At 34.4% G+C, this 72,089-nt stretch overlaps 1 protein-coding gene and 2 long non-coding RNA genes across 6 annotated transcripts; 2 read left to right on the plus strand and 1 right to left on the minus strand.

Moving 5' to 3' along the window:
• The first annotated feature begins 5,841 nt into the window (after nucleotides 1-5,841).
• LOC142613537 (putative sulfate transporter 3.5) lies at nucleotides 5,842-11,495 on the plus strand. The gene is made up of 12 exons (XM_075785924.1): nucleotides 5,842-6,225; nucleotides 6,345-6,552; nucleotides 6,966-7,137; nucleotides 7,702-7,767; nucleotides 7,892-8,005; nucleotides 9,325-9,441; nucleotides 9,520-9,646; nucleotides 9,779-10,065; nucleotides 10,371-10,561; nucleotides 10,678-10,760; nucleotides 10,910-10,986; nucleotides 11,091-11,495. Exons 1-12 carry the CDS (start codon nucleotides 5,913-5,915, stop codon nucleotides 11,250-11,252), a joined length of 1,917 nt encoding a protein of 638 aa, XP_075642039.1. The 5' UTR covers nucleotides 5,842-5,912; the 3' UTR covers nucleotides 11,253-11,495.
• Nucleotides 11,496-25,709: 14,214 nt separating this feature from the next.
• Nucleotides 25,710-28,130, minus strand: LOC142607779 (uncharacterized). Its single transcript, XR_012839371.1, has 3 exons — nucleotides 27,895-28,130; nucleotides 26,902-26,969; nucleotides 25,710-26,050 (listed from the first exon to the last, which is right to left on the minus strand). It is a non-coding gene; the product is annotated as an uncharacterized LOC142607779 (long non-coding RNA).
• A 34,689-nt stretch (nucleotides 28,131-62,819) lies between these two features.
• Nucleotides 62,820-69,176, plus strand: LOC142609136 (uncharacterized). Of its 4 annotated transcripts, none has more exons than XR_012839575.1 (4): nucleotides 62,820-62,973; nucleotides 63,924-63,991; nucleotides 66,056-66,202; nucleotides 67,677-69,176. It is a non-coding gene; the product is annotated as an uncharacterized LOC142609136 (long non-coding RNA). The 4 variants fall into 4 exon arrangements; XR_012839577.1 differs by having other exon boundaries at nucleotides 66,091-66,202; XR_012839574.1 differs by lacking the exon at nucleotides 66,056-66,202 and having other exon boundaries at nucleotides 67,677-68,941.
• The last annotated feature ends 2,913 nt before the right edge of the window (nucleotides 69,177-72,089 follow it).

Consider the following 72,089-nt stretch of genomic DNA (forward strand, 5'->3'; position numbering starts at 1 on the left):
TTTGATAACTATAATGACCAGTTGATTGACGTAGTTCGCAATTGATGAAGACAAAAGAAGGATGTGAAATTCTACCTGATTCACTCCCGTCCCTCTCAATAAGTTGTTTAAGTCAACAAAAGTTTTTTTGTTTGTTCTTTTTTCCCCCTAAGGGCAAGTGGAGTATTTGATTCTCGGATCATAATCTCACAGAAGAGGGCAAAAATACCGACTGGTCATATGACCTAAACAAATCAACACGGTTACTTAACATATAAGACAATAGTGGTTTTACATTTTTTTTTTTAATCTTCGTCTTTTGTAGTTTTGTGTCACTACACATAGAACAATTTTTATTATAAACAGGTATTTACTTGGTTCAGCGGTTCAGCCCACTACCAAGAAAATTTTCAGAACAATCGGAGGAGAATATGAACTCCTTGGAATATGAACAACAGGTATAATCAAATGATTTTGGATTTCAATAATTCTATGAACTCCTTGGAATTATCACTAAATAAGAAATAGCTTATTTTATTTTTATTGATTGGGACTTGAGAGAACCCCGTAACCATATTTAAATGAGATTAAGGTTATACGTATCATTTTGCAAAAGGATTAATCAATCTTCTTTCTTGGACTTCTGTTCTTGTCATCTTGTTAGATGGGTTGTTTAATTCACAGCGCGTAAACCAAAAAATAAAGTATGTTTTTTCCTTGCCCCACCAGTTTTTTATCTAGAAGATCCTTTTCCCAGTTAAGCCTTGTTGTTTATTTTATATATAATTATTACTGTTCACTTATAGACTGTGATTGGGGGAGTTAAACATGGTACAACTTGACCATGATAAATTAATATAGAAAATTGAAAAAGTTGTAAATTTTTTTAATCTTTTATAACACTGATATATTATTGTATATCAGTTTTTTAAAAACTGATATATTATTGTATGTCCTTAAGGTACAAGTTAGTAAAATTTAATTAGAATTTATTTTGTACTATATTTTTGTATTTTTTTTATTTGGACAAAGTTTAACGATAAAATTAATTGTAGCATTTGGCTACAACGTTGTAGCCAAATGTTAACAGTACAACTTTACTCAATAAAATAAATATTACTACATATTTTAAAAATCTAACCGTTCAATTGCACATTTTTTATACTCTTATGCTACAACCTTACACAGTATCTTTTTTATTGAATGTAAATTTTGACAAATCTACCATTGGATGACATTTTCTTCTTATATATTCTCCATATTTGTAAAATTTCTAAAAAATTAAAGTTCCATAGTTATGTTATCAATAAATTGTTTAAATAGAAATTTTTTGTAATTTAAAATTTATGCATAAAATATAAGCTTATAGATCATATAATATATAAAATCTTATTGACACAAAATTTGACATGTGTATTAAGAGTGTAAAGAACATGCAATTCAACAGTTAGATTTTCAAAATATCTAGTAATATTTATTTTATTGAGTAAGGTTGTAGTTAAATTTTGTCCTTTTATTTTTATCTTGCACTCTAATTTGGGAAACTGTGATCATTGTAACTGTCATTAAATGGGTGCTTTAAAAAAATAAACTTATGGGATTAATTCTTGCTCGCAGATACATATAATACGTTTATACTACAATGCTTATTTAAAATTCTCAAGAGTATTATCTTAAATAAATTTAAATTTATTCTTACTTTTTTTTTAAAGTAAGAAAATAGAATTTTTCTTTCATCCAAAGATATTAATGTATCATAAATAAATTCAAATTTATTTATAATTTATAATAATTTAGATTCTGATTCTACACTAAATAAGTCTCTCTCCATTTCACTTGAATAGAAAAAGTCAATCTCACAATTAAGATTCTCTATTTAAAATAACTAGCTTGTAACCCCATGCATATGCGTGGATACACTTAAATATATATAATAAGATGTATAATATAATTCATATATATATAATTTAAATAATATTGATAGTCATTTTTATATTTTTCTAACTTTTTAAAAAAATTTGTAAGGATATTATTAAGCATAAAATGTAAAATGTCCATGCTTTTTATAAAAAAAAAATTATTGTGAAGCACTTTTTTTTTTAGGATTCTTTTATTCTAAACTCTTTGGTTTTTGTACTTAATAACTCATTTGGATGAATATTTATGATGTAGTCCAACATTTGATTATAAGCTGTAGGTTCCAGTTAGCTCAACTGGTAAATTCTCTGATGGTTGTATAAGAGACCTGGGGTTCAATCCCCACCTACACCAAAAATTGATTGGTGTCTTGGTCTGACGATAATGAGCTATTATCAAGAACGGACACTATAGGTTGAAACTCTCTAAAAAAACCGATTATGTAAGCCATTTAAAATTTAAAAAAAAAATTCAATTTTCACTTTGATTAATTCATTCTTGTGAGCTCTTGAGATACATATTGGCTTGCCATCTTTTTGAATCATATATATGAATTTTTTTTTTTTATACAAGATAGAATATCTACTCTAGTCTAATCTAAGTGTATATGTGTGTAAAACTCTCTCCTAAAGACTTAAACACCGGTCTTTGCCCCCCACACCCTACAAGCATTTATACTTGTAGAATGACCACTACACCAAGGGTACACTGTGGTTATATATGAACATTTTGAGAGTAGTGAAGCTGTGAAATTTTTTTAATATATTGGACTTTTCATTTCTCTTAAACATGTTGTTTTACCATTATTGTTAATAATAACGAGTGGATCTCATAGGATGTGTGCTACGTATTAAAAAATTTGGCAAAATTATTTTACATCCTATAAATATAAATATATGTTATAATATTTGGAGAATTAACTTCAATTATATATATATATATATATATATATATATATATATATATTTATAGAGAAATTAATTATACTTTAACCTAATTTAACTGTATATGTGTGTGAAATTTTTCCTTGAAAATTTGAACCTTGGCATTGTCCCTCCCACCCTACAAGAACTTAAATGGTTAGAAGGCAGAGAAGTATAAATCTATATATATAATTAAAGCCAAAACTGAGAGAAAATCGAATTAAATTCTAAATTTGAGTCAAATTTGGTGTCATGTGTCTCATCTAATTTTTAAATTTTTGCGCTAAGTGAATTATTAGGTATAAAAATTGAAGAATCTAAATCTAATTAGATTCTAAATTGGATTTCAATTGTAGTTCAATTTTTTGCCACGTGTCCTATTTTATTTTTTTATTTTTTGTGGTAAGTAAATTATTTGGTGCAAAAATTGAAAAGTTAAATTCTAATTAGATTTTAATATATATATATATATGAGAAACTATTGCATATTTTAAAATTTTATAATTTAAAAAGTTGTAAATTATAACTCTTAAATTAGGTATAATTTGAACTCATATATGTGTGTAATTGTTATTATTTTTACAAAAGCGGAAAAGCATAAATTGCTAGAATTTAATTACGAATATGAACTCATTACTTGCTAGGTTTAATTATTTTAAGCATAAATTTTTTTTTTGGGTAGAAAAGCATACAATTATTGCTATTCTTAATTGCGTGTTATTCTTAATTTTTTTTTTCTTTATTGCATATTCTAGCATCTTTAGAAGAGTGAAAAAGTCACAAGCACAAAGTACAATCGATTATCTAAGCAATTTTTTGTTTTTAAATTCAGTACCATTTTTGTACTTTCTTGTGATCTTGAGATACATATTTGCTTGCTATCTTTTTCAGCCATATTGAACGTTTAGAGAATGGTATTGGATCTGTGAAGCGTTTTTAATATATTGGACTTTTCATTTCTGCTGAACATTTTACAATTACAGTTTTTTTTTTTTTTTTGGAGAAACTTTTATAATTACAGTTAATAATAACTAATCGATATCTTACAAGATGTGCGGTATATTTTAAACATTTTGCACAACCTTATCTTAGATCCAATGCCTATAATATTATTATGTTTTATAATATTTGGGAATCAATTAAATTATATTGTATACCATAAAAAAAGGAAGCGCGGATTATTAAAATAATATCATTTAAAATATGATGAAACAATTGCTTGAATAAATTGATAAAATTATTTTCACTAATTTAAGAATATATATATTTTTTTAATCTATGCAGCGTGTTATTAAGTTTTCTTTTACCTTTTGCTGGACTTTATTTCAATTGTTGTCAAAGCAACTCAATTTGAGCAAGAAACAATTTTTTTAATATAAATCTTAGAAAAATAATAATAAATTTTTTTATATAAATATTTAGTTCATCAACTATAAATGATTAATACATGAAAAAAAATAAATACATTTACTCTGTTTAGTTACGTAACACGAGTTAAACAATTTTTGATATATATATATATATATATATCACTATCAATTTCTTTAAAACCTTCTCTCATCTCCTCGTGTGTGTGTTAAAAATACTTACGGACTGTTTGGTCTTTAAAAAACCATCACTCATCACTCCTCACTCAATTTTCATCACTCATCACTCTATCACTCATCACTTATCACTGAAAACACCACAACTTCCTAAGGTGGCATGTTTGGCACCTATTTCTAATTTTGATAACTCAAAAAATTTTACTTTTTATGGGACCCATGGATTGACTTGGTGTAGCTTTGACTTCTTCTTTTTTTTCTTTCTTTTTTCCTTCAATCCCTAATACCCAAACTCACCGAACCCAGTGAAAAGGAATGGAAAAAAAAAAAACCAAACCCAAACCCAGAAACCCAATGTGAAAAGGAAAGAAAAGAAGAAGAAAAAAAGAAGAAGACCAAACCAGATTTGACTACTCTTGACGGTGGGTCCCTCAAATATGTGTGTTTACCAAAATATCATCATAATTCTGTTTCCATAACTTAAAAAGCGCCTAAAAGTTATTTTCAATTTTCATAACTCATCACTAAAAAATCAGAGAATTGAATGATAGAAACAAAAATTGAAAACAAATCCAAACAAACCAAATAGCCGTGGGACCCACCAGTTTTGAATTATGGGTGATGAAGACAGAATGATGGGTGATGGAAAACACTAAATCCAAACAGCCCCTTAATATTCTAAAAAAAAAAAGTTACGTAGCACGAACTTAGGCTATTACACGGTTGGAAGAGTGTCATATTCCAAGTCAATGATTTTTGTTTTTTTTATTATTTATAATTAGCATTTCAAATAAGTATTTTTCTTATATAAATTTTATAGAAAAAAATAAATAAATTTATGTTATATAAATAATTAGTGCATCATATATAAATAATTAATATAATAAATGGAATAATATAATATTAACACGAGTGCATGGCAATTAATTAATACATTTAACATAAGAGATTTTCCTTTCCTTCTCAAGGAATATTGCATGACTTGGCAAAAGCTTACCTCAACTATGGTTTTTTCCACAACTTTTGTAGGTTGAGTAACAAAAATCAAAAGTAGTATTAATAGTAGATTTAAATGAAAGTGATTATTTATCACTCACAATTTACAATTTCAATAAAAAAAGATGCTACATTCATAATATTTTTACAATATTTTTACAACAAATCATAGTGATTAGTTGTTATTGGTTTAAATTTGAACCTAACACTAAAATTATTTTTTTGCCCCAACAATAACAACCAATAACAATCTGTCACTTAAAATTTATAGTAAAAATATTGTCGACATACCATTTCTCTTTTAGTAAGTGTGTTATACTGTTATCTTTGAAAAAAAAGTTTGTAAAATTGTGTAAGTCAAACCAAAGCACAAAATTTTATCTGCGTCACTCAAGCACGTCAAACTCCTCCTTATCCAGGCTTTGTCACCCGTGTATCACTCTCCATTAATTTGTGCCTATAAATATGTATGCAAACTCCACATTTTATTTACACTAATTAAGCCCCCCTACATTCTCTACTTTCCCGCCCACTCTCTTACTTTTGTGGTGGTATGGATAATTCCATCAATTCTGAACCCCAGGTAAACTTTGCTCCCCCAAGAGACTTTGCCACCACGTTGAAATCGGATCTGAAAGAAACTTTCTTCCCTGACGATCCCTTCTGGCAATTCAGGGACGATAAACCAACCCGCCGTGTCACCAAAGCTCTACAATACTTTATCCCAATCCTTGAATGGCTTCCTAAGTACAATTTACGTTTACTTAGATATGATATCCTGGCTGGTCTCACCATTACAAGCCTTGCCATCCCTCAAGGAATTAGCTATGCAAAACTTGCTGAAATTCCTCCAATCATTGGCCTCTGTAAGACCCATGTTTAATTTTTTGGCACACACAACGTTCAAGATATATATAATATATAAAGATTTATCTCATGAAATTGTAATAAGTTATAAATGATTTGGCTATGTTTTTTGTTGTAGATTCCAGCTTTGTTCCACCTCTTCTATACGCTGTTTTCGGAAGCTCGAAACATCTTGCAGTTGGAACAGTAGCAGCGGCATCATTGCTCTTATCATCAACCCTTGATGATGTGGTATCATCAAAAGATAATCCGGCATTGTATCTCCAGTTGATTTTCACTGCCACGTTCATCACCGGAATCTTTCAAACTGCTTTAGGTTTTCTAAGGTGAGTTAATAATAGAGAGAAAATTAAAGTGATGGATTGTTTTTCGGAACAGAATCCTTTTTCATTTAATATTTTATTTCGTGATTATTTATTTCAAATGATATATGTTTTTTGTGCCTGGTATAGCAAAAATTGTATTAAAACTTTTCTAAAATGATACATAATTAAATGTACAATTCTATATAAAATTAAAAATTTTATTCTACTGCACACTAAGTAGTTGTATCTAAATTGATAATGTTGAAGGCAAAAGATAGAAGTTGTATCTAAATTGATTATGTTGACGCAAAAGATAGAAACATTATTAGTATACGTCGTTGTTTATTTTTGTTAATAAAAAAAAAGTCAATATGATTATAATTAGAGTTCTGGTGTGGCGGCTGTTAATAAAAGGTAAGATGATTTTGGTTCAGGTTAGGAATTTTGGTGGACTTTTTGTCGCATTCCACGATAACTGGTTTTATGGGAGGGACTGCTACAATAATCTGCTTGCAACAGTTAAAGGGGTTTTTCGGATTGACACATTTCACCACCAAAACCGACGTCATTTCTGTGATGCATGCAATCATCAAGAATAAAAAGGAGGTTTGTAATTTCTGGAAGAAACCCCCAGCTTATAATAAATAAATAAATTTTGTTTGCTTTTAATTCCTTGATCCAAACTGAGATTGAGGGTCGGGATTAAATTGGTTGAGTCCATTATGCGAATGAACTCACATCATATGGTGATTCATGAATGTCACCAGAAAATGACAATCACATAAAACAAATGGTACTGTTTTTGAAGAAGAAAATACTTTTTTTTGAGATAAAAATTTCATAAAAAGTCATATTTGAACTCTCTCTTATATATCAAGATATTTTAATTAGAAAATACACTTCAACTTTTTTTTATAAAAAATTCTATAAAAACTTTTTTTTAATAATTTTTATTAAAATTATTATTTACACTGGTGTAAAAAATTAATTTTTATTAACATTTAATTATTGATTCTCAAAATTATTTACACCAGAGTTTTTAAAGAAACATCAGCAATCCTCCCGGTATAAATAATAATTTTAATATTTTTCTTTAAAAAGAAAACGAAATCAAGAAATAAACATTGATTCTCAAACGATGATAATGACATTTGATCTTCTGTTGTGCAGTGGAGATGGGAAAGTGCAGTTGTTGGTATAGTTTTCCTTATTTTTCTCCAATTGACTAGATATGTGGTAAGAGCTCTCTCTCTCTCTCTCTCTCTCTCTCTCTCTCTCTCTCTCTCTCTCTCTCTCTCTCTCTCTCTCTCTCTCTCTCTCTCTCTCTCTCTCATAATATTGTTTAAACATAAATTTCTAGGCAAAAAAGAAGCCGAAGCTATTTTGGGTGTCAGCTATGGCTCCACTGGTGACCGTAGTTATAGGTTGTCTCTTTGCTTATTTTGCTCACGCGGAAGATCATGGAATCCAAATTGTAAGTGAATTATAATAATTATTATTATTTTATTAATTTTCCTCTTAAGCTGTTTTTGCTTTTGTTAGATGACAATAATGAGTTTTGCAGTGAGGCAAATCTGGATTATTTTTTTTAAAAAATTAAATGTATCGGGTTAGGAGAACACATATGTTTACAAATCATTGATATATTTACAATAAATTTTACCATTTTTTTTAATGTTTAGATTTGTCATATGTTGCCAACGGGGGCTTGGCTCAGTTGGTAAAGCTCGGACACTTCGTCTAATCCACCTAGGTATTAGTCCCGCTGCTAACAGGAGTTCATTGGTGGGCATCCATACGAGTTGCCTAAGGGCTTTAACTCTAGCCTCCTGCACGGGGGGCTAGCGTAACCTAGCGAACCCCTATTTTTATTTACCAAAAAAAAAAAAAATTTGTCATATGTTATCTCAAAAAAAATTGTGAGTAAAACAGTTGGTTAAGTAATAAGTCATCCATTTGACGTGAGCGTTTAATATTATATTGTTGAATCTAAAATTCACTAACTCAAGTAATAAGTCATCCATTTGACGTGAGCGTTTAATATTATATATATCGTTGAGTCTAAAACTCACTAACTTGAGTCTCAAACTCACTAACTTAAGTTTTTAGGCTAAAATTGTATCCCAACATATTGTATTGAACCCTTGTTAAAAGGACTCCTTATGGTTTTAAGTTTCAATTCTCACAAATTCAAACCCCCCAATAAATGATATCATGATTGAACGGACATAGATAGTGGCTAGCATATTAACTCTACACATATTTAAGTAAAGGCTCTAAATCTAAATATGTTAGGTTTTTTTTTTTTTTTTTGAGAAACTAAACATGTTAGTTAAGAGGAGTGTGCATGTGTGTTGGTGGCTCCCATGATAGCATCACATGTGAGTAGTAAGTTTGATTAAATGATTAAGGTGGGTCATTAATAGAATATTTTGTTCATTTAAACTAACTTACTTAAACTTTTGAATTAAGATAGCTTCCTTGGATTGAGATCACTGTACAAATAAACCCCTCCCTTTCACAATAATTTTTTACCAATTTTATTTTTTTAGCAATTGCATCAAGTGCAATACTCTAGATATTACACTTTATATCAATCCTGCTTCCCTAACATGTTGTATTTAAATCCTTCGCAAAAGAGCCTCTTTTAAAATGACACTTTCAGTTTGGGTTTTTGTCCTAAACTCCTAATCATATATATGATGCTTAAAGAATTGACAATTTTTATATAATAATAATTTTCTTCTAAATATATTTGATTTTTCACCTTTTCCTTTGTCCTTTATATGTTAGGTGGGACATTTGAAGAAAGGAATAAATCCTTCCTCAATTCATTTGTTAAACTTTGATTCTAAATATCTGCCAACAGTGGTGAAAGCTGGGATTGTAACAGGCCTCATAGCTCTTGCTGTAAGTACTTTAATCTTCTTCTGTAATTACATATAGATATATGAATGAAGTAGTCATTGTCTAAAATAATTCATTCAGGAAGGGATAGCAATTGGAAGGAGCTTTGCCATAATGAAAAATGAACAAATTGATGGGAACAAGGAGATGATAGCTTTTGGTTTCATGAACATTGTTGGATCTTTCACTTCATGCTACTTGACTACAGGTATAAATCACTCAATCATTTTTTTTTTTTCAAATATGTTGAAATTTTATACAGCAATTTTATAAATAAATGGTATTTATTTTGTATATATATATATATATATATTTTTTTATATTTATATTATATATGCAGGACCATTTTCAAAAACTGCTGTCAATTTCAATGCTGGATGTAGGACTGCCATGTCAAATATAGTAATGGCAATTTTCATGGGGCTCACGCTACTGTTCTTGGCTCCTCTCTTTAGTTATACCCCTCTCGTTGCTTTATCTGCCATCATCATGTCGGCTATGTTTGGCCTCATCAAGTACGAAGAAGCTTATCACCTCCTCAAAGTGGACAAGTTTGATTTTGTCATTTGCATGGCTGCCTTCTTAGGTGTTTCTTTTGTAAGCATGGATGTGGGCCTCATGCTTTCGGTAATTTTTTTATTATTTTGGTTAAATTATTAATTTTATTTCACATTGTTTAATTTTATTCTCCAACTATTAATTATGTCAATTTAATCCGACGGTTGTCAAAATCAAGTTAATTTAATTAATACCTAATCGTAATAACCACATCATTCATGGGAGATGTATAGAATGATCATATTTATAAATAATGATAGATGAAAATAAAAAAAATTTAAACACCAGAAACCAGAATAAAAATAAAAGTATAATTTAATCAATTATTTTTTAAATAATTCTTACTTGACTTCATGTATGAATTTTCTATTCAGGTTGGACTTGGTATAATCAGAGCACTCCTATATGTGGCAAGGCCTGCTACTTGCAAGCTTGGAAAAGTACCAGACTCAATCTTGTACCGTGACTTTGAACAGTATCCAGGTTCAACAAATGTACCGGGCATCCTTGTTCTACAGCTCGGTTCCCCTATTTACTTTGCCAACTGCACCTATATCAGAGAAAGGTAATTGTATAATATTTTAAATTCTATATTAGTCCCTAAAGTAATAGAAAAAGAAGGGAAATAAAAAGGCTATATTGTAGTTAATATCATAACAGTTTTACTTGTACTTTGAATAGGATTTTAAGGTGGATTCGGGAGGAGCAGGCTAATACCGTGTCTAAGGGAGATATCCTTGAGAATGTGTTTCTAGATTTGACTGGTAAGGGTGATTTTTTTAGGTTCTCAATATAATTTTGAGTTAGAAAGAACTTAAAAAAAAAAAAAAAGAAGAAGAAGAAGAAGAAGAAAACAATCATATATCCATTATTCAATCAATCTTGATTAAAAAAAATTCATCTGTTTCTATAGGAGTGACTTCCATCGACATGACCGGCATCGAGACCTTAATTGAAGTACATAGAACGTTGCAAGCAAATGATGTTAAGGTAAAAAGATTATTATGAAATAACAAACACCCCCCCGCCCCCAAAAAAAAAAAAAAAACAGAGGAACTATAGTCTAAATTGGATGCTTATTTCATGTTTCCCAGATGGCAATAATAAACCCGAGGACTACAGTCATGGAGAAGATGATAACATCAAAATTCGTAGACACCCTTGGAAAGAAAAACATCTTCTTGTCTATAGATGCTGCAATCGACGCATGTCAATTTTCACTTCAGAATTTGAAGCAACATAATAACGCCCCATAACAATCTTTTGTTGTTTAAGGTAAATGTATGTAGTTTCGGATTGTAATGTGTAGGGGTCATGTTATTGTAAATAAGAAAGGAACCTCTCCTCCTATCATAAACATAGCAATGGCTTCAATGTTGTATCATAGAATTTGGGGATCAACTCAATGTACTAGTAAAAAAAATACTACATGAAGTTTTGTCAAGGGGGTTTCTATTTTTATTCCTATTAATAAAACTATCAAGGTGTATTTTAGTACTCGTCTATAGCTATTTCCCTTATGCATGTGACCATTTTTTTTTTCCATCATTTTACTGCAAGATGCTGAAATTGTTCTGGCTCTGGGCTCCAAAAGCCTGGGCTAGCATAGATATTAAAAAGCCCATTGAACAAATTGGGTGAAACAAAAAAAGCGAAATAAAAATAAAATGAAATATATGAATTATAATTATAGAATGAAATATGCCCAAAACTCATCTGCATGATATTAGAGAGAAGGCATGACAGTTATTGGGCTTGTTTTATGCGTAAAAATAAAAGAAAATGTCACGTCAGCACAAATTGTATGTATTTAAGAATGATTTGGGATCATTCACGGGTAGTGACTAAAAAAAAAATCCATATTAGTGTGGAAATACATCAAATGATTACCAATAAATTTAGAAACACAACATTTCTCCAAAGTATCAAGATTAGGGGTTCAAGAGTAATGCTACAGCTATAAACTATTTTACGATATTTTTGGAAACTATTAATGTAACTAACTTTTTATTAATTTTATCTAGATCCATCATTAACATCATTTTTTCATTTACCAATAATCACTCATTATATCAGTAATTTGTAAAAGGTTATGTAAAAAAATTTGTATCTCTAACATTATTCTTCCTCAGTCAGGAAGGAGCATGGAATAGTTTTGTTGAAAGACAAACACAATCTATGGCAAACCACCAGTTATGCCTCAATAAGAGGCAGGTGACCGAGGATATATAGACATAGTTTCCACCATTTTGAAGGAATAGTGTATGGGCCACAAGTTTTCGTAAGTGTATGGTAAAATGATCTTGAACCTAATTTGTTTCCGCACCAATCAAAAAAGTTTTGAATTAAGACCACCTTACGATCACAATCAAAATAGGTATGATTTTTATCCAACAGTGATGGATTTGCCCTTTGGACACACGCAAGATCAAATGGGCAACAATTTCCTCAATTTCAAAATGGTACCAATAGTTCCTAAGTAGCCATGGGACTAGCTAATTGATTATTGATGTGGTACAGCAAATGCATGGTCCTAAATTTTGTGGGACCATGTGACCTATGTATAGGAAACTATATCCAGAAGGGATTGATAAATAATATGCCTTCCCCAGATGTTATAAAATACTTAATTTTGTCACTTTTCTAATGATGATGATGATACAACCATGTAGCATATAAGTAAATTTTTTTTTCTAATGATGATGATGACACAACTACTGAGCATATAAGTATTTTTTTTTTTTTTATAATGATGATGATGATTGATGACACAACTACGGAGCATATAAGTAATTTTTTTTTTCTAATGATGATAATGACACAGCTACAGGGCATATAAGTAAATTTACCGTCTAGGGTGTTATTTTTTCAGCTCATATCAATGGATGTATAATAATAAAATGTGTAAAATTTTGTCTAAAAATGACCATGTCAATTAGTGTATAATTATGTAAATTTACAAATTTGTTACAATAATCATGTAAATGTACACTGATATTATTTACTTTTTATTTTTTATCTTTTATTTTTTAGGTGAAAACCACATTTTCGTTCCTATATTTTCAAGCAATTCCCACTTTGGTCCCTAAATTTTATTTTCACCGCTTTTAGTCCCTAAAATCAAAAAAACGATCTTGTTTTTGTCTCTACCATCATCTCACGAATGAAAATAGTCTATGTGGCAAACGGAGTGCATCGCTGGCACACTAAATGCTAACATCTGCATTAAAATAATAATATAATATTTTATTTAGCATTTTAAAAATGCCACATCATCTTTTAAAAACAAAAAAAAATTTAATTTATGAATTTTAACTAAATAAAAAAATGGAAAAAATGGAAATAAAAACCAAAAATCATATAAATTGAGATCTAGCTTTATCTTGAGGAAGAATAGACAAGAACAAAAACCCAGAAAATTCAAAACCCAAAAACATCTAGTGGACTTTAGAATCTTTTGATTTTAATAAATTATTTGTTAATCTGATTGAAGACCACAAAAGTAAGAAAAGAAGAAGAAAAAATGGTAGCTAAATTCTAAAACACACAGATTCAAACACACATAAGAGACAACTTGCAATATCAAACACAAACACACACGATTAGCCAAAACCCAGAAATACCATAGATTGGTTAAAAAAAAGATTTAAAAAAAATCTAATGTGAGATGATAGAAAAAACCTAGATTGAGCAAAAAAATTAAAAAACCAAATCGGTATTTTGAACAAACCTACTTTTGAACAACAAACTTTGCAATCGAAACAACATTGTTCTTCCTACTCTCCATCCCTCTAACTTAACTCTGAGCACCCAAAATTTTCAAAACCCAAAGAATACAAACCCAGAAATTTCAAGCACAAACCCAGAAAATCAAACACAAGAACACAAGAATATCAAACCCAGAACACACGAGCACAAACCCAATTAGATATGTGTGAAATCGGATCCGACGGGGACACCTACCGCGGGTCGTGGAGCTCCAATCGGAAGCATGGGTACGAAGAGAAGCGTTACGCGAACGACGTTGGTGTCCCTTGTGTCGTCGCTGTCTTTGCTCATCGCCATTGGTGACGTGCTCGTTCCATTCGTACTCATCTTGAGCTTCACCTACATCGGATGCTACGGTCTCAAAGAGCATTTGCGATGATACGCTTTCAAAAGCTCCTTGACTGATATTCCTCTCGTCTCTGTTGTTAGATCTCTCATCATTATCTGTACGTTCTCTAATTTTTTGCTCTTGAATTGTAATCTTCGTTTCGCTGCTTTCTTAAGGAATCAAAATTCAAAACAATATTGATTTTATTACTATTTTAAAAAAAATCTTTTGAATATTTTTTGGTTTAAGTTTTATATTTTCTAGTTCCTGTACGAATCGAAATTTAGAACCGTATTGATTTTTATTTATTTATTTTTGGCTTTTATCTTTTGTTCATTTTTAGTTGAATTTTACATTTAGATATAAGAGATTACAGTCCATACAAGTTTTCTATGACGTGGCATTTTTAAAATGCTAAATATAATATAATATTATTATTTTAATGCTAATGTCAGCATTTAGTGTGCCAGCGATGCACTCCGTTTGCCACATAGACTATTTCCATTCATGACATAGACTATTTCTGTTCGCAAGATGACGGTAGGGACAAAAACGAGATCACTTTTTTTATTTTAGAGACTAAAAGCAGTGAAAATAAAATTTAGGGACCAAAGTGGAAATTGCCGAAAATGTAGAGACGAAAATGTGTTTTTCACCTATTTTTTATTTATGTATCCTAAGGATGAAAAAAGATAGTAGATGGTAGTTGTTGTGTGTGGAAAAATATGAACAATTAAAAGAAATTGATATTTTAATTAAATGTAATGTAAAATAGATAATCTAACATGGGTTGTTATGGAAAATGAGTATATAAAATAATAATAATAAAAAGTAAGTTCTTATGTTAAAATAAACAGAAATTTTTATATGCACAAATGCTCCAACCAATGATATTATAAATTAAGCGTTGTCCAAAACACAATAACTGGCAAGCCTTAACATGGTGTACAGCTTTATCTCTAATTCTATTCATACTAGGGCAAAATTGGAGAATATGTTTCAAACACATTTTTTACAAGACAATCAAGGCATTTGTATGGCTGTTCATGCATAATTGAGACAACAACTTGGAAAATCCGCATATCAATTTAATTATGGGATGCAAAAGGTAAAAGACCAATTGCACTGCCAATTTACCCTAAGTAGAATATGTGAAATTGACACAAAATGTCAAAGTGTCACTCGGTATGAAAATATATTCAGATAGAAAATCATAGAAACTAAAATATTCTTCTAATGGGGCCTTTTAAAATTGATGTAGCACAATTTATTGGACAAAGACATGCAATGCTTTAGATTAGAAAACCATTCGCAGTCAAACAAACAAGCCAAAAACTGCTATTCGAAACCTTTTTTTTTTTTTTTTTTGAGAGAGTTCTAACTTATAGCATCCGATTCTGATGATAAACCTCTGATGATAGCATTTTAACATCAGACTAAGACACCAATCGGTTTTTAGTTTATATGATAATTGAACTCTTATTCGAAACGTATTCATTCTATAGAAATAAAGGAAATTATACATATGATATGATTACAAATCAATTTGGTAGGTAAGCATATAATTTCGTCACTCAAAGAGATTCAGTAGTGAAATTATTGCAAGTGGTATAAGTGATTATTCATTCACATTCAACGAATAAGTTTGTTGTTTTCCGTAATGTGATTCAAGCTCTAGATTAATAAGAAATTGCTGTTTTTTCCTGATTCAACCAAAGGAGTAATGAAAGCACTGAAAGGGGATTCAAATGTTATTTCCTTCAATTTTACGTCTTAGTTCAATAAAGCCAAAATGTGTGATACAGATTATGCCTTATAGGTTGATATATGTTATTTTTGGTGGTCGATCAAGTTCAAATGACAGGACAGAATTAAAAAACTGGAACCCACCAAAATATGCAAGTACAAATAGTAGATAAAGATAATTGTTTGTGTGATCATCATTATAGTGAAATTTTGGCCTGATATAAAGCAAATCCATTATAAGTTTGGTATCAGAATACCTACGCAAGTAATGTTAATGTCTATGCTAAAAATTCAAATACTAAGAGCATCCATAATGGTGGTGCTATTTTTTTAGCAATTTGGTACACCACAAAAAGTTATTTTATCTATTTTATCTACTTACTTTACAAAACATCCAGCATCATTGGAACTATTTTAGCTTTCAACACAATAAAATAATATAAACATCACAATAAAATAATATATCTACTACAATAAAATAATATATCCACTACAATAAACAACAATCACAACCACCGTAACGGCTACCGCTGCTACTACCGCCACCGCTGCCACCACCGTTACCGCCGCTGCCACATGATAGCAAATAATCGTCTAGTGTAACAAGTAATTTTTTTAACCCCAAATTATACTTATACATTTTTTGTTTACTAAAACAATTTCTTAGTTATCATGATAGCAAATAATCATCTAGTTGTTTTAACCCCAAATTATATATATACAAATTTATGTTTTGACTAAAAAAATTTCTCTATCGTCATGATAGCAAATAATCGTCTAGTATAACAACATTATTTTTTTTAACCCCAAATTATATATATATACAAATTTATCTTTGACTAAAACAATTGTCTCAATTGTCCGGAAACAATCTTGGAACAATGTGAACTATGAAATGGAGGAACCTTATAAGAACCTTATAAAATGGAACACATATTATAGCAAGAATAATGTAGTCCACAGATTACTCACATAAACTCAAACCAAATTACAATAAAACTCACATACTCGAACAAGTTCCTATGACTCATGCTTCTCAACATATAAAAAAATTTCTTACGACTCGCCTTGCAATTGTCATAAATGTTCAACGAGGTCCAACTGGAGTTGAGAATGAATTTCTCGGTCTCTAATGCGTCCATAACTCTGAATGTATGCCATAAATCCATCACTTTGTTCGCGTGACTACATTATTCCTGCTATAATATGTGTTCCATTTTATATGTTTTCTTGTCATCAATTTGTTCACTCCATCAATTTGTTCATAATCCAAGTCTACCACTTCATTATCATCTCGCTCATCTTCAACAATCATGTTATGGAGAATTATGCACACTTTCATGATCTTTTGGAGTGTTTCAAGATGAAAAAATTGTGCAGGTCCACGAACAATTGCGAAACGTGCTTGAAGCACTCCAAATGCACGCTCAACATCCTTCCTATACGCCTCTTGGACTACTACAAATAATTTTCGCTTTTGTCCTTGTGGAGCTAGAATTGTTTTCACAAATATTGCCCACTTTGGATATATGTCATCAGCAAGGTAATATCTCATTGTGTAATCATGACCATTGATTGAGTAATGTACTGCAGGAGCACGTCCTTCAGCAAGATCAGAAAATATATGAGACCACTCTAACACATTAATGTCATTATTTGACCTAGGTAACCCAAAAAATGCATATCATATCCAAATATCATATGATGCTACTGCCTCCAAAATAATAGTAGGTTCACGAATATGACCACAATATTGACATTTCCATGCAACTGGACAATTTTTCCACTTCCAATGCATGCAATCAATTAAACCTAACATACTTGGAAAATCTCGGCGTTCGCCATGAGCTAACAATCTAGCAATGCCTTCATAGTTTGGCTTTCTCAAGTATTCCTCAGAGAAAATATCAATTACCGTAGTAACAATTTTTTTCAAACTTTCTAATGCAGTAGTTTCTTCAATACACAAGCATTCTAAGTGCAGCAGTTATCTTTTGTAATGAAGATAAACCAAGTGTGTTGGCACTATCTCTTTTTTAGACAAAGTAAGAGTCATGAGCTTCTACCTTAGATTGAATACGGAGAAATAGAGCGGACGAATAGAGCGGACAAATATATTGGTGTGAGAGCAAAGTAGTCAGGAAAAAGCCTCTCATGGCCTGCCAAATGATTACGTCGAATATAGCAACAACATTTATGTTGTGATGTTTCCATGACAACTTCTTCGATTATCTCATCCTCATTTGAGTCATCAAAAAGTAACTTGCGAAACAAAGAGCGATCCATGGATGCAACCTTCAAGACAATTGGAAAGCAATTATTACTATAGATGCAAGAAACATAACCAATCGATGCTTTTAGTGCCATAAAGCAATCATTACGCCCACAAGCACACACGCACAAGTCACAACACAAACAAGATGAACAATAAATTTAAAGGTTTATACATACATCTAGTTTGAGATTAAAGTCAAGTGACATAAGCCACTACTAAAATACATGAAAGTCTCTCATAAGATACTACCAAAATACATAAAAGCCTATCATAAGCCACTAGCAAAATACATGAAGGCCTATCATAAGCTATTACCAAAATACATGAAGGCCTATCATGAGCTACATAAAAAAAAAAAATTTTAAAAAAAGTTATACCAAAGCATATCTAAATGTGCCAACCTTTTCCTAACATTACAAAATATATAAAGGCCTAAGCTATATCCAAAATGCAATCAAACCCATTAATTACGTGAGCTTCGTCTTGCCATGATTTCCTCTTGGAGTTGTTCATAAAAAGCTTTTTGTGCTCCGGTCAAGGAACTTGTATCTTTCATCGTGATTCTTTCCTCCTCCAGCAGTTATCTTTTGTAATGAAGATAAACCAAGTTTGTTGGCACTATCTCTTTTTTGGACAAAGTAAGAGTCATGAGCTTCTACCTTAGATTGAATACGGAGAAATAAAGCGGACGAATAAAGCGGACAAATATATTGGTGTGAGAGCAAAGTAGTCAGGAAAAAGCCTCTCATGGCCTACCAAATGATTACGTCGAATATAGCGACAACGTTTATGTTGTGATGTTTCCATGACAACTTCTTCGATTATCTCATCCTCATCTGAGTCATCAAAAAGTAACTTGCGAAACAAAGAGCGATCCATGGATGCAACCTTCAAGACAATTGGAAAGCAATTATTACTATAGATGCAAGAAATATAACCAATCCATGCTTTTAGTGCCAAAAAGCAATCATTACGCCCACAAGCACACACGCACAAGTCACAACACAAACAAGATGAACAATAAATTTAAAGGTTTATACATACATCTAGTTTGAGATTAAAGTCAAGTGACATAAGCCACTACTAAAATACATGAAAGCCTCTCATAAGATACTACCAAAATACATAAAAGCCTATCATAAGCCACTAGCAAAATGCATGAAGGCCTATCATAAGCTATTACCAAAATACATAAAGGCCTATCATGAGCTACATAAAAAAAAAAATAAAAAAAAAATTTTAAAAAAAGTTATACCAAAGCATCATCTAAATGTGCCAACCTTTTCCTAACATTACAAAATATATAAAGGCCTAAGCTATATCCAAAATGCAATCAAACCTATTAATTACGTGAGCTTCGTCTTGCCATGATTTCCTCTTGGAGTTGTTCATAAAAAGCTTTTTGTGCTCCGGTCAAGGAACTTGTATCTTTCATCGTGATTCTTTCCTCCTCCAACATATGTCGCATCTCAAATTTTTTCCTCTCAATCATGACCTTCTCAATCTTAAGCTTTTCTTCACCTCTTTCCTTCTCAATCCTAAGTTTTTCCCTCTCAATAAAAAAAATTTCCTCTTCCAATCAAGTTCTCTCCTTATCCCTCTACTCTCCCAAGCACAACTTCTCCGCTTTGATACGAAGACTCTCTTTTTTTTGTTCTTGTGATTCCTCAATAAATTTCATTTTCTTGGTCAAATATTCCCCTACATCTTTTCTGGTGGCTTTGTGCTTTCGGTTGGCCTTTTCGACCTTCCTACCAATTGGTCTCTCAAAATTGAAAGTGTCACCAAGTCCAGACCCACAATCCCCCTCGTCAATAGATGCTGACTCTGGAGTTGGAGGCATGAATGCTCTCGATCTTTCATTAGGATTGGCCCCACTTTGGTTGGTCCTTTAACATGAGCCAACAATGTTCAAGATGAATGGGTTTCTTGAAGGTCTCTTTATACAAAGCTTTCGCATTGATAATCTTAAAAAATTAAAAGAAATATAACATGATTAGTATCTTCAAACTATTGATGAATGGGTATGTTAACACTATTGCAATATAATTTATACCTTATCTTGTTCGGTTATACCACTTTGATGACGTGCGTTAACTTTAGCCATGCACCCACAAAACTTATTTGTCTCCTTGTTAATCGTTGCCCAACAACTTATCAAGGAGATAGTAGTACATGTGGTACTGGATGCATTATACTGCGTGAAGTATTCCAAATTTTTTGACGAAATGTATTATGTGTTTGTTCATTACTGTGTATGGCATCAACACTAGTATTGAGCCATGCTAACACTAGGACTTGATCTTCCTCTACACTAAAGTTAGTGCCCCGTTTTCCTCTTGTAGAAGAGGCCTTTTCAACTTGAGGTGGAGAATCAGAAACTGACATAGGATTATTTTGAGATGTTCCCAAAAGTTGTGAATCAATATCAATATCCCCAGTTATGATACCCGTGTAATATGGTAGGTCTCGTTGTGACTCCATAAAATTAGAAATACCGAATATTGCTACCAAGCAAATTGAAAGTAAAGACCAATACTGTAATAAATTAGAAAAAAAAAATATAAACTTCTTTGTACACAGAAAATTCCCAAACTAACGTTTACATCAATACATTAGAAACAACAAACATAAACTTCCCTGCAACTAGAAAATTCCCAAAACAATTTCCAACATGACATTTATTGTAATAAATTAGAATCAACAAACAAAAAATCAGCAAGAAACATAAATAGAAAAAAAAAATGTAGCCTTCCCTGCACACAGAAAATTCCCAAACTAACATTTAAAAACAAAAACATAAATTCCCTGCAAACAGAAAATTCCAAATACATTCCAATTCTCTGTAGATTTATCATTAGATTCAACAAATATAAATTCCCTGCAAACAAAAAATTCCCAACTAACATGAAAAATGTATCATTCCAATTACCCAAATCAAAAATCCCAAGCATAACATGATGAAGAAGACAGAGACAACTCACCTGATCAGCAACCAAGCTTCGGACTTGGTGGGTCAGACAAAAGAGAAGCGAGGTTGAGCTGGATCAGAGAGGCCGAGAGGGGTCAGAGCATCAAAGAAGGCGAGGCGGGTTGGCATGGGTCAGCTTCGGACTTGGGGCTTTGGGCTCGGGTGGCATGGGTCAGAGGCGTGAGTGAAATGGGTCTCGTTGTGGGTTAATGGCGTAGGTCAGCTTCGAACTTGGGGCTGCTTGAGACTTGGGCTGCATGGTCAGCAGCGTGAGTTGGTGGTGTGGGCAAGATGGGTCTTCAGTGTGGTTCGATGGAGTGGGTCAACGGCTTGGTTTGACTGAGTGGGTCAGCGGCGTGGGCTGGTGATGTTAAGCTTCGGGTGGGCCAGTGACGTTGAGGTTCAGGTGGGCTAGCGGCGATGAGACAAAGAGTTGAGATTTTGAGAGTTGAGAGTTGAGACAGACGGGTTGTACAAAAGAAATAGAAAAAAAAAAAAAAAAAAAGTAATTAATATTTTAAATGGAGGTAGAATAAAAAATAATAATTTTTTTTTTAGCTTTCAAATATGGCTGTGCACAATGTAGGTAAAAAATTTACCTATATCATCACCATTGCATGGTTCTTTCTATATGTGGTGGTGCTAAAAATAGCTTTTTAGCTTTTTAGCACCACCATTGTGGATGCTCTAACATGCATGGGCTTGAAAAAAGTCTAGAGCTAATCTATATCCTAATAAGTGGAAAAGGAATAAAGGACATTAATTTTGTGCATAAGCCTTGACTAAAAACTAGAGAATGGCCTGTAACATGGACCATTTCAAGAATGACCGAAGCTCTATGGTATTTCTGGATACAGGGGAAGAAGCCAAACCGTATTGCGTTTCATCATAAAGAAGCATAGTCAAAGGAATTTTAACATAACATTGATAAATGCCTAAATGGAAGAATATCCTCCCCTTCCCAGATAAAAAAAAGGGCAGACCAAAATTTTTATTAGACATAATTTAATAACAATAGATGAATGTACTATATAATTACTTGTCTTATAAAAAAACTATAATTAAATGTAAACACTAGTAAAATTTCTACTTAACAAAAAGTTTTTTTTTTTTTTAAGTTACTAAGGTTTTTTTTTTTTTTTTGAGGGGGAAGTTACTAAGTTAGTAAGACATCAATACATAAATATATAGAAAATACTAGCTTATAATTTATCTTGGGGGAAAGGTTTAGCTCCAAATATGTTTTGGGGCTTTGAGTTCCAACTACCAATAAAAAATGACATATACTTTGTTTTGTGCAATGTAGTAAATGCACATAACAAATCCAAATGTCATCTTTTTATTGATGTTTGAAGCCAAACTCTTTCCATTATCTTGGACTTGGATATAGTGTCACTTAAAACCTAATAATTAGTGAGTCACTTAAACCTTTAATTGAGTTTCGGATTGAGATCCGGTGCAATAGAAAGGGCTATTGCACCATGCAATAGCAAATTAAAAGTTGGGATAAAAAGTTTCAAAAGTCGATTTTAATCTCTCAGTCCTTGAATATATAAAAAATTAACCTTAAAATTTTTACCATTTTACCCTTTCACTTTATTTTTTAACTTCTCTTTCACACCCAATGGATCTTAATCCTAAAGTTTCAACTTTCCTTTATTGAAGTAGATTTAAAATTTCTTAAAACTTAGGTAACAGAGTTTTACTAGAGTAAATTGTTGGATGTAGTGTCACCTAAAACTTAATAATTAGTCCAATAAAAATAAAACTTAACAATAATTAGTGAATCATTTATGGCTCATTTGGATAGCAAGATTTGGGCATATGGATTTAGATTTGAGTGATTAAAATCCAAATATCTTGTTTTGATAGTTTTAAAAGATCAAAAAATTTTAAACCCTTGAATTTGAAATGATATCTAAAATCAATGGATTTGAAATTAAGGCAATTCAAATCTATTGATTTAAAATCCAAATCCAAATACAAGTTTCCAAACACAACCTAATAAAATTTCACTTAAGTAGATTTTGAATTTCTTGAAACTCAGGTAAGCTTTTTTTTTTTTAGAAGAAAAACTTAGGTAAGTTAGGACACGTTTGGTACACTGTAATGATTATTACATGGGAATAGGAATAAGTATTACAATGAATACATTAAGTTGAAATCTAATAAGTATTACTATTCATTAGTTTGTTGACCATTTAGGAATAGAGTCCTAAATATGCATCCACAATTTAGTAGAGTATAAAAAGAAGGTGTAATTAAATCATTTTTAAGTCAAATTTCGGTGTTCAAAATAGAGTTAATAATTAACAACAAGAAAATTTTATTTTCTTTCCTTTTGAAGATGTGGCAACTAATGACTTTTTAGGACTTTTTAAAAAAAAAAGTTATTACATGAGGTGAAAGAATAGATATTCAGTACTTTTGATAAGGAATAGTTATTCCTCGTTTTGAAGAATAACTATTCATAAAGAATAACTATTCATTGTAATAAAAACATAACCAAACAACTGAATAGTTATACTATAGGAATATCTATTACATTACAGTATCTATTACAATCTACCAAACGGGCCCTTAATTTGTAGAGTTATACTAGAGTAAATGATTATAACAATTAATAAGTCATTTGACTAGTTCCTCAAGTGTGTGTAGTCTTCTTGTCTCATACACACTTAGTAATTATAAAGAGAAATCTTTTTGGAAGATTTCAAACTCAAGATCTCATAAATCTCATACTACGTCAATCCCTTATGATTAGTAGAGTTTAATCTAAAATAAAATATCTTAAAAATTAATAAGAGTATAACCAACGTAATTTATTTCCCTTGTAGTAATGAAAATAAACTTTATTTGTGATTGGACAAGGAATAAAATGACTTCTTGTTTTTTTTAACAAAACTTTCTAGTCTCTAACATAATTTTTGCCAAAAATTGAGAGCAACGTTAACTGTGAAAGTCTCAAAGGTGTTTGGTAGGAGTGTTTAAACAACAGTTTTCAATGTTTAAACACTACAACACATATGTAAGTGCACAATCGCACCTGGACCCAATAACAGTTACGGGCTCAGGCCCAATGAGCCTTAAACAATATGAATTTGTAGAGTGTGGGCTTGAAACCCAGGTTAGAAGTATGTGAGGATTAAATGACAAGCCAAAGATCGCAAACACTCGAAAAATAATGGAGAATATTGTAAATCAAACTCCTCGGACGTAAGCCAAGAGTTATTATTATCTTCTCTTTTCCCTTTTCTTTTGATTACAAAGAAGTCCGTCCACCTTTTCTGTTTTAGGTTGCCCCTTAAATACTCCTCTTTTTAATACTTTGTACACGTGTTGTCCTATCCCTCCCCTTAACCTAGATATTTCTTTTCTCAGTGCCTTTGAATAGTAACCAGAAGTTTCCCCTCCACTGTTCAGGTGTCACTTCCCCATTAATGCGGCCAGGGTGGTAGGTGCAGGATCTTTAATGTGGAGGTAGCAGCCTTTATCTTTGACATTTTTCCAACATTGGTGCTTCTAGGGCATTCAAGGGTTCACCCCCTTTAACCATTGGCCTTGACCGTGTCATTCCCTAACCTTTACCATGAAATCCCGAGTTCTCTGGTGTCCATCCGCAGAGAAATTCACCCTCGGCTAGATCCTCGGATCCTCGGCGTATGGGCCGACCCATAATACTAACAAGTCCTAAACCCAAGAGCAGGTCGGCCTTCCTTAGCATGGCCCAACGGCCCATGTAACCATCAAAGTCTTTTTACCCCCCACAACATATTTTATAACATTTTTTAATTTACACGTATTTCCACAACACTTAAATAATGATGTTATAAATCTCTCCCCATCCGTTGGACAGGATTTGAGAATTGAGAGATCTTTTCCACTTTATATTATGGGCCTGGCTAGATTGGAATAGTTTTGAAACAGCTGCAGCAAGCATTGATAATGATGGGTTCATATGTTGCAAAACCATTGGGGAAACATTCCCCAAAGCCCAATAGGTCCAACGGATTGGCTCTGAATGGTCACCACCACCACCACCACCACCTAGCCCACTTGATTAAAGGCTTATCGTAGATTACTGGCTAGAAATTGTATAGCTTTCTAATTTTTATCATTTCCTGTTGTGAGAGCCTTACACTGCTATTGAAAAAAAAAATTTGTTGAAGAAAAAGAAAACTATAATCAGTTTTCATGACATTTGCTAGATGGCATAGTACAATTGATTAATTTGGGAATGTAAGGAACAAAGTGCAAGGCTTAGAAAAGTTTTTTTCCCCCGTAGGTTCAAGTTCACTCTCTCCACCTTTGAGAATGAATGTGCTAGTTATCTCACTTGCTATTTGCTTATGATTCCCTTTTATTCTTTAGGAAAGAAGGTAACTCCTTAGATAACATTCAATGTATTTTACAATGGTATTGCTCTATTTCTGGGCAGTGCATTAATGTGGCCAAGTCAGATTTATATTGTCACGACCCAAACCTGTACTTCAAAATTTAGAGCATGACCGGCATGTTAATATCAAGTTTACCTCAATACTAACACGAACCAACCTAAACTAAAGGTGCTTATCAAGAATTGTTTCCTGTATACCTGCTTATTTTTTTGCATAAAAGCCATAATATACAAAAATGTGAAAACCTTGAAAATTCATTTCATTTGAACTTTGCAAGATTGCCACTTGGCTGAAACTTCAGGTATTCGTGCAAATATTACATAGCTAAACATTTAGCAAAAACTCTTATTTACAAACCCAACACCAAAGACATATAACTGAGGTTCAAACCAAACTAAAGTTTAGAATTACATCTGTGCTCAAAGGATCAAGTACATCTTGATTCCTCTTATACAACAAAAGAGCTAAACTACTATACAACAAAAAAAGACTATACAATCTAAACAAAAGAGAATCACAGAATCTTGCCACCTCTAATACTCTCGCTGCTTCCAAGAAGAACCTGTGCACTGAAATATAATAGGGTGAGCTGCGAAGCCCAGTAAGGTTTTTAAGCTCCGTAGGCCTTTGATAAGAATGCATGTAAATCAAATATTTTATGGACATGCCAGCTTTGATAAAATAGCCTTCATACTATTCATATTATTCTTAAATTAACTTATGAACTTTCAAATGAAAATACTTCATTTTCCTTTCATATAACAATAAAAGAACATGATAAGGAACTTAAACATAATTCAACGTACTTTCTTATCATCATACTTTTCTTATAACTTCTAAATAGCTTAACAGCTCTTTTATAATACATATTAGTTAGTTCAATTGTAAGTCTGTCACAACTTTGGGAGGCTTCCAGCACTTAGCGCCAGGCATCCAGCATTCCCCACAATGCTAGGTAATTCCGGAATCATATCATAATACATACTTTCAACCATGGGGGTAGGTTGACATCCTCCACAAGTTGGCGGTTGCCAACAAGGGCGGGTACAGTAGAGCCAGTCCCATTTTTAATGGCCAAACAGAATCTCCATGGAAATACCAGTACTATAACCCCTACTAGCTGAGTTCAGATCATGACAATGAAATAACTAAAAACTATATTTTTCAAATACTATACTTTTACATAACTATTTCATAACAGTAGCATATCCAATTCTTTCTTTAAATATTACATTCATGATATGAGTAATAGCATCAATATGCTAAAATTATCATATATATAGGATTCAATAAGTCACGAACATAAATCTTTACTTAATTCATGCTTATATGTAATATCTCTAATTAAAAGGTTTTAATGCATTATAATTTTCTAAATAGTCCTTATACTTATCAAACGCACATGTCACAAATCCCTTACCTGAAAACAGAAGACGCGAGAGATTTGTACCAAAGGAGCTCAAGTGTCCGTGTTCTCATTCTCATCACCTAAATGAAAGACCAAAACTTATTACTAACAACTCTTCCTAAAAATATAAACTTATACCTCAAACACGACCTAACTCTCAACTTAGTAAAATCTTAATTCCCTTCACATAGAGTTTCCCCAAAACAAGGTACAATCATCAAACGCGTTACATACCAAAACATAGAGAAACCAAGGCATAAAAATTCTTCTATGATCTAAACATACCAATAGATAAGCACATTAAATTATAGCTCAAAACATTTACCTTAACTTCAAAATTAAATCCACAAAGTCAGAGTTATCCTACACTGTTTACTGCTCATTCCAGCAACAAATTTCCCATTTGTAAAATACTAATAGGCTGTCCAAACACATCCAATCATCATGAAATTTTACAGAGCTACTCCCCTTTATGTCTAATATATAAGATATAAATTTCAAAGTCAAATCATAAAACCATAATTTATTAAAAATTGTACAAGGCAACGTGCTCAAATCTGTCCTGACAGAAATTTATGCAACTTAGAAATTAAACCATTATTTTTTTATTACTCCAAATGCAGTGAGACCACTTCCATAACAACCATATGTGTCTTAGGATTCATAAAAACTACTCCTATGATCCTAATTCATAGCATATGATTTAATACAGAATTTTCTTGTGGTGAACATCAAATCTGTCACAGTGACAGCTTCAGTGCATGTTGATACAAAATTCATCATCTAAATGCAAATGGTCTTCAATTCATTTGGGTATTTTTTTACCAATACAATAAACTTTAAAATAACTTATTAAGCATCCAATAGACCATAAAACCATCAAAATTTCAACTTACAAAAACAGAATCACAAGTTCAGCCCGTAAAACCAGATTTGAGAACAAAGAAGGGAAAACAATTAAACTATCAAAATACTCTAAAATCAAATAAGGTTTTAATTACTTACCCACAAATTTGAAGCTGAAACTTTAGTTTTAGGCTCTTAATTCCTTTTTTAGAGTGAGATTTATTGTTTTGGTGAGAGAGGGAGAGAGAGAGGTCTAGCCATGTAAGGGCAAAGGAGAAGAAAAGAAAGAGCAAAAGAGATGAAGCAAGAAGTTTCTGGTACAGCAAAAGAAAAGATGAGGAAATTGACTTTGAGGGGGTGTAAGTGTATAGCAAAGGAGAAAAAAATCAAGACCCACTTTTTTCCACTTTTTGGCATTTATACTTTTCACCCCATATAAACTTATATTTCAAGAAAGGCCCAATGTCAATATAACTTTGATATATATATATATATGTATATATATATATATATATATACATATCCTTATCTTTATAAAATTTCTTTTCTACAACATTAAAAGAGCATATGTCTTCTATAATATCACAATAGCAAAGTTTTAATGCACTTAAAATAATTAAGGTACTAACAAACATATAAACTCATAAATTTAATTATGCAATTAGGTTGGGGGGTGTTACATATATTGCTCTCAATATGCCAAGAGTAGAGCAAGAGCAACTAGCCTCGGCGTTGAAGGTCAATCTGGTGTTTGAGCCTAGTAAGTACTTAGGTTTGAATTTCAAACTCAAGGGTAAGAGAGTTGCTGACTTTCATTAATTGGTGGATAAACTCCGTTCTAAACTTCAAGGGTGGAAAGCTAAGCTTCTCTCAGAAGCTGGTAGAACCACTTTGATCCATTCAACCCTTCAATCCATGCCCTTATATACCTTTTCTTGCTTTAGGGTGCCTAACAGTATTTGTAATAAACTAGATGCCATTACAAGATCCTTCTGGTGGGGGCATGATCAAGGGGTTAGGAAAATGCACCTTCTCAACTGGAACAAGGTTTGTTAGCCTAGGAATGTGGGAGGTTTAGGCCTTAAAAAGTTCAGTTTGATGAACCAAGCCATGCTTGCTAAATAATAGTGGAGAATTCACCAAAACCCTCAATCCCTTATAGCAAGAACTTTTAAAGCTAAATACTTCCCTTAAAGCTAAATACTTCCCTAGAAGCTCAATCCATGAATGCCAACCCAGACCCCATCAATCTTGGGTTTGGAGAAACATTGTGAAGCTGGATAACAAAAAGTTGAGAGAGGGGAAGTGGTGGGTTGGTAATGGTACAAACATTTGTTTAGACCATCCTACTTGGTTCCAAACCTCAAATCTGCATAATCCAAATCTTACCACAGGTACTGTAGCTAATTTAATTGACCAAACCACTCACTCTTGGAAACCTAGTTTTGTTAGATCCTTGTACCCTCCCCTTGTAAGCTCTGAGATTTTAAGCATCCCCATCTCAAAGACAGGTGCTGTGACAGATACTCTAATGTGGAAATTCTCAAATTCAGGAGAATATAAAGTTCATAGAGCTTATGAGATTCTGTTGGAAGATGCAAATCAGTCAACCAATGCACCCTTCAGACCCCAAAATGTCCCTAAGTCTGTATGGAACAGTATCTGGAGGGTTAGGCTTCCCTTGAAAATTTGCAATTTGGTTTGGAAAGTGATTCATAATAGTCTGCCAATTTTTCAAACACGGCAAAAGAGGGGAATTCCAATTGCTTATCTTTGCCCTTTTTGTGACAATGTTGAGGAGACTTCTAGCCATCTTTTTCTTTATTGTAATTTTTCTAGAGCTTGTTAGTATGGATCACCTCTAGCTTTCCATACTTCCCTCCTTGGCTCACCAGTTCATTAGTTAAACATAAGAGGCTGGATGAGACTAGTATGAATACATTACAGCTAATGTTCATCACCCTCTGGACTTTATGGAATCATAGAAACAGAGTGGTTCATGAAGGAGTTACACCTGATCCAATGACTGTCATTTTAACCACTCAAAATCTGTTTTGCAGGTACCAAGAGATCTTTCAACATCACCACAATACTGGACTCAGAAATGCTAGGCAAAAAATCATGGATCAAAGTTCTGGTGGGCGATGGAGCATTGTCCTCAAGATCTTTGGTGTCAGGCAAAGAAGAAGGAAGAGGAGTGCTTTTGCTTATGAGCCTCGGACCAGGCAGGGTGCAGTGGCGTTCTATGGGTGTAGCAACAGTGCAACTAGATCAATTTCAGGTGTTTTACTTAAAGGTTTAAGAGAAGCAACAATGACAACAAATAGGCTTTAGTTCAACCAGATTTTGGTTTTGAGCAGTAGTAAATATTTAGTTCAGCTGTTAGATACAATTCAATCTTCGGATTGGGAAGGGAAAACTGTGATTGCTGATTTTGTTTCCTTAAAGCATCAGGGTATGAGTTTTTCCTTCCGTTGGGTCCCAAACTTTGTGCTTGGTTCTATACATATGATGGTTGATATGGCCTCCAGTGCTCCAATGCACTACAAATGGCCTTAGTAACTCTCTTTGTAATGCTCTATTTTTCTGGTTGATATCAAAAAAAAAATTGTCATTGCCCGTATTAAGGCATAGAAAAAATTTTTAGAAGAAATCAAGGCATAGAATTTATTGCCCCAAATAGTTATTGGATTAATGTGTTAATACGTGTGTGTATATATTTATGTTATAGTTTTTTTTATTTTAATCAGACCAATCTCTCTTAAGATATAAGCAAACATTAGTGACTATCAGAGTTTAATAAAAAGACAATCTCCTCTTGAGGCTTATGATAAATACAACAAATACAATAAAATTCTTATTTGTTGAATAAGAGTACTTATTTTTTAGAACAAGTTATTTTTCAAAGATAATAATCATTGCATTTCGTTCTATATAAATTACATAGTATTCCCATAAAAATAAAATAAAAAATAAAAAAACATTCCTAAGTTTTGGTAAATCGGGGGAATCACATAACTCAAGAGCACAATAAAGACTTCACCAACAAACAAAATATAAATTAGTAACATTCACTACCAAAAAAAAAAACTTGATTTTTAACAGCGGTTGTAACCACTACTAAAACTATTAAAAAATGCTGCTAAAAGTTATATAGGTCTATACCAGCGGTTTTCTAAACCACTGCAACAACCTGAATAACTGCTGTTAAGTTGCTGTCTCTATAGGTCACTATAGGTTATAGCAGTGGTTTTAGGAATCACTGGTATAGAAAACTTCTATTGCAAAGTAGGTTATAGAACTGCTGCTAGAGAATTAAAAACCGCTAGTACACACAACTTTACCTTTTGGAATTAATTATTTATACCAACTGTTATGTAACTACTGCTATAGATTTTTTAGTAGCAGTTCATAGAACCGCTGCTAGAGAATTGAAAACCGCTAATACACACAGCCCTTCCTTTTGGAATTATTATTTGTACCAACGGGTATGTGACTGCTACTATAGATTATTTAGCAACAATTCATAGAACAGCTGCTAGAGAATTAGAAAAAACTGCTAGTACATAGGGCCCTTTCTTTTGAAATTAATTATTTATATCAGCAGTTATGTAATTGCTGCTATAGATTCTTTAGCAGCAATTCTATAAACCGCTACTAAACAAAATTAAAAATGTTTGTATACCCTTCCCTTATTTCTAGCATGAATTATTTTTAACAGCAATTTTGTGATACTAGATATTCTTTAACTACTATAGATTATTTAGCAGCAATTCATAGAACTGCTACTAGAGAACTAAAAAGAAACTGCTAGTACATAGGGCCCTTCCTTTTGAAATTAATTATTTATACCAGCAATTATGTAATTGCTGCTATAGATTCTTTAGCAGCAGTTCTATAAACCGCTACTAAACAAAATTAAAAATGTTTGTATACCCTTCCCTTATTTCTAGCATGAATTATTTTTAACAGCAATTTTGTGAATTGCTACTAGATATTCTTTAACAACAGTTTTTATAGAACACTGCTATAAAAAAATTAAAATTTATTTTAAAAAAAAACACAACCCGCTAGTTGTCCCATTCGTACGCTTTGTTATAAATTAGTTATTGCAGCAAAAAACGACCACTACTATAGGTTCCATATAGGAGCAGTTATAAAAGCTATTACCAAAGGTATAAACATTATTGAATATTACAAAAATATTTTTTTAATTAAAATTTTCCATGAAAATTAGTAATATAACATGTTTGGAATGTTATTAAAATCTACAATTCCAAAAATCAAAGTAATAAAATAATTGCAAATAGTTAATAATATTGATCCAAATGAAGAAATAAAACTTTACAGTGTGAAGTTTGAAATCACAAATAGCTAAATAAAAGTATAAACAATATTTTTTGGTACTTAAGATATGACAAGGATAAAATGATTTTAGACAACCTACAATAAAAACTAAGACTATAAATATTCCCTTTGAAGTATGCCAAAAGTCACTCCAACAATGAAACTTGGTCTCCCTTTAGATTCCAATGTATTGTCTTTGTTTCCTGAAATACAATAAACCATATATTTGCATTAGTAAAAACTATATATATAGGCAAATCTTAGAGAATATATCAAATGGCTATTGGAAAAAATATGATGACAAAAACATATCTTCTCACGTGCATTATTTTTATTGTATTACCTCTAAACCAAGAGTCAACAAGCTCAGCATAATCTTGAAAATTTACTATATTTGGAGCCTCAGCCACTATTTGTGTTGCAGTTTTTGGCTTATCAAAATGCTTTGCTTTCAAGGCATGCTTCCAATTCCTCCATTGATCACCCAATCTCTTTAAATTATGACGCTTGATTATCTCTCTTGCAATCTCATCTTGGGGGATGTCAAACTTTGATTGAAATACTATAAAAATAAAAATAAAAATAAAAACTATAACCACTATGTAGAAGCATTCTTTCTAAAAAAATAAAAAATGTAGAAGCATTGAAATTCTAGAAAGAAGTATAATATATGTCACTAAAATTTTTATACCTCAATGATATTCCAACAATTTTCTTTATAGTCATTTGGCATTGTACGCCAACTAAAAACATTAATAGGACATAAGCAAGGCTTCCTTGCAACAATCTATATAAATTGATTAAACCTATGACTTTCATGTTCAGTAGGCTAGAAGTAACGGTTAAAAGACAACTTAAATTTGTTTATGCACAAAAAAAAAGTAGTCAACACCACAATCATACTATTAATTAAGTGTTATGTGCTACAAGGACTAAAAACATAAGTAATCATATTCATAGGTAGCTGTAATCATATTCAATCATATTCATAAGACATTTTGTCTTTTTTTTTTTTTTACAAAAAATTTTAGTAATTAATCCAAAAAAAAGATTAATTTTCACTAGTATTTGATTAAATTAGTATATATTCATGAAATTTAAGAATCACATGCACATATTCAAAGTCAAAACTAAGCCTCAATTCAATCATTACTCATTTTATTAAAAAAATGCTAAATCTCAATAGATCAAGAAGTACCCAAAAAAAAAAAAAACCTAATCAAAAAACTAATTAAAATTATTTTATTTATATGCTATATAATATATTTATTGATTTAATAAAAAATGCATAATAGTTTAAAAATCTTGATGTTTACCTGGGGAGTAATGGTTAAAAACCGTACATTCAATCACTCTTCAGTCTCCACTCTCTTAGATTTGGAGGAAATAGCAAATTCTCTAAAGAAATTGTAAAAAAAAATATTAGAGATTAAAAAAATTGAGGAAGTGGGAGACAAAGAGAGAGGGGTTAAAAACTCACCTGTGAGTTGTTGTTATGACTCCTTCTACAAGAGTTTTTTTTTTTTTTTTTTCTTGAGGAGACTAAAAACTCTTTTAATTTTTTCTTAACAATTATTGGCAGCTACAGGTTTTATTTTTTAACATGAAGAGTAACTACAATTTTGAGATAAAGATAAAGAAGGCCAGTAAACCATGATAAGATAAGGACTCTTAAAAAGTTAAAAGTAATAATATGTAAAAACCATGATAAGATAAGGACTCTTAAAAAGTTAAAAGTAATAATATGTAAAAACCAAGATGAGATAAGGACTCAGTGGGTTAATAATAATAAAAAAAGGAAGTTAAAAAACACGTTTATTTGGGAGGAAAAAAAAAAAGAACACTTCCAACACATGTTCATTTGGGAGGGGGAAAAAAGGACACGGATTTCCTCCAAACAAGTTTGTAGCAACTACTGCAAACAGGGACAGGTGTCAATTAAATAAGAAGACACCTAAGTAATCACTCGTTGCACATGACCCATTTTAATTGGATTGTTGTTAACCCTAACGTTAACAGCGTTAGGCAAAGTCTTCTCCTCAAACAGCCTCACGCCTCTCTCTCATCTCCTCCACCTCTGTTTTCTCAGCAAACTCAGACCAACAAGAGCTTGGGAGGCGGAATCGACAATGGCCAAAGCCTAACATTAACAGCGTCTCTCTCATCTAAACTGGACAGCCCCTCTCTCTCTCTCTCTCTCTCTCTCTCTCTCTCTCTCTCTCTCTCTCTCTCTCTCTCTCTCTCTTTTCAAACTCCTCAAACCCGCGTCTCAACCTTCTCACCTCTGTCTTGGAAGGCAGAATCAACGACGGCCACATGCAACAGCCGCTGATCTCACCGGACCATATCTCCATTCCTCCTCTTCACCCACTTCCCCCTTTGCTCACCAAACTTTGCCAACACCATGATCTTGCATTTGTCTTTCGGAATATCTAGCCGTTCATCAAAGGACTCTTGACCACCAACAAGCTCATTTATCTCTTCCATGCTCCTAAAATTTTTGTAATCATCTCTATCTGCTAGAGGCTTCTCTTTTAGTAGCTCAAGTAATAGAATCCCAAGACTCCAAATATCTTCAGCCATTTCTGATAGTTGGCCAGGATTTGTCCTGTCATTGCTGCAATAATTTGCAGACTCCAAATACATCATAAAACACATTAGGCCCTAAAATACATCATGAAAAAGAGAATAATGTATCACTTAAAAAAAAGTAAAAAGATAATGAGATTTGATGGTAAACAACATGAAATTGAAAGAAAGATGATTAAGCGACATTTTCAATATTCCTTTGCCAAATTACTTGTCCTTGGACACCACCACGCCAAACGGCAAATGATTACCCACAAACAATGATCAAAATGTGCATTCCAAGAAGCAATTTGTATGGTCAGTAGTTCTTTGACCCAAAATAAAAGGGGGGGGGGGGGGGAGGCTTTTCTAGAATGGCAAAACTCATGTACAGATTATAGAATGTGCTTTCATATTCATAATTACAACTTATAACATAGCTGAATTTAATTGGTGAAGTTAAGTTGTAATACCTAAGTTTGGATATGAAAACTAACTTAAGATACCTACTAAAGCAATTAGCAATTTCATTGTTATTTGTCTGTAAATGTTTCTCAGACTCAAATTGTGCATCATACCCCTAAAGCACACTGGGTATAGCTTTTTTTCAAGACAAAGTGTGAAAAAACAAAGCAAAATGAAATACTACAATATACCTTCACTTCATCATATAGCTTCTCCCAGGCTAGCAACTTATCCAGCACCGTGGCGTGAGTTTCATGCTCTTCTGAGTCAAAGTCATCCTTCCCATCATCAACATTAGGTAACCCTCTAAATGACCGATTCCATGTAATCACACGCATCACTCTAGCTAAATGATCAATATGTCCTTGGCAGCGAATATATGGGTGTGGGATGGGAATGGAAAAGAGAGACAAGGTTGTTAGGGGTGGCAACGGTTGAGTGGGAAAGGGAATGAGACAGAATCGGCAAAGAGGGAAGGGTGTGAACAGGCGGAATCAACAGCGGCCTCTACATGTGGCCGTGATTCTTTGGCCGGACTGGGGTTTCTGAGAAAAACAAAGGTGGAGTTGCTGCACCGTAGAGGAGGAGATGGGAGAGAGGCGTGAGGCTGTTGTTGTGGGTGAGAGGAAGCAGGGGCATGTTTGAGGAGAAGACTGCCTAACGCTGTTAACGTTAGGGTTAACAGCAATCCACTTAAAATGGGTCATGTGCAACGCACATGACCCTTGCTTAAGTGATTGCTTAGGTGTCTTCTTATTTAATTGACACATGTTCCTATTTGCAGCAGTTGCTGCAAACTTGTTTGGAGGAAATTCGTGTCCAAAAAAAAAAAATTCCAACAAACGTTTATTTGGGAAGGAAAAAAAAAACACAAAAGAAACTTCCAGCACACACGTTTATTTGGGAGGACAAAAAAAGGGAGGGAATTTCACTTTCCAACGCACGTTTACTTGGGAGGGAAAAAAAAAATTCCAGCACACGTTTATTTGGGAGGAAAAAAAAGAAAACATAAAAGAAACTTCCAGCACACACATTTATTTGGGAGGGGAAAAAAAAAAAAGAAATTGAAATTCTTTGCAATTGGCAGGGTTAGAACCCACCTTCTCAAGGTAAGTGTCCAAAATGATGACCAATGGACTAAACACTAGTGTTCTTAAAAAACTGGAAATCTATTAATATTAACTATAATTTAATGAATTTGAAAAATTAAAATAGTTTATGACACCTACTAATTAATAAAAATATAAAATACATAAGCTTATATATAAATCTTTTAATATTAATAATATATTTAGCATTAATCATTATGTTTTATAGTTGAAAGATACTTAGCCATTCTCGATATAACCAATATTTTTGAAGGATTAATATTTTAATTTTAATGTTTTTTTATTCTATATTTTTATAATATTTTTAAAAATTATTTTATTTCTTTATATTTTTAATCAAGATTGGTAATTAGGAATGGCAACGGGTCGAGTTTTTTTATGCCCGAACCTGACCTACAGGTCCAACCTCGAAACTCGAACCTACCCCGTTTAATAAACAAGTTTTTTTTTTTACATCCAAACCCGCCCAGACAAGTCCCGTCGGGCCCCGCAAGCTCTGACAGCCACTTCAGGGCATCCATGGCCATACAATCTTTAAAATAAAATAAATAAAAAAAAAAAAAAGTTTCCCTTTCAAACATAGATTTCCAAACACGGATTCACAAACATAGATTCACAAAATCACAAACACAAACTCAAATTTGAGAGAGGACATAAACCCAAAAAAAACTCAAATTCACGATCAAATTCACGATCAAATCTCTGATGATCGACGATGGTTTAGCCATCAATCCCACCTTTAGGCCGAAGCTCAGGCCTGACCTCAACACAACCAAGAGCTCCTCCAATCATCACCAAAAGGCCTCTACCTGTCACGGCCTAAACCTCGCACATCTCTCTCCGATCTAACCTCTGTACTTTTCCCTGGCAAATAGCAACCACCACATGATGAGAGTGAAGGTGAGGGTGGGTGAGGGTGACTGCCAGATTAGGTGAGACCGTGTGGTGTGGCTTGAGAGAAGATGAGACAGAGAGCTATTGAGGGTGAGGTGAGAGCACTGAGAGAAACGGCTGGAGCTAAGAGATATCAGAGAAATGAGTTAGGGTTTGACATAAGTGATATATATATATATATATATATATGTATGTGTGTGTGTGTGTGTGTGTGTGTGTGTGTGTGTGTGTGTGTGTGTAGGTATTTTAGTAATTTTACTTTAGTTGTAAATGGTTTAGGTCGAGTCCGGGTTCAAGTCGGGTTTTTACCATAACCAGGACCTGACTCGAACCCACTTCGGGTTTTTTTAACTCAAACGCGACCCTATTCTTTATCGAGCCGAGTAAAACCTGACCCATTAGGGTCGGGCTGGGCCGGGTACCCATAGTTCGGGTAGAAATTGCCGTCCCTATTGATCATTTGTACAAGAGGTGGCAATTTGTGTTCACGAGTCGGGTTAGTGTCTTGTCGAGCCATGAGTATTAGGTTATATGGGTTGACCTGAACCCGACCTGTTTAGTAAATGTGTCAGGAATCCTCAACCTGAACACGACCTGTTTATTAAACAGGTCAACCCCACCCGACACGTTTAACTCGTTTAATTAATAAGTCATGTAAAAGTCAATGCAAATAACCTATTTATTAATCTATTTGATTGATAGGTCATACCTAACCTATATAATTTTTATCAATTCTCATATATATAAAATTAAAATACAATTACAACCATAAATATAGTAATAAACATATAAAAATTACCATAAATTAAGCAATAATATCAAAATAATTAATAACTTTAAAAGCTAAATGGGTTAAACAGGTTAGACGGGTTCGCATGTTGAACACAAACATGACCCGTTTATTAAACGAGTTAGCCGTGTCAACCCGAATATGTCAACCTAGGCTCAATCTTCTTTGATTTTTCCTTCCCCCCCCCCCCCCCCACACCCACATTAATAATTTCATTTGCTTCTCAATAATGCACTTAAAGTTTTGGTTTATAATTTGAAGACTTCATTAGTTATATTGGAAGTTTTTTGGCCCTAGCCTTTAGACCAATGTCAATGTTAGTAGTTAGGTGTCTCTTAACTAAATTTGTTATATTATAAAAATAAAAAGCCTAGATCACACCATGTTGCACTTGGCCTTAGTATGGTCGAAACCCAGGGCAAAAACTCAACAATAAGGACAATGGATTTTGAACAATGGAATTTGCCCACCTCCATATAGTTACGTTATTTTTTATTTTATAATGAGTAGTTTAATCAAAATAACAAACTATCATATTATTAGATTTTTATATTGGTCATTATAAATTATTTTATTTTTATAGGATTTTGGACTAAATGTTCTTGAAGTTTTGACAATAATATGGTACAAGTTAATTTTAAGACTGAAAAAATTGAGTAGGTAGATAACATAATCAATTTTTTTTTTCATACTCCATGTTTTAAAGTCTTGAGAACTAAAATTATTTGTTCTTATCTACGTTATCTATTATAAAAAGAAGAAATTATCTATTTCCATAAAAAATAAAATAAAAATTATTTGTTTCACCAAAAAAATTTTAATTTCTTAGGTAAAGCATGACCCACGTAATAGCCAGAAGATTATTTTGCTCTTCAAACGTTAGCAATCCTCTTTTTGAAATAGATGTCTATCAAAAACTAATATTTATCCCAATAAAAAAAAACTAATATTTAGGTCTTAAAAAAACCGTGTAACCGAAGATTTGAAATTCTTTTTTATCCGTAATAACCAAATCTTAGATATATTTTGGTGCGGGCGCGAAATATTGCTTTCCCTTGGCTCTCTTTAATTGTTTCTGTTGCTTTCACTTCTCTTTTGTCTCTCTTCCCTGTCTGTCTTTCACTTCTCTATCGCAAGGAGGAACTAATTTTTCAGAAGGTTTGTAATTCTTTCATACATTTTTTTTCATCTTTCTAATGTCATAGATTGTACAGAGGTAGTCAAAGTATGTTAATATTAAGATAGTTGGGTCTGGTACATAGTGCAGGAGGTGGAAATTACTATCATGATAGTATGTGTATCATATCTTTTTGGGACATCGCAGCATGTTTTCACTAATGGTCCCCCCCAATGCTAGATGTTTATGGTCTAGCCTTAGAGCATCCACATCAGTGGATGAAAAATTCTCGTCTATTTTACAAGAAAAAATCTACTTTTTCTATTTTATACACTCATTTTTACAAAACACCCACATCAGTTTATCTATTTTACACATTTATTCAATAAAATATTCATTCCTTTACAATTTTTTATTACCCCCTCCCTCACTGCCCCTCTCTCTCACAGACCCACCGTCACAACCAACGATCACTCCAGCCTCCATCATCACCACCCAGCCACCATCACCACCATCATCACCACCCAGAAAAGCCAAGCCGATCAAGATCAAAACCCACCGACCCACACCCATAATCAACCAACAAACCAAAAAAAAAAAAAAAACCCAACAACCAACAGATCGGAGCGAGATCGAGGCCTCTGGCCTGAGCAAGATCGACGCTTCGCAGCACTGCCACCTCTTCGCGATGGCCGCCGGCCTCAAGCTCAACCAAAAATGGATCAAAACCCACCAACCCACACCCACAATCAACCAAAAAAAAAAAACCAACAACCAACGGATCGGAGCGAGATCGAGGCCTCCGGCCTGAGCAAGATCGACGCCTCGCAGCACCGCCACCTCCTCGCGATGGCCGCCGGCCTCAAGCTCAACCAAAAATGGATCAAAAGCCACGAGATTCTAGGCGACGGACCCGTCGGAGAACTCCGTTCGTGTTGTAAGCGACGGACTCGTCCGGCGACTCGGCTTGCTTGACCTTGTTTTCATCGGCAGTGATGACAATCGGTGGAAGCTAGAGGAAGAAAAATTGATGAGATGAGAGAAGAGAGAGCTGTGTTGTGCGCCTAAGAGAGAGAGGGAGGTGAGAGTCAGTGGAGAGGAGAGACAAAAAACTATTAAGATATTAGATAGACATGCTACAGTACCCGTGTAAATTTACACGGTACTGTAGCAACTTGTATTTTATAGATGAGTTAACACCCACTGATGTGGGTGCTTTTTTACTCAAAATGTGTAAAATTTGTGACTTTTTTTCATTTTGCACATTTATACACATTTATTCATCCACTGATGTGGATGCTCTAACTCTGTATACTTGGCTTAGTCAAATAAAAGTTTCTATATATCGTTTTAGGTTCAAAAAAATAAAAGACTTATTTTAATAAAGGTGCATGGTATGGTGTTTTCAATTAAACATTGTTTGTATGCCGTTTTGATTTATATGCTTTACATCCACTCATTGAAGTCTCTTGGCCTTGATGTCAATCACAAGAAATTGGCTTATAGATGTAATTGTGTATGGGTTTGATGAATAAAGAAGATTCGGTCAATGCAATAGAGTAAAATTTTTAAAACTATAACTACACAAGGAAAATCCTTCACAATCTCTAATCTTACCGCTAGCATTTGCTAAGTTGTTTCTTTCACCAGCCCGCATGAAAACTTGTTGTGTACACAAAAACCATGATTAGTATCAGTTCTATGTAACCCCACCAGTTATCTAAAAAGGCATTCTTATAGGGTGGAAAATTATTTGTTAGGTTTGCATTGCTGCTATACATTCCTTATTTATATTTTTCTAAATAGATATGGGAAAGAAACGGATTCGTAAAGTTAATGCTAAAATAGATCCACAGCCACAAGACCCATCACATGGGTCATTAGGGCCTAATCAGTCACAAGACACACCACCGCTTGATCAATCACTAGGCCCATCAACTAATCGATCAAGTGCCCTATTAGTGCCTTAACCTCAAGCAGATGATAATTCAGATGAGGAATCTATAGAAATAGAAGTTCAAATTACTGGTATTATGAAATTAAATAAATATGTTTTATTGTAGTCATTTTTCACAAGAAAATCTTAATTAAAAGTATGCTTTTGTTGTTGACCACATTTTTTTTTTTTTTTGTATAAATAGATCATGCAAGTGTACGTAGCACACGTGGGATAACACATATGTCTAAGATATGGAATTTAATTGATGGGAAAAAGGTTGAGTTGTCTTTTAATGGCTGTTTTCAGCCAAATGAACTTGAAGGTGTTATTTTTAATCGATTTGTGGGAACTGTTGCAAGAAAGCCTAACTTATGTCCAATTAATTATCTTAATTGGCATAAAGTTCCTAATGACTACAAAGAAAAATGTTGGACTATTATTGAGGTATTAAAATTCTAATACCAAAAGCTATATTTATTTCTGATGTTGCGAAGAAAATCAGTAGGCTGGATGCTTCGGACTTGACAGGACTGCTTGCTCCTTCAATGGCCTGGAAAAGAAAGAAAAGCGATCAGAGGTGACCAGGATTGCCGGCCAAGAACCCTCCGATGGCAAAGTTAGTCTTCTCTCTATATTTTCGGAGTTTCAACTTTTTGGAAAATATAAAACGTACATTTTTCTGGTTTGAATGGGTGTTTATATAGTGTCCTAGGAACAGTTATTGGGCTTGTAACCTCCCCTGGATTTGAGGAGGTGCGAGGGTTCAAGGATAACTTCCACAACCATTTAGGAGTTATATTTTCTCATATAACGGTCACCGGAAGTTATGCGTATGTTACAGAGTGGTGACATGTACTCAGGAATTCCAAAGTGTAAAGGGCTCGTCCAGGGGTCCTCTTGTGGATGAACCCCTTCAGGACGGGGTTGATAGCTTTCCTAGGACGAGTGTTGTGGGTTTGTTTTCATCTATGGACGACCATGGACGTTATCCTCGTCCTAGTGCTTTCTTTTGGACGACTGCTGGGGTGGATGACCACGGACGGTCTGGAGTACTTTAATTTTTCTTCATTCCTCATCAGTTGCCCCTTCGTCCAGGGGTCATGCAGCACATCACCAGACTTCAGGACGAGTTTTCCAAGAACATTTATTATTATTATTTTCTATTTTATTTGTTTTTCAGATAGCGTACCATGTGTCATGCTTTCATAGGTGATTGGTCATGTCAACTTACCTCCTTGAGGCAGATGCCACGTGTCACTTTCTCATTGGTCTCGTCGTTGTGAATACCGAGACTTCTCTACCTATAAATAGTGGTTTCCCTCTCGTGCCCCTCTCATTTTTTCAAATTTTCTATTTTGACACTTCTCGTCCGTCGCCTAGTCTAGGAGTGTTCTCAGCGTCCTTAGTATCTTTTTTCTAGAGCCAGGTATTCCCCTTACTCTCACTCTCAGGCTTTCCTTTTTAAGCTTTAGGACGTCTGAAATGGCTACTTGTTCGTCTAGCGACAGTGTAGACAAGGCCATAGACGAGTATCATAATTCTTCTAGCTATAATACTTCCAGTAACGATAGTTGTAGTAGTAGTGGCCACACAACGGAGGAATATACCTCCGGTGTTCCTGGAATTCCCGCTGAAACCTTACAAGAAAGTCTTAGGACGAGGGCAGCCTCTGGAGTTGATACCTCAACGAGCGTCCCGCCATCCCCCCTTTTGGACGAAGAAGAAACTGTGTATAGTTGTGCTATAGAAATCCCTTCTAAGACGGACGAGAAGAGGTTAGACGCTCTTAGGAGTTGGTTCCAAATCCCAGACGATCTAAATTCGAGGTTAGCCGTCGAGGGGAATGGTGTTACCAACCCCGTTTTGGAATAGGTATTTACGAAGCTTATTTGCTAGGGGGCTTAGATTACCTTTAAATGCCTTCGCTAGAGAATTACTCACTAGGCTGGGCTTGGGAGTTTGTTAGTTTAACCCCAACGCGTGGAGACTTATTGTCTCTATGCAAGTCTTATGGAATGAGGTATTTAATGGGAACCGTCCTATCACCGTGGACAAGTTTCTGTACTGTTATAAACCCTCTGAAATAAGTCAATCTTTAGGTTTTTATCAATTTACAGCTAGGGGCAATGACTGTAGGTTGATTAAGTATTTGCCTTCGTCTGATAGAAACTGGAAGACAGAATTTTTCTTTGTCTCTGATTTCTGGGCGGGGCATCCTATCGAGGTTGGTAGAGATGCATTTGCCCCTTATACTGGAGAATTAGGGAACCTTCGTCAAGAAGGTATGTTATGTTTTTCCTTCATTCTTTTTTCATTTGTTTTGTTATATTTTATCTTTAGACAGTTGTTTAACCTTAATTTTCCTCTCTTTTCTCAGTTGTTAGACATCCTTCTTTAAGTAAGTTTCACCGTGACCGCGTCCACAGAGCTCGTCTACACCCCGAGAGGAATTTTCACTCGTTGGTGACTCTTCGACACTTGCACAAGTGGGGACTTGGCCCTAATCCATCTGCTGAAGCCCTTGCGCATGAACAAACTGTCCGTAGACGTGAGTTCTTTTCTTACTTGAAATTTTGAATTTTTTTTTTTTTTTATATATACATATGTACATGTGTTTTTCAGGAATGGCAACCATGAAAGAAAACAAAGGGAAGGAAGTGATTGACGAGACAACCACACTTGAAGTTCAACCTTGGCCTCGTCCTACTGCTGGAGATAGGAGGAAAAGCTTGTCCAAAAACTTGGACTTGGGAAGCTTACCCAGTCGTCAGGGGAAGAAGACCAAGCATGGGTCGTCCAGGCCCGAAACTACTAAGTCTGACCCTCCCTCCTCCTTGCCGTCCATCACAGTTGTTGATGTTGACTCGTCTACGCCAGTCGGCGTCACTCTGTCCAAAACCCATGCTCCTCAAAGGATTTCCATGAACTTACTAGAGAATGAGGATTTAGCCTGGGAACGATTTCAAGAGGCTATAACGGGTGAGGACGTGGCTGCGTGCTACGATATATCTTTGAAGGAGTTTGAGCATTCCGGTGTCCACGATCTTTTTAAGGTGAGCACCTTTGTCTCGTCTTGCTTTAGCAATGTTATCTGTTGTCATTTTTATCTCTTGAACTTTCTTGTCTTCTATGTAAGCAATGTCGAAGTTCATAGCTGCGTCCAGGCAGGCCACGGAGATGGACAAGACGAGGATCCTTCTTGAAAAAAGAATAGAGGAGATTAAAGACGACTGCAAAACTTGGGCCGAAAAGGCCAAGGGCGAGGTTAAGGGGTTGAATGCTTTAGTGGGGGAGCTGAAATCTGATGCTGTTAAGAAGGACAATCGTCTTGACTTTCTTCAAAAGAAGAATGACGGGCTGAGTTTCCTTCTCAAGAAGGCTAAAGACGATGCAGTAGAGGAGTTTAAGGCGTCCAAGGAGTTTACCGATCTGCTAGACACGAACTATGCATCAGGGTTTGAAGATTTTAGAATGGATGCTATAGAAAACTTTCCTGGAGTTTACTTTAGCACTATTAAACTCAACCTTGGCACTGCTACAAGCTCTCTCCTCCAAACAGGCTCAGACGATGTTAATATTGAGGATGATGCCACCACAAAGCCATCTCAGGACAACCCCAATGTTGATGCCCCCCCTTCTTGAAGACGAAATCTTTAACTTAAGTGCTATTGTTGTTCTGTTTTTCTTTTAGTTTGGTCCATTGTTTTTTGGACCCTTATTAAGATGTATTTGAGTACAATTATCTCGTCCAGAGTATTCTGGACGAGTTTATTAACAATTGCCTTTTAAGGCTTATTTTATAAGGGTTTTTGGACGGTAGTCGTCTACCCTCTTAGACTGATGAATATTTACTTTTATCCATTATTTATTGTATGGACGAGTTTATCCATTATTTTCACCATTAATGTTATTGGCTTTTAAACAGTTAGTGTTTTAAGTGTTGAATGGTCGTCCATGTGATTTTCTTATGGACGACCCACCTAAGCAGGGATGTCTTTGTTAGCTAGTCAAATCTTTACAAGTGTAACTCGTCTTAGGACGACAATGACGACTTTGCCAGTCTTTTACCTCGTCCTTTGGGCAATTATCACTTGTCTCCTTGCAAGACACTTATAATGTTTTACTCGTCCTAAGACATTGAGGCGTCTTGACTAGAAGCTCGTCTTTAGAACTTTATGCTTTAACGCATGCCTTTTTCTTGTCTATCTACTTCTTGGACGAGTATGCCTTAGCTTTTTCTTTTTGCTTTATCCTCATTTCGAGAAAAGCATAGACGAGTATGCCTTAGCTTTTTTATCCTCATTTCGAGGAAAGCTTATGAACGTTACATCCCTGCGTCCAGAGATTTTCATTCGTCTTAGGCTTTTGCCCCCCTTGTGGGTATCATTATGGAAACTAGATTAAATATATTAGAAATCCAAACCATATTATTACATGAACATTGTCCACAAATATGGCACGCTTAGAAGCTGGTGCCTTATTAAAATACTTAAGAAAATACATAACCTCGTCTTTTACAAACTAGTCTGTAGACGGTGCAAAAGTTTAAGAACTAGTGTACTTTTTATTCTTAATACACACTATAGTAGTAATAAGAACACAACAGTAGGTATAAGTAAACACATAGATCATGGTTGTAGCTGTCCATAGTCTCAACTTCGTCCCTGGATTATTTCGTCCAAGCTCATCACTGATAGTACCTCCTCAAGTGTTCCACGTTCCAGGGGTGCTCTAACTTTCGTCCGTCCAAGGCCTCCAGGTAGTATGACCCCTGCCTCTTGCAATTGATTACCCTGTAGGATCCTTCCCAATTAGGTCCCAATTTTCCATGAGCTAGATTCCTAGTTGCTAAGGAGACTCTTTTGAGAACAAGGTCCCCAACACTGAATCGTCTGGGTTTCACCATGGCATCATGCTGCCTAGCCATAAGATTCTTGTATCTTACTATCCTCTGCTCCACATCCATTCTTACCTCGTCAATAAGATCGAGGTCAAGACGAAGTTGTTCCCCAGTCTCTCTCTCCTGATACTTCATCACTCGATGATTAGCCATATGAACTTTTGCCGATATGACGGCTTCACTTCCATAGGCTAGCTTAAAAGGGGTCTCTCCTGTCGGAGTTCATACAGTCGTCCTGTAGGCCCAAAGAACACCTGGTAACTCAACTGGCCATATCCCCTTTGCCCCCTTGAGCCGAGTCTTGATGATTTTCAGCAGGGATAGGTTCGCTACTTCTGCTTGTCCATTCACTTGTGGATGGGAGGGTGAGAAATAGTAATTCTTGATTCCAAAATGTTTGCAAAAGTCCCTGAAGGGTGCGTTGTCAAACTGACGTCTGTTATCCGATACTAGTACCCTGGGTACTCCGAACCTACATAGAATATTCTTCCAAACAAAATTTTTAACATTTTGCTGAGTGATTGTTGCAAGAGGTTCGGCCTCTACCCACTTGGTAAAGTAATCGATCCCTACTATCAAAAACTTCATTTGTCTGGTTCCCATAGGGAAGGGGCCTAGGATATCCAGTCCCCACTGTGCAAAAGGCCATGGGGTCATCATTGGGGTCTGGTACTCTGACGGCTGTCTAAGGACATTGCTATAGCGCTGACACTAGTCACATACCTTGACATAGGCCTTAGCATCTACCTGCATTATAGGCCAATAGTAGCCTGCACTGTAGGCCAATGGTAGCCTGCACTGTAGGCCAATAGTAGCCTGCACGGACAACCTTATGGACTAGTGATCTTGCTCCTGAATGATTTCCACATGCTCCTTCATGAACTTCCCTCAAAACATAGTTTGACTCATCCGGAGCCAAGCATCTTAGGTAAGGTTGGGAAAAACCTCGCTTGTACAGCACTTCGTTTATGAGGACATATTTGGCTGCCCTGACGCTCAACTTCCTAGCTTCGTCCTTATCTTCTGGAAGCCTTCCATCTTTAAGATAGATTACTATTGGACTCATCCAATTTTCTCCCCCTCCTATCTGCTGTATGTCCGGAAAGTCTATGCTTAGCATATATTGGACATTGTCGTACTCGTCCGTAACTCCTCCTGCAGAAGCTGCTTTCGCCAAGGCATCTGCTTCCATATTTTCCTCCCTAGGGAGTTGAACAAAACTTATTGCTGAAAACTTTCGTGCAAGTCGTTTCACTTTGTTGAGGTATTTCTTCATCTAATCTTCCTTGGTATCACACATTCTATTTACTCGGTTGATGACCAGCTGAGAATCTCCTTTGACTATTACCGACTCCGCCCCTAAGGACTTAGCCAATTCCAATCCTTTGAGTAGAGTTTCGTACTCAGCCTCGTTGTTGCGGGTTTGATACTGTAGACGGGCCGCGTACTCTAGCTTGTCACCCTCTAGGGACTTTAGTATGACTCCAATCCCTCCTGCATATAGTGTGGATGATCCATCTACATTAATAACCCACCTTTCAACTCCTTCGTCTTTGTCTAGCTCATCCTGGCTGGGGGTGAACTCTGCAATGAAAACTGTTAATGCCTGCGCCTTTATCGCGCTCCTTGGAAGGTATCTAATGTCAAACTCGCTAAGTTCCACAACCCACTATATTAATCGTCCAGCGGCTTCCAACTTGTTCATTGCCTTCTTTATGGGATGATCTGTTAGGACGTTGATAATATGAGCTTGGAAATAATGTCTTAGCTTCCTAGAAGCCGTAATCAAGGTAAAAGCTAGCTTCTCCATCATCGGGTATCGTCCTTCTGCTCCTCTCATCGCACGGCTTGTGTAATAAACCGGTTTCTGGATTCTCCCTTCTTCTCCGACCAACGCTGAGCTTACTGCGTGTGGGGACACCGCCAAGTACAAATACATCTCTTCTCCAGGTATAGACGAACTCAGCAACGGCGCTGTCATGAGATATGTCTTCAAGTCTTGGAAGGCCTTTTGACACTCGTCTGTCCACTCAAATGCCTTCCTGAGGAATTTAAAGAATGGCAAACACTTGTCAGTAGCTTTCGACACAAACCTGTTAAGGGCGGCAACTCGTCCGGTAAGAGACTGGACTTCCTTGATATTTTTCGGTGGTTCCATATTCAGTATCGCCTAGATTTTGTTTGGATTTGCTTCAATTCCTCTGTGCGAAACCATGAACCCCAAAAACTTCCCCAACGAAACTCCGAAAGCACACTTGCTTGGATTTAATTTCATGTTATACCGCCGAAGTGTATTAAAAGTCTCTTGAAGGTCATCCAAATGATTTCCCTCGTCCAGGCTCTTTACCAGCATATCATTTACATAAACCTCCACATTGCGCCCGATTTGAGGACAGAACATGTGGGTAACCAGTCTTTGGTAAGTCGCCCTGCATTCTTCAAACCGAAGGGCATTACTTTGTAGCAATACAACCCTTGGCTTGTAATGAATGAGGTCTTTTCTTGATCCGCTTCGTCCATCTTTATCTAGTTGTAGCCTGAGAAGGCGTCCATGAAACTCAGCACCCTGTGACCTACCGTCAAGTCCACCAGCTGGTCAATGCATGGTAATGGGTAACTATCCTTGGGGCAAGCTTTGTTTAAGTCAGTAAAGTCCACGCACATTCGCCACTTGCCGTTAGCTTTCTTCACCATGACTACGTTCGCCAACCAATCTGGATAATAAACTTCTCGGATGAACTCCGCGGTAACCAACTTTTGGACTTCTTCCTTGATGGCATTGTCTCGCTCAGGAGCAAAAACTCTCTTCTTCTGACGCACTGGTTTGGAACAGGGACACACGTTCAGGCTGGGAGTAATAACACTTGGATTAATACCAGGCATGTCTTCATGACTCCATGCAAAGACATCGAGGCTTTTCTTCAAAAACTGGACCAAAGCATGCTTTGCCTCTTCTTCCATGCTCGCCCCAATTCTAGTGAACTTCTCAGGCTAGTTCTCATCCAAAGGGACGTCTTCTAACTCCTCAGTGGGTTCCGCTGCAATCCTTCTCCCATCTATACTCATTGCCTGTATATGCTCGTCCATCGCCAGCATGGCTAAGTAGCACTCTCTGGCGGCCAATTGATCTCCTTGTACTTGGCCCACTCCGTGCTCGATCGGGAATTTGATGGACAAGTGGTAGGTAGAGGTTACCGCCTTCCAACTATTCAAAGTTGGTCTTCCAATAATTGCATTATATGACGATGCACAATCAACAACAAGAAAATTTACCTCTTTGGTTATCTGCTGTGGATATGCTCCAACGACCACTGGTAATGTAATGATGCCCACTGGTTGCACCTTCATTCCTCCAAATCCCACCAATGGCAAATTCACTGGTCAAAGCTGATCTCGTCCTAGCCTCATTTGTTGGAAGGCGGGGTAATATAAAATGTCTGCAGAACTGCCATTGTCTATCAACACCCTCCTAGTCATGTAGTCAGCAATGAGTAGGGTGATGACTATCGCGTCATCATGTGGGTGGTGAAGTCGTCCTGCGTCCTCATCTGTGAACGTAATGGCCTACTCGTCTACTTCCCTCATCTTAGGAGGTCGTCCAGACAGCTGGATGTTCTGCACCACCTTCAAGTATGTCTTCCTCAACTTAGATGACTGCACTATTGAGTTTCCTCCGATAATTACTCTTATCTCTCCTAGTGGGGGTCGTGACGACTCCTCCACCTTAGCTTTCAGTTTCTCATCTCTCTGGTCTTGTCCAAGAAAGTTCCTTAGCTTTCCTTGTCTAATGAGATTCTCTATCTGCTGCTTCAAGTCAAAGCACTCGTCCGTGTCATTCCCGTGGTCTTTATGAAAGCGGCAATACTTGCTCCTATTGCGCTTGTTAGGATCTCCTTTCATCTTATCCGGCCACTTCAAGGATGGATCATCCTTGATCTGCATAAGAACCTGCTCTAGTGGCATAGTCAGGGGTGTGTATTGCTGATTTCTCGCTGAGGAACTTGCCTTCTTACCATCCTTGTCTTTTCTCTCGTTTACCCGAGCCTTCTTTGGACGAGGTCCCTGATCTGAGTAACGCTGGTGGCCCGCTTCCGAGCGCTCTGCTCTCTTTCTCTTTTTGGCTATGATAGCGCCCTCAGCATTCATGAAATTCTGGGCCGAATGGACGAGTTTGGCCATAGTCTGTGGTTCTTGCTCGTAGAGCTTATGGATGAACAAGTCAGAATTGACCCTATTGTAGAAAGCGGCCAAAAATAACTTGTCATCCATTTCGTCTACCGTCAAGGCTTCCCTATTAAACCGGGTAATGAAGGACCGCAAACTCTCATTTTCCCCTTGCTCTATAATTAGCAAACTAGAAGAGGAACGCTTGTGGCACTGTCTTCCAATGAAATTATTGACAAACAACTTACTCAACTCTTCAAATGATCCCACTGAGTTTGGGGGTATTTTGTTGAACCACACCCGCGTTGGTCCCTTAAGTGTGGTAGGGAAAGCTCTGCACATAATCTCGTCCAAGACCCCTTGAAGGTGCATGGTCGTCTTGAAAGTAGCAATGTGATCACACGGGTCACGATTTCCATCATACGAATCCAAAGAAGGCATTTTGAATTTCGGAGGTAGGGGATGACTGTTGATGGAAGCCGTGAAAGGGGAGTCCGTTCGGTGAACTAAATCGTCCACTAGGTTCGCCCGCCTCATGTTCTCCCTCATCTCATCCATGGCTTTTCTCATCTGGTCCATCTCTCTTTCCAAGTGTGGCACTCTTCTTGAAGCGGTACCCCTTGTCTGATTTTCGGACTCAACATTTTCGGACTCAACATTTTCTTCTCCACCTTCTTGACTCTGGGCTCGTCCTTCTGCGTGCCCATCTTGGCGCTGCCTCCTAAGGTTGATCTCTCTATTCAACTCCTGATTCTGACAGGTCAGTTTTGCCATAACGGCAGCCATGTATTGTATATGTTGAACAGAAGGCGGTTGCATGATAGGCGCTGACCTGCAATAGCGAAGGGGATTACTAGAAGCATCCCTACTCTCCTGGTGGCCTGGGCTGGTAGCCCTTGATCTTGTTCGAACCATTCAGCATTTTGTCTGGGAAAGGCTAATCGTTGACAACAAAACAGATAGTCGAACGAAAAGAACAGTGAATCTTTCCCACAGACGGCGCCAACTGATGTTGCGAAGAAAATCAGTAGGCTAGATGCTTCGAACTTGACAGGACTGCTTGCTCCTTCGATGGCCTGGAAAAGAAAGAAAAGCGATCAAAGATGACCGGGATTGCCGGCCAAGAACCCTCCGATGGCAAAGTTAGTCTTCTCTCTATATTTTCGGAGTTCCAACTTTTTGGGAAATATAAAGCGTACCTTTTTTCTGGTCTGAATGGGTGTTTATATAGTGTCCTAGGAACAGTTATTGGGCTTGTAACCTCCCCTGGGTTTGAGGAGGTGCGAGGGTTTAAGGATAACTTTCACAACCGTTTAGGAGTTATATTTTCTCATATAACGATCACTGAAAGTTATGCGTATGTTACGGAGTGGTGACATGTACTTAGGAATTCCGAAGTGTAAAGGGCTCGTCCAGGGGTGGACAAACCCCTTCAGGACGGGGTTGATAGCTTTCCTAGGACGAGTGCTGTGGGTGTGTTTTCATCTATGGATGACCATGGACGTTATCCTCATCCTGGTGCTTTTTTTTGGACGACTGCTGGGGTGGATGACCACGGACGGTTTGGAGTACTTTAATTTTTCTTCATTCCTTGTCAATTTCTAAAATTTTAAATGTTTCATTCATGTGGTTACATTTTTTTTTTTTTTTGTATTTGTGATTCAGTCAAAATTTCCCATTTCCAAAAATGAGGAAGAAAGAAAGATCTTCAAACATCTGACTTTAAAGGGTTTGGATGAAAAGTGGAGGAATTGGAAGTGCGCCTTGAAAGCAAAGCATTATGATGAGTCAAAAACTGCAGCAGGGATAGTAGCTGAGGCCCTAAGTACAGTGAATCGCCAAGGTTTTGCTACACATGTAAACTTTTGGTTTAGTAGAGAAGGACTGGTATAAAGAACATTATCTTATACATTATGGCATCTAATGCTTTGGTAGAACACTTATTCATAAATACAAATGAAAAGAAAAGTGAATTAAATTTAATTTTAATCAATGTGTTTTTATGTTGAATGTAGGAATGTAGTAGGGCTGGTAAGAAAGCCAGTAAAAAGAAAAAAGATTTACACACTGCAGGATCAAAATCTTATGCACAACATGCCTTTGATATGGTAATTGCAAAGTTAGTACTTGGGAATAGTTTGTGTATTTTGCTTACATTCATTTGCATCCATTAAAATAATTAAATAATTAATATATTTGTGATGCAGTTCAAAAAAGATGGGGTTGCACCAAATCGAGGGAAGCTATATGTAAAGCTTCACAAAAAAAAAGGATGGGATGCCTGTTAATGAGGATGCGAGTGAGAAAATTGTATGTGTCATCATAATTTTTAAGTATAAGAATTTTATTTCTACCATTCTCCTTTTTTTTTAAAACAAAATTTATAATTATTATCCTGATTCTCAGGACAAACTGAAGGAGTTAATGAGTTAAGAAGCTAGTGACTTGCCTGAAGGTGCAAATGGAAGTATAGTATGGTCTTCCACAGATGCATTTTCTAAGGTAATGGGTAAAGAGAAACCTGGTTGTGTGCGGGGTTTAGGATTCGGGCCAACTCCTTCTAACTGAAGTGGCTCAAAAAATAGCTGTTATGGAGGGATAAGGATAACTAATGAAGAAAAGAGGTTGAAAGATGATAAGATACGTCGCTTGATAGATAAAGTATCAACCTTAGAAGATAAGTTGGCAATGGTAATGCAGCATATTCAACTCCTTGCTAATACTGATATATAGGTTGTAAATATGTGATATATTCTTTATGCTTTACATGTTTTGTAGGATTACTAAATTATGTTATCTTATATCTTTATATTATTGTTTTACTTCATAATTTAGGATAAAGATGTGGCTAGTGGTTCCCCTCATCAACAATCTCCATGGCATCCCTTTGCTGCAACTGATGAAATGGAAAACTGAAGTAAGTTTTATTTTATTTTATTTTATTGTATTTCTTTCTAATTGATAATTGATCGACTTTTTTATTTTTTATTTTTTAATTTTTTATTTAGGATTCTAACCAGAAAGAAAACCACTTGATATTTTCAAATGTTATTTAATAGAAGTATTGTAAAGGCAACATACTTTGTCTAATGGAGATATATTTTTTTCTGATATTATAGGAAAGATGACAATATATTGGAGTAACAAAGAGGGAGCATTGGAGCAATAAAGAGGAAGCATATTTCACAGTTGTAGTGATTCTTGGTGATTAATGCTTTCAAATGAGAATATTATGGCCTTAGTTTTTATTGTCGCTTGCCTAATTAGTTTATTTTTGCTTGGGTACCAGACTCTATTGTTTGCTTGGATACCAGACTATATTGTTTTTATTGTTATGTGTCTAGATCACTATTTATTTTGGATTTTAAACAATATTATTGTCTGCAATTACTTTGTCCGTGTGAGTTTTTAAATTCTGAATTTGAAACACTATTTTCTTAGCTATCACGACTAACCTGACTTATTATAGGGGCAAGCTTATGTCATTTTATTTTCAAATTTTTTATTAGACTAATACATAAATAGCATTATACATAATCCAATAGCTTGGAATTTATGATTTTCGTTATTAGTTGGTTTCATCATGCCTCAACCCCAGTGAAATTGTTTCTAAAAAAATGAAATTAACATATGGGTCTGATTGATTCTAATACCCAATTTTATCCTATTCTCCTTTATTACGTTATTAGTTGATTTTTTCAAGATACAAGCACAAGTTCAAAAAGGACTTTTGCGTATGCTATATTTTTGCTCCAAGATTACCAATTGATTAACAACTCTCTTTATGGTCAGAATGAGTAGAGAAGGTTAATTTCTCTAATGAAAAGCAGCAAACTTATTACTTATGAGTCATGTGTCTAGTACAAGATGTGTTGTTGCTTTACAGTCTTGAACATGTGTTTCTCTATGTATTTAATAGTACTTCTCTACGTACAAGTTATGATAGTAATATGGTACAAGTTAATTTAAAGATTAAAAAATTGGTAACATACTCAATTTTTTTCCATATATTTTATAGTCTTGAGAGCTCAAACTATGTTATCTATTATAAGAAGGAGAAATTATCTATTTCTATCAAAATAAAAATAAAAATTATTTATTTCACAAAAAAAATTAAATTGTTTAGATAAAACGACACCCACATAAGCAAGAAGATTAATTTGTTCTTCAAAAGTTGGCAATCTTCTTTTGGAAATAGAAACCAAAAGCTAATATTTAAGTGTTATGAAAATAAGGAGGGAGCACCCTAGTGTATTCGCACTTAACTAAAGCAGTAAAGCTCTAGAGAAGGTTGGTTCATGTTTGTGACCTTGCTATACACGAACAACAACAATCCAAGTATTAATTGGATTTGGCAACCCAATCCTAATATTAATGGAACTAGGATTTAATGTGGTGCAATCACGGACATCCTTGTTGTGTACAAATTAGAGCCACAAATTTCTACAAAGTCAAGCCAACACCAAATACAAGTTAATATCCCTCTCTCTTCGGGACGTTGCCACTATATATATATATATATATATATATATATATATATATATATATATATATATATATATATATATATATATATATATATATATTCTTGCACAATAGAATTCTACCATGCACTAACTACCATATAACATCACATTTTTATATATTAGAGAAGGTCGGTTCATGCTTGTGACCTTGTTGCTGTACACAACAACAACAATTCAAGGTTAGAGCCACAGACTTGTGCAAAGTCAAAGCCAAAACCAAATAGAAAAATAAATCCCTCTCTCTTTGGGACGTTGCCTCTCTATATACACATACTAAGCACTCTCAATCTCTCTTTCTCTTTGGGTGTTCTAATCTCTCCATCGATTCAAGGTAAATATTCTCTCATTCACGCTTTTGTTTTTGAAATTGTTTTGGCACATGTTGATTACAGCTTTAGCTTCTTGGTTGTTTATTTCAATTTTGTTTATTACTGGTGTTTTTTTCTTTATTATTTTTTTTGTATGTGTGGATCTTGGGTTTAACGTTTGTATACAAAGCTAATGTCTTTATCTATTTTTGTTTTGTAAAGAATTTATTTTATTTTGTGTCTGTGACTGTTTATGGTTCCTTTTCATTGTTTAGAATTCAAACCCAACAAAACTTAATGCAATTTTTCTCCCAAAAAAAAAAAATCAAACCAAACCAATTTTTTTGGGCGGTGCTTTGATGTATACTTATAAAAGATTGATTTTTTCATAAGGACAGCTTTGGTTTGCTTTTTATGTTAAAATATCCACCCGTTACATCCATTGAATTATAAAATTTTAAAAAAAAATCTATATACTTTTACTTATCATTATGTTAGAAAATTTGCATGACTATTAGTGTTATAAAATATGTATAATAAAGTGTTTATTAGGTATTTATTTTAGAGAGTACTTATATTACATTAATTGTAATACATTCTAATACCATAATTTTGCAAATAATTTCTTTCAAATCTCAATTTTAATAGTTTTTCTGTGCATCGCATGGGTTAGCAATTAGTTTAATATATTCCAATCACTTAGGTAGGTCTGCCAATAAAAATTATTTGGCTGTCCAGATTAAACTAAACCAGACTTAGACAGTAATTGATGGTGCAAGTTTTTAATTTTTTGGGCAAGGATTTATCATGTTCCTACATTTAAAGGAGGTAGGCCTGATAATGGTGCAAGTTTGTAATTTAATGTTTTTGCTTATGGCCTTACTAATTTATTTTTAGCTTCATTTAATTTTTCTTGTAGAGCAGTTGATACCCATGGATAAGAGTTGGATGAAAAAGCATAGGCATTCAAAAGAGTATGTACTAGGGATTAACGACTTTTTGAAGTTTGCATCCAAAGTAAAGACTATGGATGGGATGATTTCATGTCCTTGTGAAAACTGTGTGAATTCAACTATGCTTGCTGTCAACACTTTAAGGGATCACTTAGTATCTTTTGGATTTTGCAATGGTTATAAATGTTGGTTTTTCCATGGAGAACCCTTAACTACTACAACAACTTCTTGTGAAACTAGTACAAGTCATGTCCAAGAGACCGTGAATGCACAAGAATTCTTGAATTCAAAAGACATTTCCATTGAATATGGTGATATACCTAATATGATGCATGATTTATTGTGTGGCCACATAATGAATGAATCTGGAGGTAGTAATAACTCTTCAGAACCACCAAAAGAAGTCCCAAATGTGCAACAATCTAGGCAAGGTCCTAATCAAGATGCGCAAAGGTTTTACAGTTTACTTAAATATGCTAATCAACATTTGTATGAAGAGTGCAAGAATTTTAGCAAGTTGTCTGCCCCATTGTGCATTTATATTAGTTAAAGTGTCTTAATGGCTGGAGCAATAAGTCTTTTACAACGTTGCTCCAGATTTTGAAAGATATGCTTCCTTTGGATGCGAAGTTACCGAAAGACACATATGAGGCTAAGAAAATTATTAAGGATTTAGGACTTGGTTATGAGAAGATTGATGCATGTATAAATGATTGTTTGTTATTTTGGAAAGAGAATGCCAATGATGAAGAGTGTAAAGTCTGTCATACTTCCAAGTGGGCAACAAATGAGAATGATAAGAAGAATAGTGGGAAAGATAAGGATAATTTGATGAATGCTTCACTCAAAACAAGAAAGAAAAAAGCTACTAAGGTTTTGCATTGGTTTCCTTTAAAGCCAAGACTACAAAGGTTATTTATGTCTCCCAAAACAGCTTCTTCAATGAAATGGCATGCTAAGGCACAAATGACGGAATAATAAGACATCCCGTCAATTCTCTTGCTTGGAAAACATTTGACAATCATTATGTAGATTTCTCATCTGACCCTCGCAATGTTAGACTTGGATTAGCAGCTAACGGATTTAATCTTTTTGGAAATATGAGTACTAGTCATAGTACATAGCAAGTCGTCTTGATTCCATACAATCTACCTCCTTGGATGTGCATGAAAAGATCTTTTTTCATGTTATCCTTGCTAATACCTGGGCCAAGTTCACCTTTAAATGATATAGATGTGTATTTACAACCTTCAATAGAAGAATTGAAGGAATTGTGAGATGATGGAATATCAACGTACGACGTGTCTTCTAATGAGAATTTCAAGATGCATGCAGCATTGATGTGGATGATAAATGATTTTCCTGCATATGGTGATTTATCTGGTTGGAGCACTAAAGGGGCCTTTGTGTGTCCTTATTGTAATTTAAATACTCGATCTCAATGGTTAAAATATGGAGGGAAATATTGTTATATGGGTCATCAACGATTCTTGGAAGAAGATCACAGCTTCCATAAAGATAGAAATTTTTTTGATGGGACCGAGGAAATGGAAAAAGCTCCTGTTATACCATTTGGCATTGACATCATGATGCAAACTGAAGGCATTAATTGTATTTTTGGGAAGAAAAAGACCAAAGTCCAAAAAAAAGAGAAAGGGAAAGGAAGATGTAGACCAAGAACCAAAAGGATGGAAGAAGAGAAGTATATTTTTTGAATTGCCTTATTGGGAGAATCACATGTTGCGGCATAATCTTGATGTGATACATATAGAAAAAAATGTTACAGATAATGTACTTGGACAGTGCTAGAATTGCCACGCAAGACTAAGGATAACTTGAAGGCACGTCTTGACCTAAAAAATTTGGGTATAAGACATACACTTCACCCAGAAAAAGAGGGGAGATGATAAGACATATATGCCACGATCTTGTTTTAAAATGGTTCAAAAAGAAAAGGATAGTTTCTTTAGAGTTTTGAAGAAAATAAGAGTTCCAGATGGCTATGCTTCAAACATTTCACGTTGTATCCAACTTAAACATCGCAAAAATTCTGGATTGAAGAGTCATGATAGTCATATTATAATTCAACAACTTCTTCCAATAGCAATAAGAGGAGCTTTACCAAAGAAAGTCAGTATGGCTTTAATAGATTTATCTTGTTACTTCAGAGAAGTATGTTCCATAGCCCTGCAAGTAGAAGATCTTGAGAAACTTAAGTCTCGAATTGCAATGACATTATGTGAATTGGAAAAATATTCCCTCCTTCTTTCTTTACTGTCATGGTTCATTTAGTTATCCATTTGGCCATTGAAGCGAAGATTGTTGGACCAGTCCATTACCGGTGGATGTATCCCATTGAGAGGTAAGTCATAATAATTTAAATTTTTCAATGAAATCCATTATTCCACTATTGATATTTTGTTTCTAAATAGGTATCTCTTAAGACTTAAGTCTTATGTGCGTAATAGAGCTCATCCAAAGGCCTCTATTGCTAAAGGATACATTGCAGGAGAGTGCTCAATATTCTGCTCAAGATATTTGGAATTCATTGAGATAGTATTCAATAGACCCATTTAAACGTTGATGATGCTACAGGAGCAATGTTGAATATTCAACTGAATGGGTACAAGCACATCGTTATGTTCTATTTAATAGCAATGAAATTATTCCATTTCGCGAGTAAGTAATATTGATAAATATGATTCATATTTAAGCATGTTAAAATAACTCTTAATAATAACACATGCTACATTTGTTTATATAGGTTACAAAAGGAACGAATAAAGAGCAGAATACGTCCATATTGCGTACCAAAAGGAGTTATTAATAAGATCCATATAGAAGAGTTTTGTGATTGGTTTCAAAATTAGGTAAGTAATTCATTACCAATAATTTTTAGCATACAATAGAAGTAGTGTAAGGGTTACTTAGCTCATATTGATATATCATAAATAATTTTAGGTTGTGGCCATGAGTAATAGTGAGAAGGTTAAACTTACTTATAAAGTTAGATGGCTTGCTGAAGGACCCAATGCTAAAGCTAGACAAATGAAACGATATGTTTCAACAGTACTAAATTCCGAACCAAAGATAATGAGGAAAATAAGCAAACTCAAAACAATAGAGTCAGTGTAGAAAAGGAGGCATTACTTGCTACAGTGTTCTATCTGACATAATTGAATTGAATTATTATGATAATTTGAGATACATATTATTCAAATGTGATTGGATTGACGTTGATACAGGCAAGGGATATAAGATAGATGAATTTGGGTTCCCCCTTGTCAATTTTTCACATTTAATACATGTTGGGAAGAGAATGACAGATGACCCATTTATTTTGGCATCTCAAGCTTCACAAGTATATTATGTTGAAGATGAAAGAGACAAGGATTGGCTTGTTGTTGTCAAAACAAAACCAAGGGATGTTTTCGACGTTGGTAATGGCAATTTGAGTGATAATGATGTAGACATTTATTGTGATAATGAGCCATATGATACCGTGATTGAAAATCCACCTAATAATGTGAATGACAACCTAAATTGGGCTCGAAATGATGTGGATGGAACCACAGTCGATACACCACTTCCACTTGATGAAGAGAATTTTATGGATGATTCTAATCAGTCTAAAGAAGATTACTAGTCGCAAGAGGAAACGTACTTCATTGTTTTAGTGATTCTTGGTGATTAATGCTTTCAAAGGAGAATATTGTTTCATTGTAGCTTGCCTAATTAGTTTATCATTGCTTGAGTACCAGTTTATATTGTTTTTATTGTAATGTGTCTAGTGACTATTTTGGATTTGAAACAATAATATTGTTTGCAATATTTACTTTGTTAGTGTGAATTTTTAAATTGTGGATTTAAAACAATATTTTCTCAGCTACTGGGACTAACCTTTTTGCCAAGGTGTATGAGCCATTTTATTTTCAAAATTTTTATTAGACTAATACATAAATAGCATTATACCTGGTCCAATAGCTTGGAATTTATGCTCTTCTCATTTCTTTAGTGCTAGCTGAGTTCCCGCACGATGGGCAGGAGAACTTATTATTAGTTTTTTTCAATGTTTCAATAATTTTAGCCAAGAATCTTATAGCTAATTAACTGGTTGGCACATGTCTAACAAATATATCCAAGGTTCAAATCCCCCACCCCAACAATCGATGCATAGAAAAATTATTTCAATAATTTTTCCAATAAATAAATTGTAATATTTAGTTATTTTATATACAAAATAGAAAGACAGTAAGAATATTGTAGTGATTTGATTATACTATATATATATATATGTGTGTGTGTGTGTGTGTGTGTGTGCGTGCGTGTGTGTTTACAAATTGAAAATTGCATGATATAGTAGCTAATATAGGCAAGCATGTTTTATGCCTACTAAAGAAAATGCAAATATCATTTTTTTTTTTTTTATTCTTGATTGTGTGTAACTAAATTATTTTTTTCCTTTTTGTTGGACATTGTTTCAGTTGTTGCAAAACCAACTTAATTTGAGCAAGAATACCATATTTTAAACCAATTGTTTCTCATATAAATCTTAGAAAAATGATATTAAAATTTCATTATGCTTAAAATAAATAATATAACAAAATAAACATATTTATTCTATTAGTAATCTTTTTAAACAAATAGAATAAATACTAAAATGTTATTCACCCCCCCCCCCACACACACACACACACATATACATACATACATACATATATATATATATATATATATATATATATATATATATTACATGTCACTAAAAATGAGTTAGGAAATTATGGCCTTTTCAATAGGTGTTTGACACCACACGAAGATTGTTGAGGATAAACATCTTCACAATTTAAACCAGTAGATAATAGTTGTAATACTATGGTTTGGGGGGTATTTTTATCATTTAGTGATTTTAGGGATTTTTTTTTTTTTTTTTGTTCATTGTAATCATTCCTAATGTATTTTGTAAAGTTGGAGGTCTAGGGGTATATTGTTCATTTTGAAAATTTTAAAAATATTTCTCTAGTTATGGACATTCTAGAGATATTTTGGTCATTTTATAATTCTAGGGGTATTTTGTGTCATTCTGAGTATTTTAGATGTATGATGATCTCATTAGGGTATTAGTTTTCTACATTGGAGTATAAAAACAAAAACAAAAACAAGAAAACAAAAATGACTAAACTTTGTAGTTTTGTATTTAGAAAACACCTATAGAAGCACAAAAAAAAGTATATTGTAGCAGTTGAGAAACCGCTCACCAAAAAAAAAGAAAGATTGTAGTTTTGTATTTAGAAATCACCTATAGAAGCACAAAAAATAAAGTATATTGTAGCAGTTGGGAAATCGCTGTAAAAAAAAAAAAATATATATATATATATATATATATATATATTGTAGCAGTTACAAAAAAACCGCTGCTACAAAAAGACTTATAGTAGCATTTGAAAATCCACTACAGTAAACCTGCTATAGTAGCATTTTTGGTAAGTGCTACAAAAAATACCACTGTTATAACTCATATTTTTTGTAGTGATTCTCCCTTAACCAAGAACTATCCTACAAAAATAAGATACTTAAGAGCATTCTCGTCAAAGAATGCAAATATTTTAGCATGTAATATCTCAAAATCCTACTTTATCAATTTTAACATACCACTTTACAATACACTCAATATCAAAAGTTTTATATTTTTTACCACTTCATTAAAATATTATTTCTTTTTCTTTTTTTTTTAATTCTCAATCTATCTCTTCCTCTCTCTTTCTCTATGTATCTAACTTCTCTCAAACTCATTGCAAAACCCACCCGCTATTACTGCCCACACCCATTACTACTAGCCACCACCACCCACAATCTCAACCCCCAACCACTAAAATCACAAAAAAAAAAAAACAAACCCAAATTCAAATCACAAACTCAAACCCAAAACCAAACCATAAAACTCACACCCACCCACCATCAACCACCACCGGTCCACCGCAAAAACCCATCAAACAAATACTCACCACCACCGATCCACCACAAACCATACCCATCCAAAACCAAATCACAAACCCGCCAAAAAATGTCCAAATCAAAACCCATGTACAAACCCACAACTTGCAAATCAGAACCCAAGGCATGTGGAAAGATAATTATAGATTTGAACTGGTGAGGGCGAGTGGGAGGGGCGAATCGGAGACAGTGGCAACCTGGCTACGTTGCGGCCAAAGAGTAGAGAGATTGAGTGACTGAGAGTAGAGAGATCGAACCTAAGAGATGAAGGCGATGGAGGCGAAAGATGAGCTAGTGACGTTGCAAACGAAGAGCTGTTATTGATTGGCGATAAGTAAAGATCAGCGACAAGCAAAGATCGGGTTTTGGAAGAAGAGACAACGTTGGACCACAACAGACCATGAACCACGGGAGAGAGAAGAGAGAAGAGAGAAGAGGGAAGAGAGAAGTGAGATAGGAAAGAGAGATAGAAAAGAAACAGATCCGTTGGTGAATAATTTTTTTTTTTTTTTTTTTTTTTACAATCCAGCTACAGTGAACTACTGAACGCAGCTCACTGCAGCTTAGTGCTAAATTTTTTAAGATTTAGCATATCTAATGGAAGTGTATTTTTATCATTTGAGGTGCTAAAAATGCTAAAAAATAGCATTTAACATTTTTAGCACTTTTAATGGGAATGCTCTAAGGACAAACTAGGGATTTCATTGTATTGGATGCTTATATATATCACAAACTTTATTGCGATTTTTTTTTATAGATAAATTCAATGATTATATTATTATAATGGGAGAAAAATCTTAAATGTTTTGACTAAAAATATTAAAAAGTGTAAATTGAGCGTGTTCAGAAATATTCTTATTTATGGGCTGGGCTCCAGTTAAATACTCGAGGCACTGTCGGGCTGGGGCCTGAATGCTTAATATCATTAACCTGCTGATTGCGGCCCGGCCCATGATGACCCTTCTCTCACTGTTCGTTGCTAGCCTCCCCCTCTCTCTCTCTCTCTCTCGCAAAAGTCTCTCTATTTTCCCACAAATTTTTCTCAATTTCTTTTTTCTTTTCTGTTTTTCTTTTCAAATTCTATAGCCTTTTCGATTTCGGCCTTCCCACTCCGCACCGGGTTCTTAAATCGGAGTCCCGCTAATCTCAGCACCAAAAAAAATGGTACCAGTTTTGTCTTCTTATATTTAATTAGCTTAGTCGTGACTACAAGCATTTATTTATTTATTTATTTATTAATCTGGTGCCTTTTCAGTCTCTCAGGCTTGAATAAGTTGATTTTGCTATTCTGCTAAGACATGACTTGTTGATCATAGACTTTGTATATGTTACATTGTAGTATTCAAAATACTTTGCTGTAGTGTTTACCTATTGTGTTTCTTTGGTTACTGTTTGGTACATTTGGTTTACAGTTTTAAACTCCAGTATCACATAGAATAGTATTTATGATAGTAAATGCAACTGTGTAAGCAACTTCAAGCTTAGAGAGAGAGTCTCTTGGTGTACTAGTGTTTCTACAATATGATAGCTGATGTTACACATACATATAGGGTTAATTGCAAATATCATCCTAAACTATAAGGGTTTTGGCATTTGTGCACCCTTTAAATTTCAAAATGTTGTAATTAACACCATAATTTGAGAATAATTTGCAGTGTCCACTCACCATCCAAATTAGAGTTCAAATAGTGGAGCACATTGTAAATGCTCTTATAGTTTAAGGTGCACATTGCAAATGCACTGATTGTTTAGGTTGCACATTTTCAATGCCCTCATAGTTTAGGGTGGATGATCGCCCACTAATTGGCCAATATATTAATGTTTTGCAGTAATTTAGACGTTGAGGTGGACATTGCAAATTAACATAGAATTAGGATGTTAATTGCAAAAGTTTGTAGTTCAAAGTACATATTGCAAATATGCCTATTGTTTAGGGTGAATGATTGTGTGTGTGTGTGTGTGTGTGTGTGTATTGTACTGTTTTTTCCAGCATTTTTTTTTTTTCAGTGAATTTCTATTTATCTTACTTGATATAAGAAAGTTGAAATTGAGGTGATCTTGGTGGGTTTAACTTTAGATAGGTTCATGGAATAACTATAGATATATTTGTACAGGAGAAAGTGAGTTCTCTAGGTTGAGAAGGAAGATGATTGCATTAGCAAAACTTGTGTGAGGACAAAAGGTAACATATTAACATAAGATGCAATGTTTGTGCCCCAATTTTTGTTTCTGGCCAAGGCTAAAGAAAACTTTTGTTTTATAGGAGCGTTTAATTGTTGGAAGAGAGAGGTTTATGCTCCATCAAAGGGAGCACAAGGCTCCATTTTGATGATTAGTATACTGCAAAAACTCAGCAATGGAAACAATTTTGCAGTGTGTGTATGTGTGTGTGTGTGTGTGTGTGTGTGATGACTATTCCTTTATTAAGGCCTCAACTTTTAAGCCCTTTGTTCATAATATTCAAGTGAACCTTGTTGGACTTTCATCTGAGAATGTGTGTGTTTGTGATGCAGGATAGTGGTGGGCAAATAGAGATAAAGGAAAAGAATATAAACCAAACAAATCATAAGATTCACCATCTAGAATCTACCTGAAAACCCTAGACATCACCCCCAAACAAGAGAAAACATTCTTTAATCATTAAATTTCTTGTTCAAATTGTAATGTCCTTCACAATTACAAGAGCCACTATTTTAATAGGGATTACATCAATATGGAAATATCTAATCAGGCCACAATGAAATCCCATAAAACCCTCAACAACATTAAATTCAAAAAGAAAACTAATTCAAAAATTAAATCCGGTATCTCAAAGGAAATCTGAAACAATAAATTCTGCAATACTTTTGGTGCTCCTTGCATTAGTTTGTCTATCCTTTGTGGGCAATTGGAAATGCATAAATCTTTATAGGTTAGGTTCAAATTACCTAAAGTGTTGGGAAATGGCTATGTACCCTTTTTTTTTCAAACTATTCAACCAAACTGCCCTTTTTTCAAAGTATCTAGCAGAATAAACCTGTTTTTGGAACTCGAAATTGCTGATATTGAGTACCAAGTGGAACTTGACATTAGCAATGTCGAGTTCCATGCATATTTTTCCACTTTTTTTTTTTTTTGAAAATTTTGCATAGAACCCGACATTGCTAATGCCGGATTCTACTTAAAAATACACATAGAACTCAACATTGCTAATGTTAACTTTCAAGTAGAACTCAACATCAGCAATATCGAGTTCCAAAACAAGAGTATTTTGCTAGATACTTTTTTTTTTTTAAATAGTTGTTTGGCTAAACAGTTTTAAAATAAAGGGTAAATAGCCATTTTCCCTCCTTAAGTGAAGCTCTTGTACATTAGTATGCCATTTAATCATTTCTCATAGAATCAATATTTTAGCAAGTCCACAATTAGTTTAAATAACCTCCACATACGTATCTTGCCAAATATCAAGCCAACGTATCTTGCCAAATATCAAGCCAATTAACTAAAAAAGATCCTAAAATTGTGGTTTTCTGTAAATATAAAAAAGAATCTACTAAACAAGTGAGTTTTGAATTGGATAGTAAATGACACCGGAATGACTTGAAACTTTACATGCATGATAAGCATATGAAAAATATATGATCCAACGGTAAACTTGGCAATTGGTAAAATGTTGATCTAATTGAAAGTGATTGAGTGGTTTAACATCACAAAAAGTTATATAGGTGTAACATGAGTTCAACCCCCTTTGCCTTTGTCATGGTTAATATTTTTCATTTGAAATTTCACGAATCCCATTACCACTTTCAGAATTACAGGACTTCTCATTTATGAAGGCTTAACTTTTTTTTGCATTAAGATTGATAAATGATGTTTTGAATTTCATCATTTCTTAATATTCACTCATCTATGACTTTAGATGTTCAGAGATTTGAAATTTTAGCAGTAGTTTTTATTAAGTTACAAAACCATAGATTCTTCAAAACTAGCATGTGTTGGATAATTAATGAAAGCTCCTAATGTCACTGTTGCTTATTGAAGCTTCAATTCTTTTAGCAGATATTATAGGGGTTGATCCTTGTCAAGATGGATCCCTTTGCAGGAGGTGCAAATTGAGTTGCTTGTGGTGACTCTATGGCCTCCCAAATTCATTTTTATAGGTGCATTAGGAAATCTTATCCATATTGGAATAAAAATTTTAAATATAAAATGTTTTTGGTTACACTTTCTGTGTTAATGTTGACTTGGATCAATTCTCCTCCCATAGAAATGTTTTATGGGGAGCGTGTTTAAATTATCCAGGAAGTATAAGAGAATGGAGAAAATGAAGGCAGGTAGAGGCAATTGAGGAGGATGCTGATTCTACAAACAGTGTTGTGCTTCTATACAGTAACAAGGGTGAAGAAGAGTGAGGGTAGGAATGATGAGAAAAATTCATCAGGATTATTGAAGATTTCTGTTCTTGCTGCTTCTATTATTCATGGTCCTTATGATCAGTTTTTTTCTTTTTCTTTTTTCTTGGTGAAGTCAGGGTGGGGGTATGAGGTCTTCATCAAGCATAAACTCATAGATTTTGGACACCTCATTTCATATCCTAGAATTGCTTAGTACCTCCCATTACCCGTGTTTTGAATACCGCCTTTGTTCTAATAAATGGTTACTAGATCATATTTCTATCTCCCAATTAGTTCTTAATTGCAGTCCTATTTAGGAAGTTGTGAGACTTATAATGGGGCCTTTGTCATCAGCCGACAGCCACAAATGAAGAGTTATAAAGTAGTTGGGTCAAATTTTGTCAATAGATAACTACCATATTTAAATTACAATTAACTTGAGCTACAGGGATTTGTGTTGCAAGCTGAAAACAGATGTAATTGTTGTAGTTAAGCTGTGGTTTTGCAGAAAGTTCACTTTGCTGATATTTTATTGCTAACATATATATCTGTCATCAATAATTGATATGCTTATCTTTCCTATTACCAGGATATTACAGAATTAAAAGATACCTACCCTAGGAAAATTGGGCCAAAAGTAAACCTTTTTTCCTGATAACTTTAACATTTTTTTTGTTGTTGGAAAAAGTTTTGAACAGTGAGTTACCTTAGTTATTCTTTCCCACAACTCATTTGAGCTCTATGACAAGAACAACAATTAATCTATACATAAATATTACAATATCTTGGGTTAAGCGCCTAAGGCTGAGCACTTCCCTCTTGAGGAAGGGGTGGCATGTTATTCCACGAGTGAGGTTTCTATTACAAAATTGTGGTGCACGATAGTGCGATAGGTGCACATTAACAAAAATTTTGGGGGATGCCATGGCCGCCCAGCTGCTCTAGTATTCACAGCCAGATTGAGGTGTTGGCCCTACATTTGTCTTACCATTATTCTTTTATTTATAAAAAATTAAATAAAATAAAAACTTGGGTTCATGATAAAGAATGCTAATCCAGTCCAAGTTTCAAACAGAATGCCTTCTACTTCATCATAAGGGACTCAACCTAAAAAAAAAAAGATCTTGACATGATGGCTCCAAAACATGTATTGAGTTTTTAGTCACTTTCTGTTTGTCTGTTTGCTGTCATCATCTAGATTTATATATCATGAGTTCCTAGAAAATGGCTTGAAATATACCAACTATAAGTAATGACTTGAACCAACTATATCAGGTTTCAGAAAATTACTAGAAATTGCCTGATCCTGGTTTCTAGCCAGCCTTGTCATGTTCACAATTAAGTTCTATTAGTACGAAGAGACAGATGATGTTTCCTTGAACAAAAAATTTTACCTTGATTTGCGACTCTTGCATGCATGTTTATCTAATTATTGTTTCTGAGATGGAACTGGGTGGCGGTTGAATATTGACAATAATGCTTTCCTGTATCCAGGTACTGATCATCTACAATCTATTTTTCTATTTTATATGGCAATAGAATGACATGGATACGTCTCTATTTACCCCCATTTTTTCTTTGGCTGAGATGGCAATGCTATGCCACATCACTAGCCCCATGAAGCCAGCCTTTTCCAGCTGGCATGCACATTTATCTTCAGGTAAGTGTTTCTCTATATAAAATCTTTTTTGTCTCTATCAACTTTGTTGTTCACAGTTCACAGGTCTATTATTCACTTGAGCCTGTACACTTGTGACGTGTAGTTCATTTTCAGTATGGAGAATGTATATTCAAATTGTGTTATTTTCTTGAATTATTTTGGCTGCTTCCACATTTGCTTGTTACATGCTGACCTCTTCATTTGAAACTGCTCATTGATTTGCCATCTAAAGATCATCTAGCATAGTTAAAAAGTCTAAATTTCAATTAAATAATATCTGAAAAAAATATGATGAAACTTAGCAATTTGGCTGTTGAAAATTGTCATTGGTCATCGTTCTTTCTCTAGCTGCATCCAGAAGCATCGATGCATTTGCTTATTCAATCATGCAATGGTCAAAATTTTGAATTCAGCAATCTGGCTGTTGAAAAGTATCAGTGGTCATATTATCCTATTTTCATATTTAGGCTGAGTTCATTAGTGGAGTTCTCTAGATGATTAACCCTACCAACTATCTCCCTGTTGTAACTACGATCTTTCACGGTTGCACTTGAACTATACTTGGTCTGTAATTTTATCAGCAAATGTCTCCCGTAAGCATTAACTAATGATATGTTGCTTTCTTTCTCCGTTATAGAGTTCCACATATGAAATATTAGAAATCAGATGATTAGTTGAATATTGTGATTGGAGTTGACATTGTGATTAGATGATTAGTTGAATATTATGATTAGAAATTAGATGACAGTTGACATTGCCTATTGTGATTGGAGTAACATCACCTTGGGTTTATCACTAATCACCACTGTTATTATGTACCAATCACAACAGGCCATGTTAGTAATCATTAAAAAAAAATGTGAAAAATGTTGTCCCTATGCTTATTAATCACATATTGCAGAATATCTCTTCGTATTATCCTTTTTGGCAGGGTGACCCGTGTCATGTCCTTATGTACAACCCCAGAAGAGCCTCCATTGCTGTTATATTACTGGTTATTCTCGTGATATTCTACACTTATAGTCTTTTACAGACACAAAAGCAAATTCAACCAACCCAAACGCCCCCCAAATAAAATACAAAAAAAAAAAAAAAAAAAGGGCCTTACACAAATCTATAAAAGATTTTTATCATATTCTTCCTTTTGTATTGTACGTAACATTGTATGAGGTTGTCAAAAGGAGGGCCAGGTGAAGGCAACCGAAGGAACCTGTTGCTTCTGGTGACCTGTGACTCTGTGGCCGAAAGAAACTCATATACATACAATATATGATAGTATTATCTTAAGGACCTTTTCTTTTATATTTACAATAATAATATATGGTTCAGCTTCAGCTTTAGAGATTTTATATTGTGAGAGCATGTGCTTCCCTTACATAAATGCCTTTGTTCCTTCTTGTGTGGGAACTTTTCTTCCTTTTTTATTTTTTATTTTTTTAATTCTTTTTATCTGGTATTCAACTAATCATTATTAAAAATGTCCCAATTATAGTCAATCATTTGATTGTCTCTCTAATAACCGTCCTCTCAATAGAATAAAAAGGGGTTGCACGCTTTAAGTATATTAAAGAAAAATAAAATAAAAAAGTGTTTGGTGTGTCTTTTTTTTTTTTAATTTGTTTTCTAATTTTTATTTTCTTTATGTGGCAGTCAGGTATGGTAACTGAGGTGGTATTAACGAGGTTGTGTTTTTGGTAGAATGTTAGGTTCGTCATATTCCCGTTTATAATTATAACGAATACTTTGTCAGGTTAGGTTCAATGATTTAGAGTTTTTTGTTCTCACGTGCCGACAGTTTCTCAGATAATGAAAAAATAAAATTAAACCCATCTCTTTTATGTTTTTATCTTTTTCTTTTAGAATCTACTTTAAATAACAAGTTAATAACCATTATTTTTTTTAAGAATAAGTTAAGAACTGAAGTTTGAAGATACCAAAAAAAGTAAGATGCTGGTGGCCTTAAACATCCATGATAGTTTTTGCTATAAACAACCAATGGCAATCTTTTGGAAAGAATATAATCTGTCTGTTGCAAATTGGTCTCCACGGTGCTTTATTGTGAAGCTTTTTTAATGGGGGTTTAACATTAATAACACCCAAATTTTGGACTTGCTTGTCGTTACCTTGATATCAGTCATTCACCCAAATAGCCTCTACTGTATGTCGGTGGATGCTAATGAAATGAAGAGGAGCTCATGTTTTTGTATTGTGCTTGAGAGAGCACGTGAAGACTTGGAAATGGTTCGAAATCTATTAGTTTATGATGACTGTCACCATACAAGGACCATGGTGGGCTTTTTGTGGGGGAGTTTTTGTGGGGAAGAGGAGGATGGTTGTATTTTTAAGTGAATGGAGTAGTTTGGAATGTCAAAATCAGTATCTTATAAAAGCCAAATTGGATCGCAATAATAAATAGGGTGTTCGAACACAGAAACACCAATGGCATCACAGGAAAACCTGGGTCCTTTTAACATAAAGGAAAGGCATTACCTTATCTCTATTGGTACCAAGTTCTTGATAAGATGAGACTCCACCGCATAGCACCACACAGACAGGCACTTGAATTAGGGACCACGGGCTCCTTTATCGTCTCATGATTTGATACTCATCTCTTGCCTTTGATGTTTCTTTTTAAATAGGGAATATATATTTTTTAGTAATGATGTAAAAAGCTAATAATAATGATTTTTTTTTTTTTTTTTGCATCAGCTCAGGGGAGAATGTAATAGGGGTGGGGGGAAGAAAGTCTTTCTAATACTATTAGGTGGCGTTTGGTATAGGGTAATGTTTTAGAATTCTCAGGAATGTTTAAAGATTCTCATGTTTGGTTGCAAATTACGCTAGGGAATCAGATGCCAGGGGAATCCTTAAACCCCTCTCAGTAGGAATGTGGATTCCCTTTAAAACATGTGGGAATCCAGATTCCTAAACTTAAAAGAAATTGTATTTTTTATAAATTGACAATTTTAACCATTTTTCCTTATCATTTAAGCAATTAAGATAAACTATAAAACAAATTATCAATATCTTCTCTCTTGTCTTTATCTTTTCCCGTCAAAACAACATAAACAGGATAAATAATAACTCTGCTAATAGTTATTTTTGTATTATTCTTGTCATTTTGAAATGTTAGATCACAGTTTTAATGAATGTGTTGCTAATTGATAGTTTATATAATGTTTTTTATCTATCTATTTAGAGTAAGATATTTTTTTAAAGGACTAATTAATAGTTTATATATATTTTTTCATTATTTATTTAAATGAAGATTTTTTTTTAATGGGCTTGGTACTTCACATTCAAATCTAAGGACAAAATGGAAAAAACAAATAATTCATTTAAGATTCCTGAGAATACACCAAACATCATCATCTCACATTCCTAGGAATCTCCCAATGAAACCAAACATAGGAATAGCTACATTCCTAGAAATGTGATTCCTAGGAATCACATTCCTGGGAATCTAGATGCCATAAGTAATGTGAATTCCCCGTACCAAACGCCACATTAGAGAATGTATTATGCGGTCAAATTTCACTTTGTGGATGAGGGATTTTGAGATGGGAATTTTCAGTGCTTTTCCCCTTGTTAGTTTGGGTTTGACAAGAGAACTAATTTCAAATTTTTAAAAAAAAAATATATTAACATTCAAATTCATGGAGAAATATGTGCAATTATTCAAATCCGCTAAACAATATTGATCATCACATACAATCCATAATTACTCTTCACACTATCACCACCATTGTTCTTACAATAGTCATTAATGTCACCTCCACGATCACCACCCAATGTTGCCACCAACACCTACTATTGTAGTAGTTGTTGCCAATATCACCACCACCTTCATCAATAGCACCACCATTGTTATGTCATCACTGTCATGCATCATTACCTTATATTGCCTCCCGATATTGCCATCATAACTAATCGCTGCTATTACTACTAATAATTACCACCATTATTAGTTCTCACACCACCAAATCACTACCACTACTATATCCAACATTGTTTTAAAATGTAAAATATTATTATTTCTTATTGATAATTTAAACTAGCAAATTCGAACTATAAAACCTGATCATTTTTGAAGTTATTAAGAATTCCTCAAACTCTCACTAAAAATAAATAATAGAAAATATAAAAATTATAATGATGTACAAATAAATTTTATACGTAGGTTGATGGGTATATGTTGACCGTACTCTCTCGTTCAAGCATTCACCACCCATCCTAATTGCCCTTGT

Source organism: Castanea sativa, chromosome 1, assembly GCF_040712315.1.
Source record: "Castanea sativa cultivar Marrone di Chiusa Pesio chromosome 1, ASM4071231v1".
In the NCBI taxonomy this organism is placed as follows: Eukaryota; Viridiplantae; Streptophyta; class Magnoliopsida; order Fagales; family Fagaceae; genus Castanea; species Castanea sativa.

Coding starts and splice junctions, on each gene's coding strand:
- LOC142613537 (XM_075785924.1), top strand. CDS start 5,913: ATGGATAATTCCATCAATTCTGAACCCCAGGTAAACTTTGCTCCCCCA. Junction 8,006..9,324: donor AAGATCATGGAATCCAAATT/GTAAGTGAATTA, acceptor TTTATATGTTAG/GTGGGACATTTGAAGAAAGG. Junction 10,761..10,909: donor TGTGTTTCTAGATTTGACTG/GTAAGGGTGATT, acceptor CTGTTTCTATAG/GAGTGACTTCCATCGACATG.